Genomic DNA, 72,089 nt, shown 5'->3' on the forward strand with positions numbered 1-72,089 from the left:
TGAATTCGGCCCAACCCAATTCTAATTCGGGTCAGGCCCAATACCCACGAAATTAATCTAAATTCTATGTCTTCCTTCATAGTTTAGACTAAGAAAATATCCAGAAAAATTTCTAGAGAGAGAGAGAGGGGAAGTTCTTGAGAGAAAAATCAAATCCGACCAAAATTCGAGTCCCAAAATCCGAAGATCATGAAGAGAAAATTGTTGTACGTCGCGTTGGCTTCAATTTGAGCTAGAAATCAGCCAATAAGGAGAAGATTTTATGTGGTGCTGCAAATTTAAGGTAATATTAAAGTCTCCTTTTCATTGTTAACAAGTTTAGTTAGAGTTTTAACGGATTAGAACGGAGAAAATAGTATTATAAACTAGTTTGGTGATTTGTTGAGAGTTATGGGTTAAGGGGTTGTTTTAGGTAGATTAAATAGATGGAATTATCTTAGTGATGATGTATAATAATGGTTGATATTGTTTTGATGTTGTTGATGAGTTGTTGTTCTTGAATTTGGAGGAAAAAGGTGTATGAAGATTGTGAATGTTCAAACCCGTTTTTGGAATTGAGTAGCTGGTAGTAATTCTGGAATATCTCATTGTATAGACCTTCGATTTTAGATATTAAACATGTTTTGGAAAGCTAATACACGTACCTACAACTCTTATGTTTATGTCTTAGTCTATATCTGTTGTTATTATGTCGAAAACTGAGCATGAATCATAAGACAAATTCTGTCCAGATTCTGGATTGAAAAATCCTTCATGTATAGCTGTTCGTATTTTGATGATATCTCTTTGTAGAAAATGACTTTTGAGTTGATTTCTTTTGCATTGGAAACTTAAGACAGAGATCTAAATGTTTCATGAAGGTCATAAAGTCCAGTTTTGCCGTTTTCATTTTCAAAATTTAGATACAACGTGAGGTACTTGACTTTCCGAATTTACTGCTTTGGTAACATGAGTCGGGTGGAAATATTCTAGGCTTATTGTCAATAATAAATCTTATTTTGTGTCAATATTTTGGATTGTTGATGTTGATTGATGATTATATGGCTGGTTTGAAAGTGGGAAAAGTGAGCGGTATAGGGGAGGTGCTGTCCAATTTTTTTTAGAAATAACCTACTAACGATAGACTACGTTTTATTCTTGTCCATAGCTTAACCATAGTGCTTAACGCTTTAATATAGGTTGAGACAATATTGGATAACATATACGTATAAACGCTAAAGGTATGTAAAGTTAACATTTTCTTCTTTTGGCATGATCCATATGAAACGAACGAATGACGTATGCTTAAATTCCAAAGAAACTCTTATTCGTAGATATACTCGGATGGCTACCGTTCTTGATTTTCAAAATTTATATTGTTATGTCTTGACTCATGTGTATGATTCCAGCCATCCTAGTTGGTATAACTCATGTTGTGGTATAATTCATATTTTAGTATAATCCATAATTGGTGTGATTCATAATGACTATTGTCTTGATTTTCAAATGATGGACTGTTTTGCTTATTCTATTAAGTCTCCGATAATGATTAAATTTTACAAGGTTGCTAATGATACCTTATTCGTGCATATTGTTATGGTATTATTCACCGAGTTCTACGATAGGCCGGGTATGTTATCATGTATGGATTCCACTACATTATTCACCGAGTCCCTTACTAGAGGGCCGGGTACGTGATATGATAATATGATATTATGATGATATGACGATATGATTATGGCACCGAGTCCCATAATGGGCCGGGTACGGTATCAGTGTACACTACTCTATTCACCGAGTCCCTTGCTAGAGGGCCGGGTATGGTATATATATACATATAATGATATATTGATATAATTGTGACACCGAGTTCCCTAACGGGCCGGGTATGATATATGATGATGATATGCATGTATTCATTTCATAAGACACAGGTACAGTGATTAGCTCCTGAATCTTTATTGCAGATGTGATCTCCTTTACGGTATTTTATGATTTATATACTCGGTACATAGTTCGTACTGACCCCCTTTCTTCGGGGGGCTGCATTTCATGCCCGCAGGTACAGATACTCATTTTGGAGAGCCGCCAGCTTAGGATTCTACTCAACGAGTTTGAAGTGCTCCATTGTTTCGGAGCCCAAACTTTGGGTACTAATCCTTATAATGTATATATTTGTGTATTTAGGGGTACGACGGGGCCCTGTCCCGTCATATGCTATTGTTAATCCTCTTAGAGGTCTGTACACATATGAGTGGGTTGTATATAGATGTTGTCCGATGTACTAGTATGACTTATGTTTTTGGACGTTTACATTCAGAATGGAAGCCTTGTCGGTTTACATATTACGTTATCTTATTTTTGACAATTAAGACTCCCCAAGAAATAGGTGATTTTGGTATATATATAAGTAACAGTTTGAGACGACGTGCTACCCATATAAATCTTATATCATGTTTAATTGCCGATTGACTATAGATAATAGGTGTGTATATGAGGGTCCAATTCGGACACTAGTCACGGGGTTAGGTCGTGACAATTTCAATTATGAAGTTTGAGAATATTTCAACCCTAAAGTCGCATGTTCTTTGATTGACAAGTGAGTGACGGTGAGATCCACTCTTACCTTGGCTTTTCGGAGTTGTCATACTTCATGTTTTCATTTGCTAATGGCTTCTATACAACAACAACAACAACTCAGTGAAATCCCAAACCATGGGTCTGGGAGGGTAAAGTGTACGCAGATCTTACTCCTACCAAGGTAGGACGGCTGTTTCCGAAAGACCCTCGGTTCAATAAAAGTATAAAAAGAGGTTAGATAAGGCTAAGAAGCTTAAAGCGATATGAGAAAGCAAATAACGAGAGTGACACAGATAAAATAGAGTAATCAAAGTACAAAAAGTAATAAATAATAATAGAAATCAGAGCACAAGAAATTATAGTGCACTAATGCACCTACTAATAAGGGAGAATAATGAGACTATGACATTAAATAACCTAGTCAGCCACACCAAACCTACCGAGCTCGCGCTCTTCCAAAATTCTCCAAGAATCTTGTCAGGTTCGGTCGCTCTTCCTCAGCGCATCCTACGAACAACACCCTTAACCTCCTCGACCTAATACTCCTATAACCTCCAAAATCGTGACGCCTCCCTTTATGTTCCAAACCTCCTAACACAATCTCTCTGTCCCCTTCTTCATTCAAGAGTTTACGGAAGTATGACTGCCATCTCTGCTTAGTGAGGGTCTCCTCTACCAATACTTTTCCATGCTCGTCCTTAATGCATTTCACTTGATCCACATCACGTGCCCTTCTCTCCCACGCCCCGGCTAGCCTGAATAATTTCCTATCCCCGCCTTTCTCTTCTAGTTCAGCATAAAGGCGTTCAAAAGCTTCCGTTTTTGCCGTCGAAACCGCCGACTTCGCCTCCTTCCTCGCTATCTTATAAATTTCCCTATTCGTCCACCTCTCCACCTCATCCTTGCTTTCTATCAACTTCGCATATGCCATCTTCTTTGCTTTCACCTTACCTTGCACTTCTCCGTTCCACCACCAGTCCCCTCGATGCTGACTACGACTATCTATCGAGATTCCCAACACTTCCCTTGCTACAACCCTAATACAACTAGCCGTCCTATCCCACATACTGTTCGCATTCCCACTACTATTCCAGACCCCCATATCCTTCAATTTCTCTCCCATCTCCAGGACACTAGCCGTGGTCAAACTCCCCTATCTGATCCTAGGTCGGTCATCCCCGATCCTCTTCTTCCTCATCATCTTGACCCCTAAATCCATCACCAAGAGCTTATGTCGGGTTGTAAGGTTGTCGATCGGAATGACCTTACAGTCTTTGGACAGACCTTTATCATCCTTCCTAAGGAGTAGAAAATCTATCTGAGTCTTAGCCATCGAACTACGGAAGGTTACCGAGTGGTCCTCCTTCTTTGGAAAACTCGAAGTGGCTATCACCAACCCAAAAGCTCTTGCAAAATCCAAAAGTGAAACTCCTCCTCCATTTCTGTCCCCGAAGCCAAAGCCTCCATGCACATCATCATACCCTCCTGAAATAGACCCGATGTGCCCATTGAAATCCCCTCCCACGAAAAGCTTCTCAGTAGGCGGTATGCCTCCCACTAACTCGTCCAAATCCTCCCAAAAGTGCCTCTTATCCTCCTCGCCTAAGCCCGCTTGAAGCGCATAAGCACTAATAATGTTCAACGTGATCCCTTCAACGACCACCTTAATCGACATCATCCTATCAATGACTCTCCTAACCTCTACCACCTGATTCCTTAAATCACTGTCTACTAAAATGCCTACCCCATTCCTATACTTTGATCTACTAAAGAACCAAAGCTTATACCTGTCTACCTCCTTAACTTTAGAACCTACCCATTTGGTCTCTTGGACACAAGCTATATTAATCTTCCTCTTCTTTAGAATCTTAACTAGCTCTATAAATTTTCCCGCTAACGTCCTAATGTTCCAAGAACCTACTCTTAGTCTAGACTCTCCTTTAACCCACTTACCCCTCCTTACCCCCGTCCCCGTCCCCGAGTTATCTTAGTTATATTTTTAATGGTTCTATTTTTATTTTATTTTCATTTGAAACAAATATTGTCCTTTTTAAGTTCATTGATGAAGAGCTTGATTATTTAACAGTTAGTTAGAGTTATGCAAATATTAATAATGCAAAAATTAGTTACAAGAGAATTTATGTATTATTTTATTCATGTATTAGTTATTCAACCTATCTTGCATAAAATAATATATATATTTCTTCATAATTTATACATGTATTAATTATGCGGATTTTTTAATTGCAAACCAAACACCATATTGATTTTATACATGATCAACTTACCTCCTAACCAATTATAAAACACGGTATGCATACCTTACCTCCAAATCAGCTACCAAATGACTACTTTTAAGTGTTGATGATTAAGGACTTGCAAATTATTATTGACATAATATTCATTTTAGCGAACGATTGAATTTCTTTGTGCCGTTTGTTTATAATTTCCATGTGTTGTACTTTACACAGCTAAGGAAAACAAATAAGAATCAGGTCAGGCTACTCCGCTACTGTTGAAGAGGCTAGGAATTACTGACCCTTCAGATTAGACTTGGTAAACTCTTGTCACGGTGAATTAAATTCTGTTCCATGCCCTGTTTCTTGTCAATCACATCGGCAAGTAAGTCGATGAGATGAAGAATTATACCTAGTTGATGAATTAATAGATGGCAAGACAAAGAGTGGACAATTTTTAGCCCATACCATGAGCCCAAGGAATAAAATAGAAATATATGTTTGATGTAAAACCTCATTCGAAGGGAAAAGAATTTTTCTTTTCTTATACTAACATGTAACATTGTTGTTCCTGTGTTTTTCCTACCAATACAATATGGTGTATTTTAATTAGAACAAGTCTTAGAGGATTGAATTAATAAGATTCAAGCTTTCTCTGGCTTTTGTGTAATTTCACAAGCTGAGCAGCAATTTCACCACTCACCTGGTTTTACTGATAATTGTTTGGAACGCATCAGTAGTCATCAAATTGCTGGTAGGTTTGACAACAAACAAAACAAATAATAGGCTTTCATATACATAATCGTGGTGTTTGGACCAGCTTACGTGTACTTCACCTAATTGTAATTTTGGATGAGAAAAAATCACCTAGTGTTTTTTTGTCTCTGCTGGAAGTTGAACCTGAGACCTCATGATTATCAACCACTTCATCGATCATTAGGTCACATTTTTGGATGAAAAGAAATAAAAATAAAAGTACGCTATTAAATAGAGTAATTTTTGTAGTAATACAAAGAAAAAAAATTGATTATTTGCTTATTAGGAAGTACTAGTTTTGGGGACGTGCTTTGCATGTTTATCCCAAAATATTTCATGTTAGTTTTGTATTGCAAATGACATATTTTACCCCTTCAAATCTATTGGTATTTACTAAAAACTATCTATCATTTTTACGATATAAAGTACATATATCTTCCTAATAAAAAGAATACATCCTTAATTATAAAATTGATTAAAAGTGCATAAAGTAAAAATAACTGACTATTGTACAAATACAATTTCAAATGAGTATACAAAATACCCAGGGCCGTCTCAACAAGTTCGAGGCCTAAAGCCAAACTTCATAGAGAGACATTTTTCTTTTAGTTGTCATATGTAAATTGAATTACTATAACATACTCAATGTAATCCTACAAGTGAAGTCTCAAGAAGGTAGGATGTACGTAGACCTTATTAAATAAGAATGTTAACAATGAAAATATTCAATGAAAAAATATAATATAAAGTTAGAATAATAGAATCTGACTCAAAATTTAAAAAGTTTATATAATCATACTAGTATGAATTTGTTGCAGTGCTTAAAATTTAAAGAATACATCTAAAAATAAATTTGATCTTTTTATAGACACAAAACAATAGATTTTGCATAATGCAAAAGGTTGGACCATTTGATCGTCGTTAGAATATTCAATAATGAGATAATAAAAAAATGATTGGAAATAAAAAAAGGTAAATGTAAGAATTATAATGTGGGTTCATGATAATTACCAAAATATAAATAAGTTGACAAAATAGGTAGCCATGTAAAAAAGATGCTATAATTAATTAAATATTATTCAATTTCTCAATTATTACAACGACCTCCACATTAAATAAAGTATCTTTTGAAAAAAATGGTAGCCCTAAAAAAATTGGGGCCCAAAGCAGTTGCTTTAGTGGCCTTATGATCGAGCTGAAAATACCACATGTTAGGCTAATCTATACAAAGCAACAAACCATGGCAAATTCTTAATAATAATAACAACAAAACAATAGAAAGTTGTACAATAGCAACAAACAAGAAACATAAACACTAAACAAAACAAATTAAAAGAGACAAGAAAAGAGAGCATAGAGATTTTTTCATTTTCTTTCAACTGCTTTAAGTGTGTATAATATTGTGTCAAATATCACTATTTATAGAATAGGATTGAAGAACACAAAAAATTGTCATGAATATGTGATTAATCTATTAGAGACCATGGATGAGGATGAGATGTGTGGTTAAAAATCATAATTAATATAATTAGTGGGAGTTACATATTTTCACATAATGAAGAGTTAGTGGTAATAAAATTTATGTAATATACTTCACATTAATATTCAAGAAACTTTATGGTGGTTGATTCATGTACTAATATGGTGATTTACTATTTAATATTTAATTTATTAAATAATTTATAACATTTAAATTTAATGTAGGGGTAAAATCGTAATCTAACTTTTACCTAAAATTCTTTCCACTTTTAATAAATAATAATAATAAATAAATAATAAATATAATAATATAATATGATATAATGTTTGGTTTGACAACCTTTTGGATTGTTAAAGGTGCTTCGAATTGATTTGTATTTCACAAAAACTTTTCTAGTAACGTATTTTCTTATATCTCATAAATGAAATTTGTTTTCACTTGTATTAATATGTAGAATTTTTCATTACTGAAATTTCGACAACTAATTTTTGCCTTTAAAAAATTGTTTTAATTTTTGATGTAGTATTATTTTTTGTATGCTAAGTTTTATTAATAATAAAATTTAAAGATTCATGGTGCTAACACTACATGTCATGAGACTTACGCCTCGACTGTTCTAAGTAAAAGATTTCATTTTACGCTCCTATCTTTGAAGTGGGCATCCTGAGGACGGGTGGTAAAAGTATTTCCAAGAACTACAAGGTTATTCCAAGCTAAAATCTTAAGACCCAACATAAGCAGGCGGTTATGAATTTAGATATCAAGAGGAAGAAGATGAGAATTGCATACGACCATTCAAGAATTAGATGGGGAAGCCAAAGCCCTAGTGATTGGAAAGAAGTTGGTGGCCATGGGGGCTTGGGGAGTAATGGGATGTAAATAGTATGTAGGGTAGGACGGCTGACTGCATTAGGAGACCAATTAGAGAGGTGTTAGGGATCTCGAAGAGTAACCCAAGCGAGCATAAAGTGGATTGATGGTGGAATGATGAGGTCCAAAGAAAAGTGAAAGCCAAGAAGTTGCTTACACGGCATTAGAGGAAAGCTTAGACGAGGAGGACAAGGGGAGGAATAGGGAGAGTAATAAGGCGAAGAAGTGAAGATATCGTTCATGCAATGATATGTAAGTTTCTTTTGTCTGTAAACAGTGCTTTAAGAACAATTCTATGTCACGACACACTATTATTAACTCGATCATTTTTCCATTTGTATGACAGCAGAATGACACTTCCAAGTATATTATTGAAAGGTTGAGCAGACGAGACATGAAAGCCAATAACGTATGTATTATTTTCCTTGAATGCAAGAAATCTGCAGGAACTTGGATATAGAAAAGCAATGTGTTTTCCCTGTATCATGCACTGTCAAGTGTCTGCTTATCATATACTGCTCCCCAGGTGTATCTGCAAGATCATGAGATGGTTACCTCTTCTTCTGAAAGAATGCGCCTGACTTCCTTTGCTATGTCACTGACATGTTTATCTTCACATCCTAGCTCAAGTGAATACGGAAATATTGGCCAACAATGTAAAGAATGATAAATCTAAAGCACGAAAAGTAGGAAACAACAGCTTTTTAGGCGTAAGAAGTTACCTAAGAGGCCAAGGGCTTTATCAAGTTGAAAAAGGTAGTCTCTATTGTGTCCTGAGGGACCTTCTGCATGAGCAATTTGACTGCACAATTCAAATAGACATCAAAAGTTGCCAAACTATAATGCCGATTCCAAAAGTCAAACTCAAAAAAGCTCCCTTTAGATGAAATTAGAATTACAAAGAGTAAGGTAGGTCAAGATGATTTTGCAGTTACCCGTTGTTACAGGTCAAGATGATTTTGGAAAAATAACTATTATTTAAGGGATAAACATAAATAGTCCTGGGATAAAAAAAATAGCCCGGAAATAATATTTTGGTGTCTTGTTTGGTTGGTAAGTTTGGGATAACTTATCCCACTATTTATACCATAGTGATTGGATAAGTTATCCCATATACATAGTGGGATAAGTTATCCCACCTTATTCCAAAATAGCTAATCTCAGGATAATTAATACCGGAATAACTTGTTTCTAACCAAACGAACCCTTAATTTTACAGTTCTGATGCTTAAAAGTAGCTTAACACCCACTCATACACACAGTTCAACAAAACAGTTGCCCACCAAACTTTATCAGAGGAATGTTGGCTATACACAACTTAGAGCATGAAACTAATTACTAACTACATTAATTATTAAAGAAAATTAACAAAAGAGATGTATCCACATCATTGAAATCGACAAAGAATGTTCAAATACATTTATCATGTGTAACAAGCGTATTCAGTCAAGGGAGAAATATGTATGTTCTTGGATTAAATAATAATAAATCTGGGCAGCCCGGTGTACTAAGCTTCCGCCATGTGCGGGTCCGTGGAAAGGCCGGACCACAAGGGTCTATTGTTAGTAAAATATCGTTTTAAACTCATATACTCAAGTGACGAGGATTGTCCAAGTACATATAAGAAAAATACAACTCATATACTTACTTTTGTGTTATGTAACACCTCTTGCACACCCAGGACACGACATTTGGAGTGTGAAGTGGTATAACAAGGGGAACAAAATTGAGTACCCCAACATCAAGGGTGAGATGAGCTTGGCTCTGAAATCATATTGTCACAGCTCATCCACTAGTGATATTGTCCCTTGAACCTAGACCTTCACAGCTTTAAAAAGCGTCAAATCTTAGGCCTACTTCCTTACATACCCAATATTTCTCTTCTATTTGTCGATGTGGATTTGCTTAGCATGTTATTTACATCCTCCTTCTAGGAACTCAACGTCCTCGCTACGGGCTGCCCAACCATCACTTATGGTTGTAAACGGAGTGGCTAAGATACCATGTTAAGAAAATGGATCCTGGGCTTAATCCAAAAGGCTCACTCATGCCGTGAGGATTTTCCAAAATCATATAATAAATCCTGGGCCTAATTCAAAAGGCTAGCTCATGCCGTAAGGATTTTCGAAAATCATATAAGAAATCCTGGGCTTAATCCAAAAGGCTAGCTCATGCCGTAAGGATTTTCCAAAATCATATAAGAAAGGCTACAACACATACACTTTATTGATGTGGAATTCTAACATATATAAATGAATCTCGGCTTTGTTCACATAGGACATCAGTGTCCAGATCATTGGTCAATATCATGTATTTCCTTTTCTTTACAGAAATTTTGACATGGGCTTGTCAATAAGGATGTACTGCCAAATTTAAAAAAAAGAAGAAAAAAAGCAGCGACATATGATACACACCTAGCAATTTCTTCAACAGATGCAGGTCCCAGATAGTTTTCGTTAAGCTTCTTGTCTGGAGACCCAATGTATCTGAATAGTCAACAGTAGTTTTGCATGTTAAATCAAGAAAAAACTGAGTAGAAATTATGTAGTGTGTCAGTTTTGTAACTTACACTAATACACCAGAAACAGCTGGTGCTGATGCTGCAGGCTCCTGGAATGTTGATTTGTTAATGAATCAATTATCATAGAGCAAAGAATGATATATCAACAAGAACTTCCTTTTGGTTAAATGTTAACTTAGTATGACTTACAGTGAAAAGATCTACATAAACCTTCTTGTCATATTGTTTTTCCCTGACTTCAAGGTACTAGATGGAGGAAAAGAAAAGAATATACATTAACAAAATAGAGTCATTCAATGATGTGATTTAGGCCACATGAATACCATTATAATAATAGAATTGTAACCAGACAAACAAAAAAAGCACCGTCATACAAGTGAAAGCTTGAAGCTCGATTAATATTTGGAAGACTGGAACCAGTAAATTGTCAAACTTGTACAGAAATTGGGGGAACCAAAAAAGTACAGCAGTCAAGCACAAAAAGAGAATGCAAAAGCGCAGATAGCTATGGTAGACCTCTGCTGTCAAAGTGAATATATGGTCTATCCTTGGAGAATGCTGCAGAGGAAATCTGTGTATGTGGAACAAGAGCAAACTGATAATAGTTTTGGTCAAAAGCCGTAAATCGTAGAATTTACTACATATTTCAAAATCAAAATGCTTAAAGAATAAAAAAATCATCTAACATAACCAGACAAAAAGAAGGCAAAGATAAAGAAAAAAAGAGAACCTTGAAAAACAAAAAGCTTAGAATAATACTTTATAGGGGAGCCAAATCTTTTGGACTCAAGTTGGGATGCAGTTTAAAAATTCATCGAAGTGAACATGAGCATTTATTTGATATTTGTACATATACCCAAATCTAAATATTAAAGGTTCTAGATTTCCTTTCGGAAAATCAATTACCCACAAAGTGAATTCCAGAAGTTCTGGAATCCCTTTTAGGAATTCTCTCAAGAAAATACTATTTTTAAGAGGCCACTGGCAAGTCAAGACTAGTTCAGCTTCTCTTTCATAGCATAAGGGCTGACAAATTACAACCAACCACTTTAATATGACTTTCTAAGGCAACATCAGAGATTCTGCATATAGTGTAGTAAAAAAAAACCAGTGATTATGCATTTTGTAATTGATGCATGCTTCATTGCCTGGCAACTGAATGGTTTCCTCATTCAATTAGAGATCCATGCCTAGTAAGACACCTTCAAGCTTAATGTTTCATTTCCAGCTTTGTGGTATATTAGCTCTTTTTTAATGGATAAATACATATAAGAGATAAAGCATGGAACACTGCTGTTGATCATTTTTGGAGCAGACGTGAGATTCCAATGAGCATCGACCACTAATTGCCCCTTGTTTGTGGACAGGGGAGTTCCCCTTTCTGATGCTATAAGTAATAACACTACTCTAATGAAAAGTTAGAAACTTTGCACGCATATAATAGCTTGAAAAAATATATGGTTTAACTGACTTTACTATTTCTTTCAATCAGCTTGTTCCCAAAAATTCTAAATTAGACCACATGTTACCTCCTTAAAGCTGTAACTTACTCTATCAAGTCAATATACAAAGCAGATGTCTCCTCGACTTGTCAGGGCATAAAGTCAATAGATTTTAAGACAGCAAGATAACACTTGATTACTTTCGAACAGTAAGAATGAAATGTGCCTCAAATGTATATCTCACAATAGCATAAATTTTGAATTCTCACATATGGTTTTTGGTTTTTCAATAAAGAAATTTACAAAATTACGGAGAAAGACTTTGAGAGAAAAATACTGCAATGAGGCCAAAGAGAATTATTTTATTTTGCTTTCTTGGACTCTACATTTATAAGAACAAAAACAGTAAAAAGATAATGGTAAACTAGCCTAGAATATCTCTGCAAAATATCTTAATAAACTAACTACTAATTAATAGGAAAAACTAGCTAACCAACTATTAAATTGGATTTATTCAAAAACTAAGCAGTAAAATAAAGTTACTGTAGTTCAAAAACATAATTCTAACAGTCTTCCTTGCTTGAGGAACTGCAGATTCTAGACTTGGCTGGAATTGACCTCATGAACAAATCTGTCAATTCATCTTTTGTCCTACAAGACTTGTGTGCATCTTCTGTTGAATTAAATGAGAAGCTTTTATCTCTCATTTCAACTTGTAAAATCTCTTGCATAGTGGAATCAAAGATCCATCAATATTTGTCCCCAAATAATAATTTAAATCCTTTTTCCATTAACTGACCAACACTCAACAAACTTTTATCAATATTAAACACATAAAGAACATCTTCAATTATTTTTGTACCTGAACTTGAATTGATTGCAATAGACCATTTTCCTTTTGCAGGAATATAGTCATCATTTCTAATTCTGACTTTCTTATTTTCCAAACTATTTTAAAAAAATTCTTTCATATGTCATATGGTTGGTACAACCCCTATCAATCATCCAAAAGTCAGATTTTTTGGTTGAAAAATAGGTTGCTACAAATAAGTGGTCTTTTTCTTCTTCAGTGGTGACTTGGGTAACTGCTTCATCTTTTTGAAATTTGCTTTTGCAAATTACAGCTTCATGACCAAGTTGTTTGCAGATCTTGCATTGTGCATCTGGTCTCTTCCAACACTTATATAGAGGATGTCCATTTTTGCCACAGTGCTGACAAGGTGGTAATTTTTCAAGAATTTACTCTTGCTTTGAGTTTTGTGGCTGGCTACTAATGTTTCTTCAACCATGCCATCTTGCCTCATAAGCCTTCCTGTGCCTGCAAAGAATTTAACAATTCTGCCAAGGTAATTTTGGACAGATCTTGTGTGTTTTCCAAAGTAATTATACATGCTTCATATCTTCCGTGTATTGTTACAAGAATTTTTTCAACAATTCTTGAATCTTTAAATTCAGTGCCTAGTAGTCTTACCTTGTTAACAATACCAAACAATCTGTCAAAGTATTTCTTGACTGTTTCTGACTCTTTCATTCTCAGCAATTCGAATTTCATCATTAAATTTAATACCTTCATTCCTCGTATTCTTTCATCTCCAGCATATTCTTTCTTCAAATAGTCACAAATTTCTTTTGGTGATGCGAGAGTCATGATTCTCGTGAAAATAGTTGTTGAAACAACAACAAACAAAGTTGCTTTTGCCTTGGACTTAGTGATTTTTTTTTCTTATGACTCTTGATTTGGGCCACTGTGGGATTATTAGGCGGCGGATTAACTTCATAATCCTCTTCCACGGCTTCCCAAAGATCAAGAGCCTCCAAGTAGGCTTCCATTCTCACAGCCCATAGTTGATAGTTCTCACCATCAAAAATACGAGGAGCCAATTCGTGAAAAACTATTTTCGGAATCCATTTTTTCACTCACAGGTCCCTCAAGAAAAAAGCTCTAGATACCAATTGTTGGATTTTCAATAAAGAAATTAAGAAAAATACGGAGAAAGACTTTGAGAGAAAAATATTACAATGAGGCCAAAGAACAACAACAACAACAACAACATACCCAATAGGATCTCACAAGTGGGGTCTGGGGAAGGTAGGGTGTACGCAGACCTTACCACTACCTCATAGAGATAGAGAGGTTGTTTCCGAAAGACCCTCAGCTCAAAAGACACATTCCCAAGTATAAGTAAAAATAAATAAGTAAATAAATACATAAGTAAAATAAATAAATACATATATATATACGGGGAGAGATAGAAAGAGCATATTGATAAAAAAAACGATGCAAGTTTTACAAGATAGAAAATTATTTTATTTTGCTTTCTTGGACTCTACATTTATAAGAACAAAAACAATAAAAACATAATGGTAAACTAGCCTAGAATATCTCTGCAAAATATCTTAATAAACTAATTACTAATAAATAGAAAAAACTAGCTAAGCAACTATTCACTTGAATTTATTCAAAAACTAAGCAGTACAATAAAGTTAATGCAGTTCAAAAGCATAATTCTAACAATGGTAAACACAAGCATAAAATATATCATATAGTTTACAATCTTTCATATGGAGAAAGGATAAAATAAAGGAAAACGTATATAAGAAGACGTACCGTCAGTGCAACTTCTTGATCTTCCTTCTTCGTTATCTTGTAGGCCATACCCCACTGCAAATGAAAACAATCATCAGTTTCAACTATTGGGAATTAGTCCCAAGTAAGAAGATAAATTTCATTACATAAAATAGCATTCACAAGCCCCTTCGTTCCTTTTTCTCATTGAGGAGGTATGTTGTTGCTGTAAAGAAAATGCTGCAGATTATGCATTGCACTGCTTAAGCAGAGACTTCACCACTAAGTTGATCAGTAGCTCTAAGAAAGCAAGGAGAAAGGGATACACACTGTTGCGGTTTGATACACAAGAGGAAAGGGAAGGATATAGCTTTATTATCTTCTTTCAGAGTATACACACTTCATACTCTTTCCTTTTTTTCCCCTTTGCATCAATCAGCCATTTGAGTAACAGGAATAGAAAATAAAAGAACAGACGGTCATTGAATCAGACACTATTTTTCTTTGCATCAATCAGACATTGCTTTGGACATATTTAATGTTGATTTAACATGACAATATCAGCCATTGAATCACATTAATACCTAGTGCATTAAGACTAACTGTAACAAACGAATTGTAAAGAAGTGCATATAGAAGGAAATGATGTGCATCATCACCTGTGAATCCATACAACAACCTAAAAGACTGAAAGTGTTCATTTTCCGGGACAACTGAAAGACATATAAAAGAAGGCTCCTCATATTAACATCCTAACCTAGACCAAGCAGCCAGCCAATAGCTTCTAAGAAGCATCCAATGAGACAAAGGCAGCCTATACCAAATCTCTAGCAGTACTCTATGAACACATTAGGCATCCAGTAGTGAGAAGAAATGTGCATACTCCAATGGCACCAATAACATAAATCAACATCATATGAAGTTGTTTCTTCCTTCAAGACAAAGTAACAGATAAATTCTTCTTGCCCTCTATAAAAAGCATGATCTACCTTCTTTTACACTTGAAGGAACTAGGAAGTGCACCAGCTCGAAACAACTCTCATTTAGTTTCCAGGCAACTCTACTATGCAGAATACTTTGAGAAAGCTTGCCCACAAAGACTTAATGTACAGTTCTGTTATATAATTTCTACTAATCCCTTTAGCAAATGTATAGACAAAATTGGAGGTATTAGACTTGCTTGAAGAATCTTATTCAGATAAAAGAAGACAACATACCGGTGGAAAAAGATGAAGGATGATTTTAATATATTTCTCTTGTTTAGATTGGAACGAACAACAACGGAAACATTAAAAAAGGAAGTACCTTCAAGAAAAAATTAGGATCCATATATATGATAATCTATTCGCCATTTTCAGTTTCCTTTTCGTACAGACATTTGAAAAAGAAGTGAACTTTCCATCACCTTATGTGATTAATTTTAATCTAAAAACACAAACAATTATTGATGAGGAACTTCAATATTTGGAAAGCATCAACATCGTCCAACTCTATGGTGGGATCAATCAGGGGACATGACAGACAATAATCAAGGCTTCAATTGATTTAACTGTCTAGTTTGCTCCCTTCTTAACATACACAATAGTACTTCTAGATCAATAGTTATGGAACGAATCAAATCCATTGAGTTCACCTGTCCTATCAAACACCTTTCCTTTTCTTTGGAAGGAAAAATTAGATGATATTACTTTATTTCTGTCGGCAGCTTCCTGAAGAATATTAAAACAGCAGGATGAAAATGCCAAAAGGAAAAAATAAAAATAGTCACCTTCTTGAAGCATTTCAGATTAAGGAAATGAAAATCAGCACACACAAATAGGAGAAAAAGAGAAGGCCATACACAGGAAACTAGAAAGAAATTTCCTGCTAATCTTTAGTACAACAACAAAAACATATCCAGTGTAATCCCACGAGTGGGGTCTTGGAAGGGTAGAGCGTACGTAAACCTTACCCCTACCTTGGGAGGTGGAGGAGTTATTTACGATAGACCCTCAACTCAAGGAAAAGCAATTCAAAGCAGATCGGCAAAGAAATGACGAAGTGGAGAAGCTATGGCAACATGTTAAATCTTTAGTTTCACAAAAAAAAAAAGGAAAAAATTAAACTTTTTTGCAATCTCTTTGAACTCTTCCATCGTCATAAACTTGGCAATCAGATAAAATTAAGAATTGAGAGACATGGATAAGTTGGGAAAAAGAGACAAACAAGGTAGTCAATTCATTGACAAGTAAAGAAAGACATGAGATGGGTAACACTCACACAAACTTCTCCTTCAGCAGGCTCCAGTGTAGCTGTTCTACCTGGGAATTCTGGTGTCCCTCTGTGATCAGTACTGCCTACATAACACATATTCATACTATTAACTTTCATATTTAAATCCAAAATAAATTAATCATTTTATTTTTTTTGAAAACATTGTTTTGATACCAGTCATATAGTTGTGAAAGATTTATTTTTTCAGTTTGACTCGCATGTGACATAGTATACATTTCACAAGCATTCAATGTACATACAAGAAAGAGGTTTTACCTTGATAAAAGACACGACGATAGCCTTTGATGAAACCGACAAGACGATCATCGTAGTTAAAGCCTGGCTTCCAAATTAGAGATCCATATCCAAATACCCACATCACCATTTTATTTTTTACCCCCTCTCGAATCTCTTCGAGAGAGAGCAGATGAAATTTGAGCAGAAGCAAGGCTGTTGTGGATTGGTTAATACCTTTCTATACAAAAAATTATTAGCAACCAATGCCGACATGCCAAGACAGGATCGTATTTCACTAAAAATATCCTTCACAAAAATGTGTTTAATTAATAGTTTTCTCTAAAAAGTAATAGTTTGGTAAAAAAAATGTGTGTTGATAATAGTTTGACACAAAAAGTTCTTTTCCTAATATATATAATATTATTATTTTTTTAAAACACATTTTTCTCTAATAAAAGTACATTATTTTTAAAGAACTCTTTTGTTTTAAAATTCCTTTAACTAATAAAAAAAGTAAAAGCAATTTTATTCTTCTTAATCTCTTTTTATTAATTCAAATAGAATGATCTCATGTAGGGGTGTTTACAGTTTGGATTAAACCCGATTCAAACCGAAAAAATAAATCAAATCGATCAAATAAATCGATTTTTTATTTGGTTTGATTTTACATTTTTAAAAATTGATAATATTCAGTTTGATTTTGGTTTCGTTCAAAAAAATCGAAGAAATAACTGAATAGAACCAACAAAATATATACATATTTTTTTATAATTATATATACATAATATATTATTTTTTATGAACATTTTTTATGAACACTTTTTATGCAACCAAATTGAAACAGATAACAACCAAACCGATGGATGTATGTTTTATTCGGTTTGGTTGGTTTTAATAATTTTAAAATCGATTAAATTGGTTTGATTTTGATTTTGACCAATAAACGACCCGTGAATACCCCTAATCTCATGTACTTTTTCAATTGATAATATAGCTCATATGTATAAAACCATAGTAATGATCATAATTTTTTTTTAGAACTCTTATGATTGGTAAACATATCAATATGAACACCATAGATATAGTGTTTCCAAATCTTCAAAGCAAACACAACCGCCGCTAGGTTCAAGTCATGAGTCACATAGTTCTTTTCATCCACCTTAAGTTGTCTAGAAGCATATGCCATCACCTTACTATTTTGGATCAAGACACAGCCAAGCCCAATCCTTGAAGCATCAAAATACACAACAAAACCATAGGATCCTTACGGTAAAGTCAAAACTAAGGCTGAAGTGAGTCGATCTTTCAACTCTTGGAAACTCCTCTCACAAACTTTGGACCATTGAAATTTCACCTTCTTTTGAGTCAAAGTATTCAAAGGTGATGCAATAGAAGAAAATCCTTCTACATACTGTGTATAATAACCGGCTAGGCCTAAAAAACTCCAAATATTTGAAAGAGATAAAGGTCTAGGCCAATTCCTCACCGCCTCGATCTTCTTTGGATCAACTTGAATACCATCAATTGAAACAATATGGCCAAAAAACTCCATTGACCTCAATCAAAACTCACACTTGTTAAACTTAACAAATAACTGACGATCCTTGAGAATTTGCAAGACAATCTTCAAATGATCAACATGCTCAACCTCACTCCAAAAATAGATCAAAATATCATCAATGAACATGATGAAAAACATATCCAAATATTTCCTAAAGACCCTGTTCATCAAATCCATAAATGTTGCAGGAGCATTTGTTAGTCCAAAAGACAAAACCAAAAATTCAAAGTGATTATATAGAGTTCTAAAAACCTTTTTCATAATGTCACACTCCCTCACTCGAAACTAATGATAACCCGATCAAAGATCGATCTTTGAGAAATAACTTATTATCAAAGATCGATCTTTGAGAAATAACTTACTTTTTGAACTTGACCGAACAAGTTACTGGTCCTTGAAATGAGATACTTATTCTTAATTGTGACCTTGTTCAATTGTCGATAATCAATACACATACGAAGAGAACCATCCTTCTTTCGAACAAAGAGAATCGGAGCACCTCATGGTGAGATACTCGATCTAATGAAGCCCTTATCCAACAAGTCCTTTAACTGATCCTTCTACCGGAGCCATTCTATAAGTAATGATAAAGATAGGCTGGTTATAGGGAAGTAGATCAATACCAAAGTCTATTTTCCTTTCAGGAGGGATACCCGAAAGATTATCGAGAAAAACTTCCGGAAACTTATTAACACCAAAAACTGACTCAAGAGTAGGAGCTTTGAAATTCGTATCCCTAACCCGTACAAGATGATAGATACAACCTTTGAAAATCAATTTCTAAATTTTAAGGCACGAGAGGAATTGACCCTTAAATAAGAAATTACTATTCTTCCATTCTAAGACTGGCTCATTAGGAAGCTGAAATTTAATCACTCGGGTTTTACAATCGATAGAGGCATAACATGCATGAAGCCAATTCATACCAATGATATATCAAAATCAGTCATATCAAGTTCTACAAGATCAGCTGAGGTGACTTTATGAAAAATTGAGACTGGACAATTTTTATAGACTTATTTAGCCAAAATTGAATCACTAATATGAGTATAGACTGAAAAAGGCTCTAACAAGACTTCAAGACTAACATCAAGCTTCATAGGAAGATATGGAGTAACAAAAGAAAGATTTGTTCCCTAATCTAACAAGGCATAAATATCAAACTAAAAAACTCATAATATACTAGTCACACATCGAGAGAATCCTCCAACTCTTATCGAGTTTGAAGAGCATAGAATTTATTTTGGCGATGACCATCACCTGAACCTAATAAAGCACTTCGCTGAGTCGGACGATCGGAAGTAGAAGTCCGAGACTGAGAACGACCACCTCTAATTCTACCTGCACTAGAAGGATAATCTCTCACTCTATAACCCATCTTGCCGCATCCATAACAAGCATCAGAACCCGCTAAATAATCACCTCGATGGCTCTTTCCACACTTTCTACATGCGGGGATAGTATGACCACTTGGAGCACTCCCTTAAGGCTTAGCATTAGACACCTTATCCTTGTTGAATTTCGAAATTGGAGCATTAGAAGAATGTTGACAAGGAAACTTTTGGCAAAACTGAGAACGACTATCATTATCGGACCTCGAATATGAAAGGTCACCACTATCGATCCTTTCCCTCTTTATCTCTCTAGGCTTTTCCTTGAGATTTTCTTCCTCAATTTGCTCGGCATGAATCATCAACATTGAGATGTCCATCTCTTTGATCAACATGGCATTTCTACATTCTTTGAGTACCAAGTTCAAAATATCCGAAACAAACTTGTTCATACAAGCTCTAGAGTCGGCAACCATGAATGGAATATATTTAGACAATTGAGTAAACTTCAAGACATATTCCCTCAGGCTCATGTTACATTACTTCAAGTTAATGAAATCTTGAATTTTGGCTTCCCTCAACTCAAGAGGAAAGAAACGATCTAGAAATGCATCTTTGAACTCCTCCCAATCTAAAGGATCCGCATCCCTAGCTCTTTCATTCTTTCTTTGATCAAACCAAATTTGGGACACACCCTTCAATTAATATGCGGCTAAGTCCACCTTCTCCATCGGACTAACTCCCATTATGTCAACAATCTTGTGAATACCCTCTATGAACTCTTGTAGATCCTCGTCCATTAAACCATGAAACTCTAGAGGGTTCATCCGTGTGAAGTCATGCACCCGAGTAGCCGTCGTACCCATACTTAGATTCACGAGAGCAACCACCTCACTGTTGGGTGCCGCCATATCTTGGGCAAGCACTTGAAAAGCCCCTCTAAACTTAGCATGAGAGACTAGCTCGACCAAGAGATTATTAGAAGCTTGTTGCTCCTCATTCACGTTTGCATTAGCATTTCTTCTTACGTAGGCTCTTCGTGGAGGCATAATTCTGTAATCACAAAGAACAAGAGTTAAAAAAAAAACTTAGAGAGTTCAACTGTATTGCACAACGTAAGAATGGTGAAAGAAGTGAAGTTTCCTAAATGTCTCATAGCCTCTCGTTCATATATATGGCGCGCTTCATACCCATGAACAAAATTCTACTCGACGCGACATGTCAAACACCTTAGAACTCTTGAACCTTATGCTCTAATATCAAGTTTGTCACTTAAGTTAGACCCTAGATGTGACATGATGATTAGAATCCTGAGGAACTCCAACCAAGCCTCTTAGCATTTATAACATGACATGAAATAACATAATCAAGAGTAAACATAAATGCGAAAGATAGTCTAAAACATAGAAATTTTGATAAAGGAGAAATTCCAAACATAGCAGTCAAAATGAATAAAACATACTCGTCTAGTTTGATAATGCCTCTATTGATATAGACGAGGACGTAGGACAAGCCTTATCTCACCCAAAACTTAAGAAATGGCCAAAGTCTAAAAGTAAAGAAACTATATGGAGGGGTTCACCCTGGAATCATGATGACTCACCAAAATAAGCAATTCTGAGTAGAACCCGAACTAGCCACGGGAATATGTAAGAGTGTCGTGATCTATATTATGAAATAATATAGGCAAAAGTATGCGTTAATACATAAAATGTACTAAGTATATGAGAAATATGCATAACATAAAATATGATATCATGACAGGCATAAACATGAGATGCATGACCAAAAGTTCTTGAAAACGTGAAGTAAATCATAAAATCATGAGATAAGGTCAATGCATCATAAAAGACATCATGAAAAGCTTGTTAGAAAAATATAGTCATTTTGTGGGATATGGACCATAACCGACAATAAAACCATGTGAGCTGTAACATATAATTCGGTGTAATTCGTACACCAAAAAATGAGAGGCTACTTGCCAAGGTAAACTTCGTATCATTATCATCATGATCTATTTGTGGATTCACTAGCTAAATCATTTAAGACAATCCTATGGGAGCACGTAGTTTGGGACTAGATGTTGCTACTAGAGACTCCCTTACCATGCCTCCACCTCAAACCCTCTCGGTGCTAAGTCAAATCCCAACGAAATAGATGAGCTTAATTATAAGGAAAGGCAATAATCATATATCAATCCACATCATAAAAATCATATAAGAGTAGCTGCTTTCAAATCATGATTTCATAACATAATTCATATAGACACTTACCCTTCTAAGCATCTAAATCTTGATTTCATTCATATTATGAGAAAATCTTTCACAATTCATTGATACATACTTGAAAACATCCTTAAAACATGCTTTATCATAATAGTAAGATATGCATAAATCCTTCATAAAAATCATGATCATAATTCATAGTTCATATAGAAAATTATAGGCATAATGCATGAGTCCATGTGAAATCAATTGAAAATCATGTATCTTTATAAATTCATGCATTAAAATAGAATATAATCAATTGAATCAAAATAGAAAGAACCTATGAAGAATTGACATAAAACCCTCATTGGATTGGGTGAAATTGAACTTGAAAGATAGGGATCTTTTGAGACTTAATGGATGAAAGGAATCCGTAGGTGAGTTCCCACATACCCGGATAATTAAGGCCCTAAAAACAAAGGAGATTGAAGGACTTGAAGATTGAAACCCTCGCTTGACTTAAAGGAGAAACATTGAGAGATAATCCTTGATGCCTTAGGTAATTTTAGGTGAATGAGAGGGAATACGATTAGTTTGAAGGGTTTGTATAGTTATAGGGCATCCAAAATAGTCCAAAACGACGTAGTTTTGGAGTTAGAGGATAGGAAATTCCAAAATAATCTTGAACAAAATATGCCGAAGTGACCTACTATTGTACCTACGGGTCGTCGGTCCTTAGACGATGCGTCAAAAGGGTTCGTAGAACCCATGTTCAAAATTGACCCAACTCCTGCTACCCTGGTCCTACAGGTCGTAGGATGTTCTATAAGTCGTAGGATTCACCCGTAGAAACCATGAGTCCAAAACAGTAGCTACTGAAATTTGTACTTGACCTTACAACTTGTGTCTACGGGTCATAGACCCTCCTTGTCCTGCCAACTTCCAAAATTCCAAAAAAATTAAGTCTCTGAATGTCTTTTACGGGTAATCCCTACGGATCATAGAACTTTCTACGGTCCATAGGACCCTCTCGTCAAGTGGTCTTACACTTAGTCATTTTTCCAAAACCTCAGGGCTTTCCTATGACCCCCTTCTACGGATCGTAGGACTTTATACGGTCTGTAGAAGCCATCCGTAACTTAAACCCAACACTTAGAAAATTTTTCTAACTTCAGTACCCTTCCTACGAGACCTCCCTACGGTCCTTAGGACTTTCTACGATCCGTAGGTCGTCTCGTTGGAATAGGCACCAGTTTATTTTTTTGCATTTGCCCTTTCATTCCTTCTTTCCAATTTTCGGGGTCTTACACAATGTGCTTATTAAAAGCATTTTTCAAATAAATTAAAACACAAACTACTTCTCACCAAAATTAGTTTTTTGGTAAACACTACTTAGAAAAGCATTTCGTGAAATAAGTACTCCTTCATTTCAAAATAATTGAATTATTGAGATGTTTCACATTCTTTAAGAAAAGAATCTTAAGACATTAATTATACATTGCTTTTCATTTTTTATCTTTATTAATTATCGTCAAATTACTCTTTAGAATGACTATACATTAATTAAATTTTTTTAAACTCATCACATAGAAAATCCAAATGAAGGATAAAAATGAAAGAATATTCTAAAATTATTATTGAAGATTGAACGATTATGTTAATTTAAAATATAAAAAATGTCTCAATACTTCAATAATTTTGAAATGGAGGGAGTAATTTTTAGCCAATTGACCAAATGAGCTCTTAATGCTGGATTTAAATAATAAACATTTTTAATTATTTTTAAATTAGACCTAAAACTACTTACTTTATTTTTAATTAATAAAATAATTGAGGATAATTTGTGCATTTCGCCATATATATACGCACGCTACTAATAATAAACAAGACCAGATTCATAAAAAGTCACGCGGTGGTCTCCTCCGTCAATGGCGAAGCTGAAGACGGATTCTCCTCTCTCGCGTCGCATAGTTCTCTCCTTCTTGCGCTTTCTTGATTCCGGTAAGTTCTGCCCATTGTCAGCCTATATAATTGTCTTCTCTGAGATGGATCCATACAGATTTTTTCGCATAGCTACCCAAAATCAGTCTATAGATTAGAATTATGTACTGATTAAACAGAAAATAAGCTTCACAGAGTTTGTTATTCCGCATTCCGATGCATGGTGTTAAGATAAATCAGCGGTGAACAGTTTATTTTATAAAAGCAAAACAATTTGTGGGCTTACTAACACTAAAGTCGAACTACTGGCTAATTCTGGACAGAGACGATTAGTTATACTAGTGCACTGGATAAATATATAGCCCGTTTGGATGGGCTTATTAAAAAAAGTAACTTTTATGTATAAAGTGCTTTTAGAACTTTAAAGTGCTGAAAGTTATTTTTATAAATAAGCAGTTGAGCACTTTGGATAAAAGTGCTTAAATGAGGAAAATTATGTGAATTTTAGGGTTAAAAGAATAAAAAGGGTAGTTTGTGAATTTAGTTAAAATATAAGGGATATAAAAGTAATTTCCATGGTCAAAGAAAATGACTTTAAGCACTTCGAAAAAAAAAAAGTCAGGAATCCTAACTTTTCATTTTTGACTGACTTTAAGAACTTTCTGGCTTAAAATTAGCATTAAGCAAACACGTCCAAAAGCTGAAAAGGGGCTTTAAGTTGATTTTGACCAACTTAAAGTCAATCCAAACGGGCTCATAGCCAACGCGCGTATTAATTATCTCTTTTAGGGTATTAAGATTAGAACCTTGAATTGTATGAAGGGAAACTAAAGCTTCATAGGGTAAGAGTGACTTTAAGGGGGGAGGGCAAAGGGGGTTAGGATCAGACTTTTGTATTTATTCAGGTACAAGTTGATGTTCTCAGCATATTCTGTTTAGACCTGAAACTTATCAGTGAAGCATTGTTTCTTGTATATGGTATCTCTTATGGCCAGTAGGTTTAAAGGGAGTTGAGCATGAGAATTTGAAGTGACAATAAGGAAACTATTCTTCAAAAAGTATATTAGGAGTAGCCCCCAGGGCCTAGCTCAAGTGGCAAAGAGTGAAGGATTTGTGGCTTAGGCCACAAGTTCAAGCCCCACACCATGCAAAGCGAAGCCTGGTATTTAAGTGGAGAAGGGTAGAGGGGCGGACCCATTATCCACCGAGTTTAGAAGGCTATGGTTGGTCCAAAGGGTGGGCCATAGACGGATTTCTCAGTTATCAAAAAAAAAGTATATTAGGAGTAGGAGTATTTACTACGGACACCCATGGTGCAACATTAGGGTCATGCATATGGCAGTTGATGTGGTTCTAGCACCAGTTGTTAGAAGACATTGCTTTCTTTTGAGAATGAGTAACCTACCAAGGATTGAACAGAACTGCAAATGGGAACTTTCGGCTGCCTATCTTTAGCATTTAGAACGCTGGACGAAGAGTTGTTAGGCAAGTATATCACATTTCAATTCTCAATTTATGAGCTAATTACAGTTTTGATTGTATCCCTATGGCGTGGAATAGGTGTTGTAGTTTTTTTTTTAAAATAATCGTGGTATCCAGGCTAGCTTTCACGCACCTTGGCTAATTTCGCGGGATACCTGTCATCTCACACCAGTAACAAGTACCAGATAACTCTATCCACCAAGGCTAGAACAGATGGAAAGAAATCACCTAGTGTTTTTGTCTTTGTTGGGATTTGAACCTGAGACCTCATAGTGCTCAATCCACTTTATTGACCACTACACTTCACCCTTGGGTGATTCTTACAAACAATAGGAACTGAATTCTGACGTCTGGTTAATGGGGATTCATGTTTTTAATTTCCTGAAGTAAAAACGCGTTTCTTCTGAGCATCAAGGATTAAAAAGTTGGGGGAAAAAAAGATAGTAGGCTGAAAGGATAAGCCAAAAATGAACATGCTACTTACTAGCTGATTTGAAAGAACAAACCAAACTTAGAGGGAATCATAAAAAAGGCAAGGATAAGGAGAAACTTAAAGTGAAAAATGAAACTAGTCATGTTTCACAACCATCAGGCTGCCGCCTCTCATCCCGCACTCTAAATCTGATCAGCCATAACACCATGTTTTCCTCTTCCAGCCTTTGGGTGGGGGACCCACTTCCCTGACCTTTATCTTTTAGCATTTACAACCACCATACCGATCTCCAACCTTAGCGTTGCATCCTCTGCACCTCCCTGCCTTGTTAATATATTCGATTCCAAGTTTGAAACCCTATCACTAAGCCTTCTTTTACTAATTACATTGATCCATCTTGATCAAAATGGCATTGATCCATCATCCAAGTTTGTGACTTTAGCTAAATAAATAAACATTAAATATTGTAAATTCGGAATGCGATCCTACAAGAAAATAGCCATCAGTACACATATTCAACCTGCCCTCTTTCGTACCAGTTCACATCCTTGTATTCTTTCCACTTTTATAATCCCTTCACAAACCAACAAACCATCTCCTCACTTCCCAATGACGTCTCCAAAATCTCACAAACATGCTTCAAAATAGTTATTTTTTTGGGTTGGAAAGAATAGATGGTGGAGGTAAGTTACCTTTATCAAAAAAAAGAAAGAATAGATGGTGGAGGTCAAATGAAGGAATTCTTGGAAATGTGGAGTAGTGTGGTATAGCAATAGGTCTTTTTCCAAAAAATGGCCCTAACATAATCACTTGAGGCTTGAGTGATGACCGTAATTTGGTTTCTAATGAATGTAGGAACCAGTTTATTACCAAACCAATCTTATGCTATAGGGTGCAATCAAGAAAATTGGAATATTTAGAACAAAGTAACAACTGAGCTCAAACATCTGGGACCATGTATGTAATTTAAAAGATGTTTCTGTTATTCCAGCTTGTGTAACATAAAATTGGACATTTTATTTTGTTCTTTTTGATGCTGTAGTATCTGTTGCTAATGCTTCTTTTCCAATGAAATCCCGTGATTTTGCAAGTATTTATCTTAAAGAGATTAATGAAAAGGGACGAGAGGTAGCTCCAATGGAAACTGGAAAGCACCTTGTGCCTCCAAGTTTGAGGTTGGGGGTTCGAGTCACCAAGCTGCTCTATTTAACTTGTATATGTCCCTGTTTTGAACATTTAGACAGTTTTGCCAGATCAATTTCTCTTACTTCTACTAAAGATAACCAGATTACTCTATACTGTTTTGAACATTTATCTTATTTCTCTTACTTCATTTTTATTTTTGAAAAAAAAATGAAGTCAGGATGTATGAGTGATAGATTGTAAAACTCAGTTCTAGGAACAAGAGACCAGTTTGGCTTTGAACTTTTATGCCAGTCCAAGTTATTTTCTCTAAAAGGTGAGGGATCCAAAACAAAAGTACTAGATGAGCTCTAATGTGTTCCCTTAGGGATTCCAAATACATTTATCGAAGAAAAATTCAGTTGGCAGGTTAGACTGGAAATAATTATACCCCTCACAAGTCTCAACACTGCTTGACTGGGCAGCAGAATTGGGAAATACCAAATCTATTTGGGATTTGGGAACCTTAATGCCTTAATAAAGCAAATTAATATTAAATTATTTGGTACATGTTGCTTTCTTGTTTCTCTTAATCACGTCTATTATTCTAATGTTTGTTCTGTCAGTTTGGAAGTCTCCTCAAGTCTTAGTGTCAATGTGGAGTATATTAATTTTGCATTTACTGACAATGTCTCTCTTGTTTCATAGTGGAACCTGCTCCAGGAGTTGATGATGAAGGACTTGAGGTTGCTAAGCAATGTCTATCAGAGGCTTTTAAGATTGATCCTTCATCTTATGCCTCAAGTTCAGATTCATTAGTGGACATATTCAGTTCAGGGGAAGCAGTTGACCAAAGCCAAATAAATGTAGATCGTAGGCATGATGTATATTCGTTAGATGCTCCCTGTACATCTTCTGGGCAGAAGGTTGTAGATGCTAAAGATGCAGATGGATCACATTTACTAGTTCCTCCTCCGATTCTACCTCCTTCTTCTTGATGTTTTTCTTAATTTCATCTGTTAATCTTCTCAGCCTGATTCTTTTTGATAGTTTCCCCTTATTTCATGTATTTTAGGTTCATTTTCTATTCCTTATATCAGCATGTTTGCTTTCTCTTTTCTATATGGTGGCCTATCAGCTATAAACCTGTGAGATTTAAATCCACTGTGTTGTCTACATCTACATTTTCTCTTATTTTCATTACTGTGCACACGATAATAGTTTTTCCTTCATGGTTGGGCAAAAATGAGATATGCCCAAAATTGAGATATTTGGGGGATGACCATGATGACATGATCATTAAGTCACATTCCAGGGCATCTAACAAGTAGTGAAATTTGCTATGTACCTTTGCGTCCACAAGATTGTCCTCTGTGGATATCGTGTTCGAGGTGTCTCAACTCTTATACTTTTGCTTGACCATGGTACCTAAGCATCAAAGTGCAGCCTAAAAAATAGGCACTTCATAATTTTATCAGTACATTGCTGTCATATGTAAAGAAGTTCTATTGGTTGGAACTGTGTGCTTGATGTCACAGAATTTTATGGATAAATTCAAATTCTGCATGAAAGTTTGACAATCTTTGCTCGAAAGAACTTTCTTTTTTAAGGATGGAGTTGGTACAAGCTAGCATGGAAATGATTGTCAAATGCTTACTTCTGGTGTACTGTGTGCTTGACACTGCAGCCACGCCAGAGGACTTACAGTAACAATATCTGTTGCCATAGACATTTGTTGTAATTCATTTAGATCAAACATTAGCTACTGTTGTTCTCCATTTTTTCCTACCAATCTATAAGTGAACTATTGGTATGTGGTAGCTTTTTACTTTCAACATTTTTTATCAACAGTTAACTTTAACACATTTTATTTCTTTTATCAGGCCGAAGATGGGACAAAAGAAGCTCATACTTTTGGTAAGGCTAAACTCCAAATCTGTGTTGTTCGGACTCTTTAAAAATGTCAATGGGTGCGTGTCAGATTCTCCAGAAGTAGTGTATTTTTGGAGAATTCGACACGGTTGCAGCATCAAGTGAAGAGTCTGCGCAACTAAGCTCCAAATTATAGGTTTCTCATTGAAGGGATCTGTATATTGTCCTCAGATTCTTTTTCTGACTAGTATACCTTACTTTTAATATTTGTTGTCCATATGTTTGTCCTGTCATCTTCATGTCATCGCCAGTGTCATTAATTGCTTGCTTGAAGCACACTTAAACTCTGAAGTTTTATGAAGCCCAATTTAGACGCTCCACCTTGCTTAAGTGGCACTTTTGTGCAAGCACCAAGCCACTTAGACCTACACCTCATCACCATGGGTCTGTCTTTAAGAGGGTTACACTTGGCAATTAAAAAAGTTGGCAAAGCAATAGAATTGTTAACAAAACGTTATAATGAACTTGTTTGTGATCAGGAACAAGAAACTAGTGAACTAATATAAATAACTAGTAACTAATTTTCTTAAAATGTACTTTTTTGCATCTAATTCTTAAGTTTAAATTGGTTCGTGTACTTTTTGCATCTATATTTTGCCTAGTTCCAATTTTTTAATTTGTTTATACTAAATGATTATTTGTTTTGTTTATAGTAATATTTTCTTGTGTGTGTACACACACACACTCTTTTCTACACTTTTTACCAATAAAAAACTGCAGTCATTTCTATTGGCAATGAGTTTATTACTCTTTCAGTCTGTGACAATGTTTGACTGAGAAAATTTTTTAAGAAGGAAAGAAAGACATTTGAAACTTGTGGCCTAAATAAGCCATAAACATTGTGTCACTATATATTATTTCATCTCATTAAGAGTAAAATGGAAAGTTTGAAATTAAACTATTTCTAAATATTACATTTTCTTTGGGACAAATTAATAAGATGAGTGTGCCTTATTAAATGGGAGAGAGGCAGTAATACCTTAAATCTAGTTGCCACTTTTATCTTTCAAAAAGTTTCATAGTTAGTCATTATATTATTGCAAGCCATGAAAAATAGGGACAATTTTTCCATTTATTGATGGGATTTTTTTAGATGTCATACATGATATGTACAAGAGATGTGTGAGGATAGCACAGGGAGATATAGAGAAATTTCCCATAATTGTGAATATATACATGTGGTTTGCCTTGAACCCATACTTATTTGCATAGTTATGAATGAGTTAATTGTTAGTATAAATGGTGAGGTTTCATGGTGCATGCTATTTGCAAATGATATCATGTTATTGATGAAGAAGTAATGGAATCAATAAAATTCTAGAACTATGGAGAAGCACTTAAAGAGTAGGGTCGTTTGGTTGCAGGTTAGGAAGAGGGTTATTCATGTATATATAGTAGCCTAGTTAATACCGTGTTTGAAAAACACTCCCTAGGTTTTCTCTCTGGGCGCAAGTTAGTGTGAATCTAAGGTATGCCCTCGGCCAGAAATGGCTAGGGGCCGGAAGAAGAAAGATGTGAAACCACATGAGAAGCTCACCACACCTGTAGCCCAACCTCCAAGAAAGGCTGAGGCCAAGGAAACACCACAGGCAACACTTGGCTCTGCGAGCAGTGGCAGCATTTGACAGACTCTTCTGGTTACTGCCGAGGTGCACGAGGAGACCCCGACCACTGTCCCAGCCCCGACAAAGGTTACGATGCCGACCCCAACGATTGGAGTGGTTGAGGAGCAACCGAGTCTGGTACCTGTACCTGCTGCAATTGAGAAGAAGACTTGGGTCACGCTGTTTACAGGTAATGGCTTAGCTTCTAAGGGTCTGAGTTTGCCTTTTGTAGCCCCTACTATCAAAGATGGGATCACAATTTTTCAACTTGACCGAGATGAAACTGATAAGGTATCAGTGAAGTGGCAGAACTCGATGATTTTGTATGTGGTTGGGGATTCCCCACCCTCTGCTGCCCTAGTCAGGTTTATTACTTCGCAATGGAATTTCGCCATGAAACAATGTTCTTCCACAATGATGTGTACTTCGTTTTGAAATTTGACACTGCTACCGACAGGGATGAGGTGTTGGTGTCAGGGCCGCACCTAATTAATAGCAAACCCATCATTGTGAAGCCTTGGAAGGCTGATTTTAACTTCAATGAGGAGATATTGAAGACTATCCCGCTGTGGGTTAAGTTCCCCGACCTTCCACTCAATTGTTGGGGAGTGGAAACCCTAAGCAGGATCAGCAATGGGTTGGGGAACCCTCTGTTTTGCAAATGAGTGTACTTCCTCAGTCGAGAGGATATCATATGCTCGGGTTCTGGTTGAGACAGATGTAACACAAGTTCTTCCTGAGAAGATTAAGATAGCAAGGCCCAACGGCAAGGTGTTTGAGCAGGCAATCAGCTATAAATAGAGGCCTGACTTCTGCTCTAAATGCCTCCAGATAGGGCACCAATGCCAACCTGAAACTCAGAAGCTGGCAGGAGGAAATATAAGGCAGCAAGTGCAGAGGCAGTATGAAAAGGGGCCAAGCATAGGGAATGTGCAAGCTAAACATCTAGCGGCCAAGAAAGTTTGGCAAAAGCAAGCTCAGGCCGATGAAACCAATGATGTGCCAACGCATCTGAATAAAAATGAGCCTTTGGTGACTGAGACTCAAAGCCAACAGAACTCACCTGAAAGATGGAAGCAGGTTAAAGGTAAGTCAGCAGCAAACAAAGGAGGAGTAATGGAAGTATCTGTAGCTGGGACCAACAATGGTTATGACCCACTTGATGGAAATGCCCTACAAACCATGATCCTAGCAGCTTTTGAGGCCAGAGGAGTAGGGGCATAGTGATCCCCTCCAAATTCCATAGATGAAGATAGCCACTTGGAATATTAGGGGATTGAATAAGTTGTATAAGCAAAAAGGAGTTCATAAAGTAAGTAGGGAAAAAAATTGCATTTTAGCTATTGTTGAACACAAAATAGTAGAGAATAATGCTGCACAAATTCTTAGGAAAGTATTACCCGGCCTATGATCATACTGGTAGGGGGAGAATATGGATAATTTGGAATTCTCAGGAGGTTGAAGTAGATGCGCTTGGGACTGATCTTAAATTCTTACATTGCTCCATCAAGGTACTTGAGCTGGATACTAGTTTTGACTTTACTGCCATTTATGGGCTACATACTATAGAGTATAGGAGGAGACCTTGGGATGGTCTAAAAATGTTTGATTCTAGCTGCTCAAATCCCTGGTTGATAATGGGGGGGACTTCTCAGATGGATGTCTGGTTAGCTATAGTTCGGAGAATCCCTAATTTTCCATATAGACAATTTTTTAATATTTAAATGAAATAGGTCGAGTAAAGCGAAATATCTATAGAAGATTCGTGTAGACTATTCTCTGCTTGTTGGGATTGAGGTTTAGTTTATTGATTATTAGATGTAACAAAATCATTCTTCTAGGCTCCACATGTCTTGCTATTTTCCAGACTAACTTTAGAATGTGGAAGTGGGGCCTTTAGCTCAAATGGCATACATGTAGGTTGCTGACATGGACAGCAAGTACGGGTCACTTGCTTTTCTTGTAGTCTTTTGTTGTGTTACTGCTACTTTTTTAGATGCATGTTCTTGTGCCTTTTTCTTTGTTGTACCAAGTACGTCATCCATATGTTTTAAACCTTGTTTTGCCTTCTATGTTTTTTTGCTCTCACAACATATGCTTGTGGCAGTGGCAGGTAGAACTGCCTCTTTCCTGTTTGTCCTAGTCTCTTGCTTTATGCTATCAACTCTTGTTGTTTACCATGCTTTGCAGGTTTATCTAAAGATGAGCTCTTTGGGCAGTTTTTTGATGCTCTTGAAAAAGCTCACTATTTCAGAAGCTTGTCGGATGGAAACGACGATCAGGCTCAGCTGGATAAAGCATCAAGTATATTCCACACTGCTTTGGAGGTATATACTGACACATAAGTATTCTGAACTTGATGGAATTTGTTAAGGAAGCACGACATTTCATCTTCCACCTGTTTTTTTTTTCCTGTTCAACCTGGTGGTGTAATTTGTGAACAACACTTCATAAATGGTATATTTTATTCGAGAATTGACATCTTAGTATTTTCTGTTCACCATGTGATTGAAAATGCTTTCCTAGATTCGAAGGACATCATTATGACCGATGTTAAAATTTCCCTATGATGATGTAAGATAGAGAACAAAAAAGCTTGATAAAAAAAGACCGATGTCAAAAAGGTGGAACTCATTGTTGTTAAAGACTCGGATGAGAGCGCTTGTACCCTAGAGACTGCAGGTTGTGATTCGCTTCTCTTAAACGATGCGTCAATTCATGCCCCAAGGGGCTAAGACGTGGGCCTCATCTACACACTAAACAATAGTATTGCACTTAATTATTGTTTTTAATTCTTTATCCAAAAAAGTAAATTTTATTAAGTGACTATACATATATACCCTCAAAGTAGTCGTCTTTTTTCCGTTACAACCTTAAACTATGCTGAGTACCCCTATAGCTCATATGAACTGGTAGTAAGAGCCCCTTTTTACGCCTACATGCCATGGAGTGTGTTGCACTTCCCATCAGCACAGGAGGAGCATTTCAAGCCAAAAATCATGTATTTTTCTATGAGAAGCTTTTGGTTAGGGTGGAGGATAGTTTCCCATTTGAATTGGTCACGATACCTAAGGTACCGAGGAAAGTGTGCTTCTTCACTTGGTTGGTGACTAGAGGGGTGATACCGACGGCAGAGATTCTTCGGAAGTGAAAGGTTGTTTGTATAATCTAGTGTTTCTTATGTAAGGAGGCAGGTGAGGATGTGGATCATATTTTGTTACATTGCAAAATTGCCACAATGTTATGGTGGGATATGTTTTGTTGGTTTGGTGTTTCTTGGGCTATGCCGAAATCTGTGAAGGAGTTAATGTTCAGTTGGAAGAGTGGAGCTAGGAGAAGAAGGCACAAGGCTTGTAATGTTATTCCTTTTGCTCTTTTTTGGATCATTTGGAAAGAGAGAAATGAGAGAGCTTTTGAAGGAGTGGAGATGATCTTTTGCCCAATTGAGGAGTAGTCTCCGATACCTTATCTTCTTTTGGCGCACTCATATAGTTCTTGTTTGTATAGAGGATTGAGTGTCTTTTGGAGAGAATCATATTTTGTAGATCTCTCTTTTTTGGTATACATCTTGTATACGGCCATATGGCTTATTATCAATGAAATGTTTAGAGATGATAGGGAGAAGAAGAAAACAAAGAAAGAGTCAAACAAAGAAAAGGAAAAAGGAAAAAGGAAAAAGGAAAAAGGAAAAAGGAAAAAGGAAAAAGGAAAAGGAATTGAAAAGTATAATAATATTAAAAAACTTTTACGTGGCTAAACATGATTGTTGCGCGACAAAGGCTTTTGTAAAAGGACTTGACAGAGAACAATGTTATTCCCCAAACCAACCTCAAAGCATACAGGTTATCTTATCTATTTGCATACATTGCTTATGAAGCAAAACTAGCTATCTTTTTTTTTTTTGAAACTGGTGATTGTATTCCTCAACATTAAGGATATGTTGGCAACCTTCAAAAAGGGAGCAGGATAGAAAAAATAAAAAAGAGATTACATACAGTGAGCCTAACAAATCTACAAGTTCTGAATCCTCTATTTCTTTCTCCTTACACCAAAAATAAAAAGATACAATACAATTCCATTTAACCTTATGAATGGGATTAGATATATCTTCATAGCTTCTGCTATTTCTCTCCCTCCATACAGTCCACCAGATGCAATGTGGGATGATTCTCCACCATCTCTTCTGGCTCTTGCTTCCTCCTCTTCTAATCCAACAACTCAATAAATCTGCAGTGTGCTCAGGCGTGGTCCATTTTGTGTTTATGTGTGTAAAAATAAAGTCCATAACTGTGTTGTGAATTTACAATGCAAAAAAAGATGGTTGTTGGTCTCCCCTGTTTTCCCACATAGTTGACATCTGGAAACAATAATCTGCCCCTTTTTCATCAGAACTTCCTGTGTCAAGCAAGCTTTTCTGACAACTAACCATGTAAAGCATTTTACTTTAGTTGGTGCTATGTTCTTCCAAACATTGTTCCACAACAATTATTGGTTTCTGTTTTGTTGTGCATTGCCTATTTCATAAGCCCTTTTAACAGAAAAATTCCCATCCTTGCTATGTTTCCATCTTATAGAGTCTGCAATTGAGGTAGTGCCTGTAAATCCCTCTAGTTCATCTGGCATGTTGCCCACCTGTCTACTTCCTATTCATTCAAATACCTACTAAAAGATAAATCCCTGAGCAGTCCAACACTCATAGACAGTTGCCTCAGAATTGTTGCATATGTTGAATAAATCATGATATTCCTCCTCCAAAAGAGTCTGGTTGTTCCATGCATCTTTCCAAAACTTTGTTTTTCTGCCGTCCCCCACTTTTATAACTGTGTTTCCTGCTAGTTTAGGCCAAAGATCTCTAATTGTTCTCTACACCCCAACACCATAGGGGTTATTGCTAGCATTACTCTCCCAAGAAGTTCACCATATTTGCATTTGATAACCTCCTTCCATAAAGCTTCGCCGCCTTCATTATGCCTCCTTAGCCATTTCATCAAGAGACTATTGTTCTGTCTCCTAAGGTTTCTGATGCCCATTCCTCCCAAATGTGTACTGTTCAAAGTTATATCCCATTTCACCAGATTATATCCTTTATTGTCTTTGCAGCCATGCCATAAAAAATCCCTTCTAAGTTTGTCCAACCTCTTCAGAACCTTAGAAGATAAAGGAAACAGGGACATGACATAGGTTGGTAAAGAGTCCAAAACTAATTTTATGAGGGTCAGTCTTCCTCCTAGAGATAAGTACTGAGTTTTCCACCTCGTCAATCTCCCTTTTGCCTTCTCTATAATGTCATCCCATAACACTGTCTCTTTATGTTTGTTGTCTAGTGGCATGCCCAAATAAATTACTTTTTCCCCAATTCACTTTCAAACCTGAAATGACCTCAAATAATAGAAGTATCAATCTAATTTATTTTATCTGTTCCTCGATAGGTTTGCAAAAAATAATTGTATCATCAGCATAAAGCAGATGACAAATCTCCTTACTTTGCCCTCTATCACCTCCTATTTGGAAGCCTTTGATCCACCTATTTTGTAATGCTACTCTCATCATACTGTCAAATCCTTCCATTGCCAAAATAAAGACAAAGGGAGATAAGGGATATCCCTGTCTCAATCCCCTTCCTGATGGAAAGAGTCCAACTGGTTCACCATTCACAAGAATAGAGAATCTAACCGTACTGATGCAAAACATAATCCATCCCAACCATTTCTCTCCAAAACCCATTTGTCTATGTAAGTTCATCAAGAAGTCCCAATTTGCATGGTCATAAGCCTTTTCGATAGCTAGCTTGCACATGACACCACTTTCATCTCCTTTTAGTCTAGAATCGACACACTCACTAGCAATGAGTGCAGCACCCATAATCTGCCTCCCTTTTATGAATGCCATTTGGTGTTTGTTGACCAACCTGTCTACCACTTTTTTCAACCTTTCAGCAAGAATCTTTGCTATCACCTTGCATTGAAGCTTCTCTCAGTCCTTTGATTAACATGAAAATCATGGACAGTGTTCTTACTTCTTAATATCATCTTTGAGCAGATCCCAAAAGGCAAGATAAAAGGACATGTGAAATCCATCAGGCTCAGGTGCCTTTTCCTTAGCACACAACTTGATGCCATCTAGGATTTCCTTCTTGGCAAATTGTCTTTGTAACCACACCTGCTCCTCTTCAGTTATACATGTAGGATTATTGAGCTGTAATTCTGGTCTCCATTCCTCTGATTCTTTGTAAAGATTTTGATAGAAATTCTGGATGGCCTCCTTGATTTCTGTTGATTCACTGATAATGTTACCTTCAACTGTCAATTTATCTATGGAGTTGAATCTCTTGTGTGCTGTGGCGATTCTGTGAAAGTACTTGGTGTTTTTGTCCTCTTGTTTCAACCATTGTATTCTTGATCTGTCTCCAACTTATCTCCTCCATTTTAGCCACCTTCTCAAATCCAAAGCCAAGTTAGTCTTTTGTAGAATTTCGTCATCTGTTAGGTTTCTTTCCTCTTGGATAGTTTCCCAGTTGGCCAATTGGTTTAAGATCTCCTCCTTTTGTTGTTTCCGGTTGCCTCTGTTGGTTTTTGCTCCATTCTTTCAGTTTTCCTTTTAACAATTTCAGCTTTTCTGCTAGAATATGGCCAGGTCTGCCAGTAACAGTGAAGGAAAGCCACCACAATTTCACATTCTCCTCGAATCCATCAACCCCCATCCACCAATTTTCGAACTTGAAACATGATTTCTTAAAACTCATCTCCCCACATGTCAGCATGAGTGGGTTATGGTCTGAGACTAGTTTTGGCAGAATTGATTGTTTGATGTTGCCAAACTGCTCCTTCCATTGAGAGGAGAATAAGAATCAATCAACCCGTGAAGCAGTTCTGTGATTTTCCCCTCTTCTCCATGTGTAGGACCCTCCAAATAAAGGAGGGTCTATCAGCTCCAATTCCTCAATGCATTCCGAGAATTCTGTCATAGCGCTATTGATTCTGCCACAGCTTGTTCTTTCAGAGGGGTATCTAATGACATTAAAATCACCACACACTACCCATGGTCCTTCATATAGACTCGTCATGGCTCCCAGTTCACACCATAGTTCCCTTATATCCAACCTGATGCACTTAGCGTAAACAGCTGTCAAGAACCAAGATAGTTCATGTTTATTTCCAGTCAATTTACACGTGATGCATTTGATCTCCACTCTCCACTAATTCCCCTTCCCATATCCTCTTATCCCAAAGGATATGGATCCCTCCTCTACTCCCTACTGCCTCCAAATGTATTTCCCTAATCCATCTGTTGCTCCATATACTCTGTAACAGCCTACTGACCTCACCTTCTAATTTGGTTTCTACCAAGACATAGATATCTGCCCCCCATTGTTTGATCACTCTCCTAACTATTCCTCTTTTTCTACCATCATTTAGTCCCCTCACATTCCATGTCATTATTTTGACCATCATCTTTCCACAATGGTAAGACTCCTCCCTCTAATCCTTGTTTTCTCCATCCTTGAACTTCATATCAAAAATTAAAATTTTGAGTTCCTTAGGCATTGTGTTGCTGCTGTTGGTAGGGCCGCTGCCCTCTGTTTTTTTCACTCTCCTTTAATCTGTTTTGTTCCAATTTCATGAGTAGAGAGTAGAACTCTTTTTCATATCCTTGATTGAAACTCCAAACATTTGGCTTAGTTTGATGATATTGAGGTGAACACTTATCGTGACTTGTGACTTAATGATTTCCTCTGATATGTTATCATCAATAGATAATGGTGTGGGTTCATCATATACCACCATTTTTTCCTCTGTGTCTTCGCAGCTTGAGTTTAAATCCTTTTAAATCTTCTCCCTTTTGCTTTTCTAACTTTTCAGAAGGAGAAGAGTATCCCTGATGTATATCTTCCTGTGTTTCCTCTTCTTGAAACCTATGCGAGCATCGCAATGTATCTTCCATTCGCATGCACGCCTCCAGATCACCTCCGACAGTCGAGTGTATAAAAGGCTTTGACTTGTTCCCCAATTCTGCATGTAAAAATTGGATGAAAGGCTCAGTAAAAATGGTGAGCTTTTTAATTAAAGAAACCAACTGTTGTAAGGGCTGAGTTTCTTTTGCAGGCCCACTTAAACCCTCCAAAATAACCACCTCCTCTGGGCCCCACTTAGATTGGTCTTTTTTGTTTACAGGCCCACTGTTTAAATCTGGACTTCTCTCATTTAAACAGCTCACTGACCCACTTTGGGTTTTGCTGGGACCCACACAATGGTCTAGGTTTTTTTTTTTTTTTTTTTTTACAAAACCACCTGCCTTAGTTACATGCTCCTTGACAGCTGCATAACCCTTTTTCTGGGATACATTGATATTCCCTATTTCAACCCCTATGACTTCTTTCCCTTTCCTGTGTAATATCTCTGTGGCTGAAGCAGCAGTAGCTGCTACTTCAACTTCAGGTTCTGCCCCTAAGACCAGTTTGTCACCTCGATTTGTGATGTCATCTTTCTTCCTGAATGTTGTCGGCGACTCACACCAGATCGGAAGAGAATGAATCAGTTCTCCATCGCCAACTTCAATGGATGTAGGGATTTTCACTCTAGGGCCTTTAACCCTAATTCGAGCCCACCTCAAATGATTTCTGAGTTTTGTTTCTTCTTCATTCTCCAACCAGCCCCCACATTCATCACCTATTTTCTTCATTACGTCTTTGTTTCATAAATGTAGGGGAAGACCTAAAATTCTGATCCAGTACCAGTCGATTCTGGTAAGAGAACATTTTATTGGTGACCACCAATCAAGTCTCAATGTTTGTCCCCGTCTCCTCCATTCACCCATGAGTAAATGTTCTGCAGCTTTTCTTTACTGGAATTCGAAGAGAAATTGGAAGCCATTCATGTCATAAACCTGGATATTTGAAGCACCTTTCCAGTTTTAAATTGCCCATCTCCTTATATCATTTCAAGTGGGTGCCTCTACCCCATCTAAGAATCTTCCTACCAAGCATCTTCGCAGCAAATCATTGTCATCAGAGATGGAAGTTGTTGTCAAATTATTGCTGTTCTTAGTGACCTCAATCTCATTCTGACACCATTTATTCTTTGTAATGTCCTCACCATTTATTCTTTGTAATGTCCTCTTTATAGTTTCCTTCACCAATAAATGTATTAGTGTTTGAGCTCCCAGATGTAATAAATGTCCCATGGGTGTTTAACTTCCTATTATGAATTCTTCAACTTTTACTGCACGTCTTCCCCATCCTTCATTAAAATTGTTTTCTGGCAAAATGATTACTGACCTGCTCTGTCCTTTAACAGTTATGACTGAGATGAACCTACCATATTTTTTGAACTTTTGAGAGCAATAAATATAAGTAGAAAAGTCTCTACATCTCCAGGATTTGAAGCTCTTTCCTTTGTTGTCAGAAGCATCTTTCAGTTTCTTACATAGCCATAAAAGGGCAACCTTGCTAAGAACCATCCTCCTCATTGAGAGTTTAGCACTCTCCACCTGATCATACCCAATTTCTGAAGCTGAGAGAGAGACTGTGATATCATAAGATTTACCCCCCATTCTGAAATAAAGCCTGTTATCCATATCAGAGGAGAGGAGAAGAAAAGAGGGGAAGAAAAAAGGAAAATTTTAATTCAACAGTCATCACAGGATGTAAAAACTGAGTTGTTTGAAAGAAAGATGATCAATTTCCGGCAAGTCTACCGGAAAAGGAAGTTCTGCGACCCTAGAAAGTTGGAGAGAGTGTGTCATTGGTAAATGTGCCTGGGAGCATTTTTATTTGGAATCCTATCTATGGCTGCAAAACTAGCTATCTTGGAACTCAGTTACCTCCCAAACATGGGAATCCCTCCTGAATCACCTTGTATCCCCTAAATTTCCGGACTCAGCTCCTTTTGGCATGATACCCTACAAATGCTCGGGAATTCAGCTTTCAACAAGTTTTGCCCACACCACTTGTATCCCCAAAAGCTAACCTCCTCCCAACTCCTATCCTAAATGATATATTGCCACTAAATTCTACCCGTCCCTTGATAATATTCCTCCACAATCTGCTACCACAAGGCATATTGACATGTTTAGTTCTCCACCCCCTTCCTATATGTACTATCACTCCTCTCCAAAATGTAGATTAAACCTTCTCTCTTTTTCATTGTCTATATTATAATGTAGTAGAGTAATGAAGGGAGAAGATCTTCTAGTAATGGCCTTGGTCTCTCCATAAAATTCGCCCACTTTTTGCTTATTTGCCAATTGTTATCTTTTTCCACAAACCATATTTCAATTGATTAATTTAATTTTTTATCTATTTTTATAAATAGGCACAGCCACCGAGCCTGTCACAACTGCTTGTGTACGGATGTTTGCTTCTGTCATGATTCGTTATAATTATTGCAGTTATTGTTCCTCTAATATTTTGCTACCACCTTTATTTTTATGGTTTTAGGAGATGCAAAAATCTGGATGTGCTATGTTCAACCGAAACAACCTTGCTGAGATCTTAAAATCGCAAGGTAAATCGTAACTACATTTTTTTTCTTGGAAAGTGAGGATATTTTATTGGTGAAACAGCTAAGTGGTGAGATTACCAGCATTGTAAACTATATCTCGATTAACTATGTAACAAGTTGATGAAATGTAAGAGAGTATCAAAAGTTTTACATTTTGCATTTTCAGCGAAATATATAAATATTGTAAAGCTGTATGACTTCTAGAATCGTAACCATAGAAACATAGAATTACGGCCCTAATTCATTCTTCCCATCAGTACGTCATCTATTTCTTTCTCTCCATACATGCAAGAAGGCACTGTATTCCAGATTGTTTGCATTGTCTTATTTTCTGTCCTTCATTCTATAGCTTGTTCACAATGTTTGGCATCATCATGGCTCGCTAAATAGATTTGGAAATAAACTCCAGCTTTGCCAGTAGACAGGGAAATCCAACAGTAGTCTTTTGCTGTTTTGGCTTTTTCTTCACACTAGTAATAACTGCTAAGTTCTCTTTGTTAAGCGGGTTTCTTTTGCTGCAATGTAACAAGGGCTCAACAGGGTTTCAGATTGCTTTCCAGGGCAATATGCTTCTTTCATTAGCAGAGCCATCAGTACCTCATAGCAAGATTTCACCTGAAATTTACTGTCCTTCCTTTCTCTCCAAGTGGAAGAATCAGTTTCACTCGATAACTTGTTAGCTTCTTCTAGGTAACCAAAGAACTGGGATATGATTTCCATTTGCCAGTCTTGGAATGCTTCCTGAATCTGATGTTCCATTCATTTCCAATTATACAATCTTCAATTTAAGCTTCTTTGTCTAGTGCCAAACTGATAGCTGGCGAAAGGTTTGTCTAAGTATATTTTGCTGTAGCGGGAAAACTTCCTAAACTTGGTTTTCCCTCCGTATTCAACTTTCAGCATGACAAGATTGTTGAAATGTCCATAGTCCCTTATGTTCAAAATGGACACTTGGCTATATGAATCGTCAATATACCACCCGAGATGATGGTCTAAGGGGTCTATGAAGTTGGAATAAAGACTACAAGTGAGGGAAAAATTAGAGAAATTAGGTGATTTCTTCTTATCTGCCTAAGCTAGGGTGGATAGTCTACCCAGTATCTGTGCTGGTGGTGCAGGTAAACAGTGGAATAGTTGATGTGTGCGCAAATTGGCCAGAGTACCACTGTTATCAAAAGATGAACCTTCAATATTCATTTTGCCTATTTGGACTCATTTCATTCCAAGACTTTGACTTTTTCCCAGTATATTTAGGAAAAACAAACTAGTTGAATCACGATTAGCACGTGAAACTATCAGTAGTTCATATTTCTACCGGATGAAACGTGCAAATCATGTTGAGTTGAATTCAGGCTAAGCCAGTCTTGGTTCACACGTCACAGTAACCTGAATTTCCCTTCAGCTCATGCTCCTTTTTGATTCATACACTCATCTGAATCCTAATTTTAGTGAGACAGAGGATTGAGCTTTTAGCTACCTCAATCATTGATAAGAGTAATGTTTTCAAGATAATTGCTTTCTAGTTCTAAAGAAATTGAGGGGCCTTACTTGAATATTCCCACAAATGTGTTCTTGAGGTTGACATCTTCTCGCAGAGAGGTTTTGTTTTCTTTCAAAGGTATAGTTCATTCTTTTCAAAAAGATTTTACTCAAAGTTCTCTTTTTTTTTGTTGATTTTATAATAGGTAATAAAGCGATGCAGTCAAAACTTTACCCTGATGCTATTGAGCTGTATTCTTTTGCAATTGCACTTTGTGAAGATAATGCGGTTTACTATTGCAACAGGTGCGTCATTATCACATTGATGGAAGAAAGTGATTATCGCTTTTTGCATGCAAAAATATTACTTCCTCCGTTCCAATTTATGTGACACTCCCTTTTTAGTCAGTCCAAAAAAAAAACGTCACCTTTCTATTTAAAATATATCTGGTGGTTTTTATTTGGGCCGGTCTTTTAGTCCTGCTTTTTTGTATTGCCTGTTGGGCCTTTTTTGTTTATTTATTTCCAGACATTGTTTTGTGTCTTATTTGATATATAAAATCGGCCTCTGGTTCATATATATATATATATATTTTTTTTCTTTTTTTTTAAAAAGTAACAGTTTAACTTTAAACTTTCCATTTTACCTTAATGAGATGATCTGTAGTCACACAAATATCTATGACTTATTTTAGCCCACAAGTATCAAAAGTCTTTCATTCTTAAACTCCGTGACCCGTCAAAACCGATGGGAAGGAGGGAGTATCTGTTTTATCTATTTTTTTTTTTGAAAATTCTAAAAGCAATGAGATGAATCTTTCTAATTGTGAATATCTCTTAAAGGCTTATTTTAAGATGAAGTTTTTGTGATGTATCAGGGCAGCTGCTTTAACCCAGATCCACCAGTATGAAGCATCAGTTCAAGACTGCCAAAAATCTATAGCAATCAACCCCAATTATAGCAAGGCTTATAGCAGATTGGGTTTTGTATATTATGCTCAAAGGAAGTACCGTGATGCCATAGATAAGGGATTCACAAAAGGTTGGATCAAGAATCTTCTCTCTTTATTAGTAATTCGCTAATTCCGTTAGTTTGGTTTTAGAATTTTCAAAGTTTCTTGGTATTTTGGAGTACATTATATTTTTGAATTTATTGAGAATGGTCATCTTTATGCTCCAACATCTTTGACATGTGGCTTCTAGTTCTGTATTTTAACTGATAACTGTTTCCTCATGTCCTGTAGTTTGTTTCAGTTAGTTTCATCAGTTCACCATGAGATTTTATTTGAAGTTCTTCCATGACATAGTAAATATGCTGACATATTATTTAAGATGAAGCGTAGATTTGAAGGATGATTTTACAAACCTTAGCTAACATTACTGCAAATGTCTAAAATCGTGTTTCTTAGATATTTGCAGAGTCTGCCAGATTTTACTTTTTATTAAGTTTATAAAAAAACCTGTACTTGAAAAGGGAAAAGGGAACATTGGCCAAAATGTCAAAAAGACAGCTGGATCCTCCTTAGTGAGTGAAAAGCTTAAGATCATTTTACAGTCATGATTATGCTTGTGTGGGTACCCACTAAAGCATAACTACAAAAATCATATAGAAGCAATTTAAAGAATTGAAGGGAAAAGACAAGAGGAAGAAACCACTATCTGCCTTTAATGCTCTTCACCTTCCTTCCTTCCTTTCTTTCTTCCTCCTTACCTTTCCCTCATCAAGAGATGGTGAATGAAGTCTTGCATCCCCAATAAATGGATTAAAGTAAAATTTCAGTCAGAATCTGTGCCGGAAGTGATCGAAACCCGCCTTGCACATGCAAAAGTGAAATTAAAAAAAAACGAAAAAGGATAGTCCGATACATTAAGCTCTCGCTATGTGCGGATCAGGGGAAGGGCCATAAGGGTCTATTGTAAGCAACATTACCCTGTATCTCTACAAGAGGCTTTTTCCACAGCCTGAGCCTGTGACCTCCTAGTCTCATGGCAACAACTTTACCAGTTACACCAAGGATCCCTTCAACTTTCCACAACAGCTGTGAATTATTATATGTTTTACTATGGTGCTTAGTAATGCATCTATCTCAACATTGGTCTTGTGAAGTGTTGAAGGGTTTGCACTTTATCTCTGTCACCCATGTTAGAGATTTAAATAATCAGTGCCAGGATACAAATATTTGCATTTTCTTGTCTAGTTAATCTGCAAAAAGAAATCTATTTCTGACATAAAGCCTTGTTTGTGAAGCATTGCAGTTGGATCCTAATAATGATTCCATCAAGGAAAATATACGGGTTAGTTCCTATAATTGATTGTGGTTTTTAAGGTTGTTAGCTGGAAAACGGTTTTTGCTGTATTATCCCAAGTATGACTCTCATATTTAAAACTTGTAGGTGGCAGAACAAAAGTTGAAAGAAGAGCAACAGAGGAGGGAGAATGATCAGGTAACTGACAATTGTGGCATTACAGAAGAGCTTTATTAGACTTATTAAATTGAAAATTACAAGGTATGTAATTAACAACCAAATTAGGTGCTGAGCTGTAATATTCAATACCTGTAATAATCTGTCTGTCTGTGGTAGCACCATCTAATGCTGCACATTTTTCGTGTGAGAAGCTACTACAACGAGCATGTATTGATGTGCACTCGTAATCTTTCTGTTTAAAAGAGAGAATAGATTCCAGTCATTTTTTTAGAAGTAAAAGAATGGAGCATATATCTGTAGTTCAGTCATCTGATAAAGTGGTAATAAAATCGGCTGCACATATCTAAAAATTCAATTCCTTTACCCATTTATCCATCTTCAATTGTGAGCATCGATCTAATTAACAATAGTAAGCTTTTACCAAAAAACCTATTTTTCTTCCTTGGGTATTTTGCAGAGCTCAACCTCTTGGAGCCACGGACAAGACTCAAATCACCAGCCTGCTGGGGCACCTAGAAGTCATGCCATGCCGCCACCATTTGCATCAATGTCATTTGATGGCAATAGCATTCCTGATTTGTCTAACGTGTTTATGAACATGACAGGAGACGCATTCCAAGGGCAGCATGGTCCAAATGGGCCAGAAGGAAGCAACCACACTGATTCAACCAATGAGCCCGTAATAAGAATAAGCAGGAGCGTCAATCTTGGTTTTGGTGAACAGATGCCTGCGGAATTGACAGGTACCTTGAGGTCTGTTATGGAGATGTTTTCTGGTGCACAACCTCCTGAGAATCCTCAGGATACCATGAATGGAAGGCCAACACCAAATTGAGGCATTTATGTTAGAGAGCCTCATTCTCGAGTTGATTAACATCTCTATTCTTTTTTCTTATTGCTTTTTTGGTGAACTGCACTCTTGCATTTGAAATGATTGTTTTCCCTTCAGCTTGATTTGTACATTAAAGATCTAAAACTCAGGTTTGCAGTGTAATCTTAGGTGCTTTGCTGATGCTTCTGTTTTTGCAGTCTCGTGTAGAGGATTATATTGACAGAGAATATAGTTTTCAAAAAGTTTCAGAGGCAAATTTATACTGGTTTTTATGGGAAATGCAAGTATGGCGTATGTTTTGCAATACTCAAATACTACTTTTGAGGAAAAAGGGGACGGGGATCCTGGACTTCCCACTGGTAGTGGTAGGTAAAGGGTTCTCCGTTTTAATTTGTTTTGTCTTACTTTTTGTTTCAGTCCGTTTCAAAAAGAATAGACCACAAGATTCACATGACTTCTTTACTTTCTTAAACTCCCTGTGAAGTTAAGATAAGATAATCAAATTGAAATGGAGGGAGTAGTGTTTTCTTAGAACTGTAATCTCCTGTGTCCACAAGGCCACAATTGGCTCTTTATATTGATTTTCATTTTTTCTCTGTTCAGATAAAATGAAAAAAAGAAAGAGGCGATTTCTATGACAACCTTTGTTATGATCTTAGTTGAGATCTGGAAATTCAAATTGAATAGAGAATAATCGAACACAATAGCTTTTGGGAGCCTTGGAGTAACTGGTAAAGTTGCTGCCATGTGACCAGGAGGTCACGGGTTCAAGCCTTGGAAACAGCCTCTGGCAGAAATGCAAGGCAAGGCTGCGTACAATAGACCCTTGTGGTCAGGCCCTTCCCCGGACCCCGCGCATAGCGGGAGCTTTAGTGCACCGGGCTGCCCTTTAATAGCTTTTGGGATTTTCTGATTTATAACTGGAAAAAATAGAGATATGGATATCTATTACAAGGAAATTAAAAACTATGATTAATGGAAGGTAACTGAAGGATTCGCCATAGCCATAGCCATAAGAACCTGCAGATTTCAGAGAGAGAAGCAGTGAGGAAGAAATGTTACCAATATTTTGTTATCCTTCTCTCTCTCCCTTGGCCTTCATTTAGTTAGATTTAATCTCAGTCCTTCCCTTCCTATTTCGTTGCTTATGTTGAAATGTCTTCTTCTACTTCGAACCTCGACAATAACGTATATTTACTAATTTATTTGGGATCATAATATACCTTCCTCTTCAAAGGATCTTTGTCCTCAAGGATCAACATCAAAATTAGGAAACGTGACATGCAAAACCTGATAGTCTTCCAGGTAGCATTTTCCGTGGGAAGGTTAGACCATTGCACCAACACAATAGCCACATTATCCTTCTTTACCATTTGTCTTCGCAAAATAGCCACTAGTTGGACTAAGAATTGGCCATCAAAGACAATAAAGGGTAATAAAGATTGCACCACCACTCGATCAGCCACATCTTCTTGAGAAGAGAGACATGGAATACAGGGTGAGGTCTAGATTCAGGAGTCAAAGCTAACCTATAGTCCGCCACACGTATTCTCGCAGTGATCAAATATGGTCCATAATACTTAGAGTTGAGCTTGGGGTTCCTCCTCAAGGCTAGAGATGTTTACCTGTATAGTTGCAGCTTCAAATACACTTGGTCTCCAACTGCACACTCTCTGTCATTCCTTCTATTATCAGCAAAATACTTCATCCTAGCTTGTGTTGTATTCAAGTTGTCTCTGTAGTTGCAGGAACTGTTGTCTCTTCATGATAACATCTTCAGCAACCTTTATAGTGTTCTTTAAGAGGGGTCCAATAGAAAGCTAAGGTGGAGAATAGCCATAAAAGGCATCAAATCGTGTGCATTACAATCCTGTGTGAAAGTCTTATACCACCACTCTGCAGCTGATAACCATTGATTCCACTGAGTAGGTCGATTAGCAACCATACACCTTAGGTAATTCTCTAGGCATCTGTTCACTCTTTCAGATTGTCCATCACTCTGTGGATGGTAAGCAGAGTTGTAGTGTAATTGAGTGCCCAACAGTTTGAATAAGGCCTGCCAAAAGTTACTCACAAACACCTTATCTCTATCAGTAACAATAGATTCAGGGGTACCATGTAAGTTGTGGACTCTTTTTCAAAATATAGTAGCCACTGTAGCTGCAGTGTAGGGGTGGGACAAAGCAATAATATGAGCATACTTGGTGAATCGATCCACCACTACCAATATGACATCCTTACTTCTAGACTTGGGTAGACCTTCTATAAAATTCATACATATATGACTCCATATCTGATTGCGAACTGGTAATGGCTGTAATAAGCCAGGATAGACTGAGTTATCATCTTTGTGTTTGTGGCACACATCACAACTAGAGACAGTCATTCACCGTAAGTTTCATAATTGGCCAGTAGAAGTGTTGAGTCAGTCTTTTCAAGGTTCCCTGTTGCCCAGAGTGGCCCCCAAGTGGAGTGTCATGGAAGGTGGAGATAAGTTGTTGTCTGAATGTCCCATGTGACCCCACATATACCTTGCATTTCTTCTTGAGAACTCCAGTTGATTAGTGTCATACACTAGGTCCATAGGAGTCTACTGATAGCATGGTCAAAATCTCCTGCACATATGGATCATCTGTATAACTTCCCACAATCTCGTGTCCATGTAGGAGTACAACTACTAATAGCCATTAGTTGCCCTTGGGCCTCATGCTCTTGATCCTCTAGACCTTCTTGTTTCCTAGATAATGCATCAGTCACTCTATTATCTGCACCCTTTTCGCACTGCACCTCATAATCAACTCCTAATAGTTTAGTTAAGGCCTTCCGTTGAATAGCTAAAGTCACCTTTTGTTCTAGGAAGTACTTAAAACTATTGTGGTCAGTTCTTCTACAAAATGCTTGAACTAAAGGTAGTGCCTCCATTTGTCCACAACACTTAAGAGGGCCATGTATTCTTTCTCATAAATTGATCGTCCTCTATGCTTAGGTGTCAATACCTTGCTGAAGTAAGCTATTGTCCTACCTGTGCATTAGGACAACACCAATGCATTCATGACTAGCATCTGTTTCTACTACAAATGGTGTGGTAGACATTGCAATCTTGAGTGCTTCAAATGCTAGTTCTTCCTCTAGATTCCACTTGAATGATTCTTTCTTCAACAGATCAGTAAGAGATCTACAAATGGTACCATAACCCTCAACATACCTTCGATAGTAACTAGTAAGATCAAGGAATCCCTTGAGAGCTCTGAGTGTTGTAGGTCTAGGCTCTGTAGATCAGTAGCTACTCCCTCCTTAGTGATTATATGTCCCAAGTACTCTACTTGTGGTTGTTGTGGTAGTCATCAATGGTAAGGCTATAAATGAGTATATCATCAAAAAATACTAAAATAAACTTCCTTAGGAAGGGTTGGAAGCTTTGATTCATCAGAGCTTGGAAGGTGGTTGGTGCATTGGTGAGATCAAATGGCATCACCTTCAACTCATAATCTCCCTCATGGGTCTCAAAAGCAATCTTAAAAACAACTCCTATCCTTATTCTAATCAAATGATATCCAGCCCTTAGGTCAACCTTGGAGAAAATAGTTGCCCCATACAACTCATTTAGAAAGTCATCAATTATAGGAATAGGGTAATTGTCTTTAATAGTGGTATCATTAAGACCCTTATAATCCAAACAAAACCTCCAAGTAATATTTTTCTTCTTCACTAGCAAAGCAAGTGACGAGAAGAGTGGCTGACTATGCTGGATTACCTCATTAGTAAGCATTTCCTTCACCTATTTATCTAATTCCTCCTTTTGATGGTAATTGTACCTGTATGGCTTAAACCTTAATGGCATGGCTCCAGGCTTGAGAGGTTTAGAATGATCCAAGGCCCTGACATGAGGTAAGGAATTAGGCTCAGCAAACACTTCAACATTCTGATGTAAGATTTCTTGGATGCTAGCATCAATGGCATTCTCATTCCCACGAGGAACTGTGCTCATCATAGACAAGTGAGCAATATGGGTGTGGCCATTTTTTTATAAATATTTTTCTCATAAAGCCACTAGTTAACATTCTTAAATTGCCTTCGTCAGCTAAATCATGCAAAACAAGCTCATTATTTTTCTCCCAATATGACACACCTTCTCTCGTGATCAAACTTAGTGGGATTATGCTTCTTCATCCAATCATTACCCAATACCATATCACATTCCCTAAGAGAAATGATTAACAAATCTTCTGTGGAGGACCTAACTTGTATCTTCCATATGAACCCCTTATAATGATAAGTATACATGACATGATTGCCATCTACCGTGGTCACTCTCACAGGCGGTCAATGGCTAGACTGATCACCAGTAGCTGTAACATTGTGCTCATCAATAAAGTTGCGGGTATTTCCTGAATCAATCAGTATTGGTAATTGCCTCTTCTTGACAGTCCCACCTACTAAAATTGTGGCATGTCAAAGCATTATTCCTGCTTCAGCACCCCTTCAATCATCACCAATCAGATAGTTCATCAATAACCTTAGAAGTATCTAATATAGGTTCAACCTCTATCACTCATATGAGGCAATTCAACAGTTTCTTTTTCCAAACATGGCCAGAGCCATACTTGTCACTCCACTTGAAGCATAGATGATGGGGATTCCTGTAATCATACATTTCAGGATTGATCCTAAAGGTGTTGTTCCTCACAGTAAGATTAGTTGGTACTTTGTTGGCACTAGCTCTAGCTCATGGTTGATGACTCTTTGACATTATACTTGTTTCTCTTCAGTTCATCTTCAAAAGCTATCTCATGCATACTATGAAACTCGATAAGAAGTGACCTCCATTCAATATTGGGTTTCTGATGAGCATCTGGGCCTCAATGTCCTCAAATTTACCAAGGGAGTCATCAATCAATTGTATCATTTTGACTTGACTTGTTAAATTTTTCAACCACATCATCAACCAGTAATTCACCTAATCTACTGATCAGTTCCTCCTTCTTGATTTCTATCCAGTTCATTATTCCTCCGCTTAGGCGCTCAATATTACTCAGTGATACTTGAGCAACAATTTCTACTCTTTGGTCATCCCCAATTCTGTATTGTATTTGAATCCATAGCATGCCCACGAAATTACAGGAATTGGCAATAGTTCTCCTCCATTGTTCTTGCCAGCAGGAGCCCTTTCAAGTGTCCCCAGCCTATCGATGATCAGCTGTAACGTGCCTTGGATTTTCATCTTCCCGCTGTGAGTTCAACAATCATGTTGAGCTAGTTTGTCATCAGTGACCTGAAAAAAATAAAGATGTGGATCTCTATTAAAAGAAATGTTACCAAACTTCTCCCTCTCTCTCCTCTGATAGATACTTGTACCTATTTAGTAAGATTTAATCCTAGCCCTTCACTTCTTATTTTGTTGCTGGAGATAATAAATTGATATAAGGACAAAAATGGTATTTCATCACTCATCCCTTCCTCTTTCATTTGTTTGGTAACAAGAGACACAAAATTCTTTCTGTGCCAAAAAAATGGAAAATCTAAAATTTAATTACTCTTTTGTAGGTGGAAAGTAGACAATAATTGTTGCCTCCATTTTAATCGAATTGGTCGACTTTGTATATTTTTACTGATCATATTTTTCATTCAATTTATAGCAAGCCTATATTATACAAAGTAAAATATAAAAAATGAGAAATACTGAAAGTTCTTTATTAGCCTGTTTGGATTGACTTATTTTTAAGCAGCTTATAAGTTGAAAACTGCTTATAAGTTAAAAAAAAATAATAGGTGTAGACCAACTTTTTTTTTTTTAACTTATAAGCTGTTTTCAACTTATAAACTTGCTTAAAATAAGTTCATCCAAATAAATTCAACTATTTATTGAGGCTTATTTTAAGCATAAAATGACTTTAAGTTGACCAACCAAACACTCAAAAAAAGCTGAAAACAGTTTATAAGCAGCTTATAAGTCAATCCAAAAGGTCTTTATATTTTATTATTGACATGAGAATAGTGTTGAAATATATTTTCATTTAATTGGTATCCTCATATAATTTTTTTCATCTATTATACTTTATTTATTTATTTTGGCTAAAGTTGTATTGCAATCGATTATAGGTTTTTCAAGGTATATTTCTTTTATGTAATTGTAGGTTTGACTCATCCCTTTCTAACACTTTCATTTACTTAAAATTTTACATCCATGGACCGGTATATCAAGAGGTTGACATAGGCAATGTTGTAAGCATTTTCTCTCTTCTTCTACACAATTTGTTTTACTTGCTCCTTATTAGCGAGTGTTAGCGAGTATGATCATTTTTAATCTTTTCATCTTAAATTACATCTGCGATAATTATCTTGGGGCAGTATTGTATTATAACGATCTAACTTTTCATTTCAATAATAACATGGATGTTCTTAATGCCCATCTAAAAAGTTGCTTTTAAACTTGAATTTTTTACATAAATAAATTCTTTTAGATTAATTATTATCCTTTTAAGTGGTATTTTTAATTATAGTCTATATCTTATATTTATCTTTAATAGCTATAGTCGTCCCCATTGTTCCCCTCATCTCTCTCCTTCTCTGTCCAACTAGTCGGAAATAACTTCTCCGATGAACAAAACAACGAACAATAACCACCTCAACTCTCATTTTCCATTCTCACCTTCATAACACCAACAATAGACCCACCAATAACAAACAACGTAGCGATTAAATCGAAAAACAAATAAACTCCAATGAAAAATTACGAGCTCCCGCGAGCTCCATGAAAATTGGCGATGTCCAATTCCTATTTTTTTTTTTCTTTCACATTGAAAATCTGATCGAAAAAACTCTTTTCAAGGACGGTCCATCTTCAGTGAAGCCAATAGAGAGACAATGGGCAATATGAATTGTTGTGGAGTTGTTTGTTGGTTATTCCAATATCATGAATTTGTCGAAGAAGACAAAAAAGGAGGAAAAGGATGGACTAGAGTGGTGGTGGTGGTGTTTGCACCGAAAAAAAAAGAAAAAAAAGAGTTTGGTGGCTATTTTGTGGATGGGTGGACTGTGTGGTGATTTGGAGCTACTGGTAGTCTGGCGGTGATAATTCACCGGAGAAGAAGAGGTGAAGCTCTGAAAAACTGTATTAAAGTTGTATTAAAATCGTATTAAGTATAAAAAATAGTTGTAATATGATTCAAAATAAATATTATACATTATTACGAATTCGATAGTTGCTATTCCAGAACAAATAAATATAATATTTTTCTAACAACGTAAACTAATTTAAATAGCACTGAAAATATTTGAAATTCACACATAATACTAATAAAATATTTAAATTTAAAAATATTTTAGTAATATTCACCACTTGCATTGAACCATGTCTCTAATATGTGTAATATATTGAATTCAAAATGTAAACAATTGTTGTTTATTTTTTTTTCCTCTTATTAATGATGTTAAAAGTGTATTACACCTATATTCTTAATATTCAAATACTATTTAAATTAGTGTATGTGTTACTATATCAAAATTGTGATAGAAATATATTATATATGTATTTATTTAGTTTTGGTTAAAAAAAAAAGTAAGACTATTTTCGGTAAGAATAAAAGTAGTACTATAATTCATAATTAATAATTAAAGTAATATAATACATTATTTAAGTAAAAAGGTCTTTATATTTTTTTTGAGTGTTTGATAAAATTAGAGTAATTTTTAAGCTAAGTGCTAAATTGAGGTTGCCTAACTTATTGTTCTTGGCATAACAATTGATTTGCTTGGATTAATGTATTTTTTTTTATAAGTAATTATTTGTATCGAATATAAATTAAATCTAATATTTAAAAAGTATTTTTTGGTACTTGGATCTTTAAAGCTACTTAAATTCAATCAATTCAAGCGAACTCTTATAACTATTTTATAAAACTTGCTGTTTACTTTGACAAACATTTTCTTTCTACATAACACCCTGATAGCACTTTTTCATTTCAGTTATCTATGACGTTTTTATACAATGAGCCTACTTCTCTAAAATCATTAACTCAGATATCTAAATTATGCGTATTTAGGCATCACAATTCTATTTACCCTCAACTCAATTTCACTCTTTTTATGCTGATCCTAACATTTTTACTTTCTAAGGTGATAATTCACCGGAGAAGAAGAGGTGAAGCTCTGAAAAACTGTATTAAAGTTGTATTAAAATCGTATTAAGTATAAAAAATAATTGTAATATGATTCAAAATAAATATTATACATTATTACGAATTCGATAGTTGCTAATCCAGAACAAATAAATATAATATTTTTCTAACAACGTAAACTAATTTAAATAGCACTGAAAATATTTGAAATTCACACATAATACTAATAAAATATTTAAATTTAAAAATATTTTAGTAATATTCACCACTTGCATTGAACCATGTCTCTAATATGTGTAATATATTGAATTCAAAATGTAAACAATTGTTGTTTATTTTTTTTTCCTCTTATTAATGATGTTAAAAGTGTATTATACCTATATTCTTAATATTCAAATACTATTTAAATTAGTGTATGTGTTACTATATCAAAATTGTGATAGAAATATATTATATATGTATTTATTTAGTTTTGGTTAAAAAAAAAAGTAAGACTATTTTCGGTAAGAATAAAAGTAGTACTATAATTCATAATTAATAATTAAAGTAATATAATACATTATTTAAGTAAAAAGGTCTTTATATTTTTTTTGAGTGTTTGATAAAATTAGAGTAATTTTTAAGCTAAGTGCTAAATTGAGGTTGCCTAACTTATTGTTCTTGGCATAACAATTGATTTGCTTGGATTAATGTATTTTTTTTTATAAGTAATTATTTGTATCGAATATAAATTAAATCTAATATTTAAAAAGTATTTTTTGGTACTTGGATCTTTAAAGCTACTTAAATTCAATCAATTCAAGCGAACTCTTATAACTATTTTATAAAACTTGCTGTTTACTTTGACAAACATTTTCTTTCTACATAACACCCTGATAGCACTTTTTCATTTCAGTTATCTATGACGTTTTTATACAATGAGCCTACTTCTCTAAAATCATTAACTCAGATATCTAAATTATGCGTATTTAGGCATCACAATTCTATTTACCCTCAACTCAATTTCACTCTTTTTATGCTGATCCTAACATTTTTACTTTCTAGGGTGATAATTCACCGGAGAAGAAGAGGTGAAGCTCTGAAAAACTGTATTAAAGTTGTATTAAAATCGTATTAAGTATAAAAAATAATTGTAATATGATTCAAAATAAATATTATACATTATTACGAATTCGATAGTTGCTATTCCAGAACAAATAAATATAATATTTTTCTAACAACGTAAACTAATTTAAATAGCACTGAAAATATTTGAAATTCACACATAATACTAATAAAATATTTAAATTTAAAAATATTTTAGTAATATTCACCACTTGCATTGAACCATGTCTCTAATATGTGTAATATATTGAATTCAAAATGTAAACAATTGTTGTTTATTTTTTTTTCCTCTTATTAATGATGTTAAAAGTGTATTACACCTATATTCTTAATATTCAAATACTATTTAAATTAGTGTATGTGTTACTATATCAAAATTGTGATAGAAATATATTATATATGTATTTATTTAGTTTTGGTTAAAAAAAAAAGTAAGACTATTTTCGGTAAGAATAAAAGTAGTACTATAATTCATAATTAATAATTAAAGTAATATAATACATTATTTAAGTAAAAAGGTCTTTATATTTTTTTTGAGTGTTTGATAAAATTAGAGTAATTTTTAAGCTAAGTGCTAAATTGAGGTTGCCTAACTTATTGTTCTTGGCATAACAATTGATTTGCTTGGATTAATGTATTTTTTTTTATAAGTAATTATTTGTATCGAATATAAATTAAATCTAATATTTAAAAAGTATTTTTTGGTACTTGGATCTTTAAAGCTACTTAAATTCAATCAATTCAAGCGAACTCTTATAACTATTTTATAAAACTTGCTGTTTACTTTGACAAACATTTTCTTTCTACATAACACCCTGATAGCACTTTTTCATTTCAGTTATCTATGACGTTTTTATACAATGAGCCTACTTCTCTAAAATCATTAACTCAGATATCTAAATTATGCGTATTTAGGCATCACAATTCTATTTACCCTCAACTCAATTTCACTCTTTTTATGCTGATCCTAACATTTTTACTTTCTAAGGTGATAATTCACCGGAGAAGAAGAGGTGAAGCTCTGAAAAACTGTATTAAAGTTGTATTAAAATCGTATTAAGTATAAAAAATAATTGTAATATGATTCAAAATAAATATTATACATTATTACGAATTCGATAGTTGCTAATCCAGAACAAATAAATATAATATTTTTCTAACAACGTAAACTAATTTAAATAGCACTGAAAATATTTGAAATTCACACATAATACTAATAAAATATTTAAATTTAAAAATATTTTAGTAATATTCACCACTTGCATTGAACCATGTCTCTAATATGTGTAATATATTGAATTCAAAATGTAAACAATTGTTGTTTATTTTTTTTTCCTCTTATTAATGATGTTAAAAGTGTATTATACCTATATTCTTAATATTCAAATACTATTTAAATTAGTGTATGTGTTACTATATCAAAATTGTGATAGAAATATATTATATATGTATTTATTTAGTTTTGGTTTAAAAAAAAAGTAAGACTATTTTCGGTAAGAATAAAAGTAGTACTATAATTCATAATTAATAATTAAAGTAATATAATACATTATTTAAGTAAAAAGGTCTTTATATTTTTTTTGAGTGTTTGATAAAATTAGAGTAATTTTTAAGCTAAGTGCTAAATTGAGGTTGCCTAACTTATTGTTCTTGGCATAACAATTGATTTGCTTGGATTAATGTATTTTTTTTTATAAGTAATTATTTGTATCGAATATAAATTAAATCTAATATTTAAAAAGTATTTTTTGGTACTTGGATCTTTAAAGCTACTTAAATTCAATCAATTCAAGCGAACTCTTATAACTATTTTATAAAACTTGCTGTTTACTTTGACAAACATTTTCTTTCTACATAACACCCTGATAGCACTTTTTCATTTCAGTTATCTATGACGTTTTTATACAATGAGCCTACTTCTCTAAAATCATTAACTCAGATATCTAAATTATGCGTATTTAGGCATCACAATTCTATTTACCCTCAACTCAATTTCACTCTTTTTATGCTGATCCTAACATTTTTACTTTCTAGGGTGATAATTCACCGGAGAAGAAGAGGTGAAGCTCTGAAAAACTGTATTAAAGTTGTATTAAAATCGTATTAAGTATAAAAAATAATTGTAATATGATTCAAAATAAATATTATACATTATTACGAATTCGATAGTTGCTATTCCAGAACAAATAAATATAATATTTTTCTAACAACGTAAACTAATTTAAATAGCACTGAAAATATTTGAAATTCACACATAATACTAATAAAATATTTAAATTTAAAAATATTTTAGTAATATTCACCACTTGCATTGAACCATGTCTCTAATATGTGTAATATATTGAATTCAAAATGTAAACAATTGTTGTTTATTTTTTTTTCCTCTTATTAATGATGTTAAAAGTGTATTATACCTATATTCTTAATATTCAAATACTATTTAAATTAGTGTATGTGTTACTATATCAAAATTGTGATAGAAATATATTATATATGTATTTATTTAGTTTTGGTTAAAAAAAAAGTAAGACTATTTTCGGTAAGAATAAAAGTAGTACTATAATTCATAATTAATAATTAAAGTAATATAATACATTATTTAAGTAAAAAGGTCTTTATATTTTTTTTGAGTGTTTGATAAAATTAGAGTAATTTTTAAGCTAAGTGCTAAATTGAGGTTGCCTAACTTATTGTTCTTGGCATAACAATTGATTTGCTTGGATTAATGTATTTTTTTTTATAAGTAATTATTTGTATCGAATATAAATTAAATCTAATATTTAAAAAGTATTTTTTGGTACTTGGATCTTTAAAGCTACTTAAATTCAATCAATTCAAGCGAACTCTTATAACTATTTTATAAAACTTGCTGTTTACTTTGACAAACATTTTCTTTCTACATAACACCCTGATAGCACTTTTTCATTTCAGTTATCTATGACGTTTTTATACAATGAGCCTACTTCTCTAAAATCATTAACTCAGATATCTAAATTATGCGTATTTAGGCATCACAATTCTATTTACCCTCAACTCAATTTCACTCTTTTTATGCTGATCCTAACATTTTTACTTTCTAGGGTGATAATTCACCGGAGAAGAAGAGGTGAAGCTCTGAAAAACTGTATTAAAGTTGTATTAAAATCGTATTAAGTATAAAAAATAGTTGTAATATGATTCAAAATAAATATTATACATTATTACGAATTCGATAGTTGCTATTCCAGAACAAATAAATATAATATTTTTCTAACAACGTAAACTAATTTAAATAGCACTGAAAATATTTGAAATTCACACATAATACTAATAAAATATTTAAATTTAAAAATATTTTAGTAATATTCACCACTTGCATTGAACCATGTCTCTAATATGTGTAATATATTGAATTCAAAATGTAAACAATTGTTGTTTTTTTTTTTTTCCTCTTATTAATGATGTTAAAAGTGTATTATACCTATATTCTTAATATTCAAATACTATTTAAATTAGTGTATGTGTTACTATATCAAAATTGTGATAGAAATATATTATATATGTATTTATTTAGTTTTGGTTAAAAAAAAAGTAAGACTATTTTCGGTAAGAATAAAAGTAGTACTATAATTCATAATTAATAATTAAAGTAATATAATACATTATTTAAGTAAAAAGGTCTTTATATTTTTTTTGAGTGTTTGATAAAATTAGAGTAATTTTTAAGCTAAGTGCTAAATTGAGGTTGCCTAACTTATTGTTCTTGGCATAACAATTGATTTGCTTGGATTAATGTATTTTTTTTTATAAGTAATTATTTGTATCGAATATAAATTAAATCTAATATTTAAAAAGTATTTTTTGGTACTTGGATCTTTAAAGCTACTTAAATTCAATCAATTCAAGCGAACTCTTATAACTATTTTATAAAACTTGCTGTTTACTTTGACAAACATTTTCTTTCTACATAACACCCTGATAGCACTTTTTCATTTCAGTTATCTATGACGTTTTTATACAATGAGCCTACTTCTCTAAAATCATTAACTCAGATATCTAAATTATGCGTATTTAGGCATCACAATTCTATTTACCCTCAACTCAATTTCACTCTTTTTATGCTGATCCTAACATTTTTACTTTCTAGGGTGATAATTCACCGGAGAAGAAGAGGTGAAGCTCTGAAAAACTGTATTAAAGTTGTATTAAAATCGTATTAAGTATAAAAAATAGTTGTAATATGATTCAAAATAAATATTATACATTATTACGAATTCGATAGTTGCTATTCCAGAACAAATAAATATAATATTTTTCTAACAACGTAAACTAATTTAAATAGCACTGAAAATATTTGAAATTCACACATAATACTAATAAAATATTTAAATTTAAAAATATTTTAGTAATATTCACCACTTGCATTGAACCATGTCTCTAATATGTGTAATATATTGAATTCAAAATGTAAACAATTGTTGTTTATTTTTTTTTCCTCTTATTAATGATGTTAAAAGTGTATTATACCTATATTCTTAATATTCAAATACTATTTAAATTAGTGTATGTGTTACTATATCAAAATTGTGATAGAAATATATTATATATGTATTTATTTAGTTTTGGTTAAAAAAAAAAGTAAGACTATTTTCGGTAAGAATAAAAGTAGTACTATAATTCATAATTAATAATTAAAGTAATATAATACATTATTTAAGTAAAAAGGTCTTTATATTTTTTTTGAGTGTTTGATAAAATTAGAGTAATTTTTAAGCTAAGTGCTAAATTGAGGTTGCCTAACTTATTGTTCTTGGCATAACAATTGATTTGCTTGGATTAATGTATTTTTTTTATAAGTAATTATTTGTATCGAATATAAATTAAATCTAATATTTAAAAAGTATTTTTTGGTACTTGGATCTTTAAAGCTACTTAAATTCAATCAATTCAAGCGAACTCTTATAACTATTTTATAAAACTTGCTGTTTACTTTGACAAACATTTTCTTTCTACATAACACCCTGATAGCACTTTTTCATTTCAGTTATCTATGACGTTTTTATACAATGAGCCTACTTCTCTAAAATCATTAACTCAGATATCTAAATTATGCGTATTTAGGCATCACAATTCTATTTACCCTCAACTCAATTTCACTCTTTTTATGCTGATCCTAACATTTTTACTTTCTAGGGTGATAATTCACCGGAGAAGAAGAGGTGAAGCTCTGAAAAACTGTATTAAAGTTGTATTAAAATCGTATTAAGTATAAAAAATAGTTGTAATATGATTCAAAATAAATATTATACATTATTACGAATTCGATAGTTGCTATTCCAGAACAAATAAATATAATATTTTTCTAACAACGTAAACTAATTTAAATAGCACTGAAAATATTTGAAATTCACACATAATACTAATAAAATATTTAAATTTAAAAATATTTTAGTAATATTCACCACTTGCATTGAACCATGTCTCTAATATGTGTAATATATTGAATTCAAAATGTAAACAATTGTTGTTTATTTTTTTTTCCTCTTATTAATGATGTTAAAAGTGTATTATACCTATATTCTTAATATTCAAATACTATTTAAATTAGTGTATGTGTTACTATATCAAAATTGTGATAGAAATATATTATATATGTATTTATTTAGTTTTGGTTAAAAAAAAAAGTAAGACTATTTTCGGTAAGAATAAAAGTAGTACTATAATTCATAATTAATAATTAAAGTAATATAATACATTATTTAAGTAAAAAGGTCTTTATATTTTTTTTGAGTGTTTGATAAAATTAGAGTAATTTTTAAGCTAAGTGCTAAATTGAGGTTGCCTAACTTATTGTTCTTGGCATAACAATTGATTTGCTTGGATTAATGTATTTTTTTTTATAAGTAATTATTTGTATCGAATATAAATTAAATCTAATATTTAAAAAGTATTTTTTGGTACTTGGATCTTTAAAGCTACTTAAATTCAATCAATTCAAGCGAACTCTTATAACTATTTTATAAAACTTGCTGTTTACTTTGACAAACATTTTCTTTCTACATAACACCCTGATAGCACTTTTTCATTTCAGTTATCTATGACGTTTTTATACAATGAGCCTACTTCTCTAAAATCATTAACTCAGATATCTAAATTATGCGTATTTAGGCATCACAATTCTATTTACCCTCAACTCAATTTCACTCTTTTTATGCTGATCCTAACATTTTTACTTTCTAGGGTGATAATTCACCGGAGAAGAAGAGGTGAAGCTCTGAAAAACTGTATTAAAGTTGTATTAAAATCGTATTAAGTATAAAAAATAGTTGTAATATGATTCAAAATAAATATTATACATTATTACGAATTCGATAGTTGCTATTCCAGAACAAATAAATATAATATTTTTCTAACAACGTAAACTAATTTAAATAGCACTGAAAATATTTGAAATTCACACATAATACTAATAAAATATTTAAATTTAAAAATATTTTAGTAATATTCACCACTTGCATTGAACCATGTCTCTAATATGTGTAATATATTGAATTCAAAATGTAAACAATTGTTGTTTATTTTTTTTTCCTCTTATTAATGATGTTAAAAGTGTATTATACCTATATTCTTAATATTCAAATACTATTTAAATTAGTGTATGTGTTACTATATCAAAATTGTGATAGAAATATATTATATATGTATTTATTTAGTTTTGGTTAAAAAAAAAAGTAAGACTATTTTCGGTAAGAATAAAAGTAGTACTATAATTCATAATTAATAATTAAAGTAATATAATACATTATTTAAGTAAAAAGGTCTTTATATTTTTTTTGAGTGTTTGATAAAATTAGAGTAATTTTTAAGCTAAGTGCTAAATTGAGGTTGCCTAACTTATTGTTCTTGGCATAACAATTGATTTGCTTGGATTAATGTATTTTTTTTTATAAGTAATTATTTGTATCGAATATAAATTAAATCTAATATTTAAAAAGTATTTTTTGGTACTTGGATCTTTAAAGCTACTTAAATTCAATCAATTCAAGCGAACTCTTATAACTATTTTATAAAACTTGCTGTTTACTTTGACAAACATTTTCTTTCTACATAACACCCTGATAGCACTTTTTCATTTCAGTTATCTATGACGTTTTTATACAATGAGCCTACTTCTCTAAAATCATTAACTCAGATATCTAAATTATGCGTATTTAGGCATCACAATTCTATTTACCCTCAACTCAATTTCACTCTTTTTATGCTGATCCTAACATTTTTACTTTCTAGGGTGATAATTCACCGGAGAAGAAGAGGTGAAGCTCTGAAAAACTGTATTAAAGTTGTATTAAAATCGTATTAAGTATAAAAAATAGTTGTAATATGATTCAAAATAAATATTATACATTATTACGAATTCGATAGTTGCTATTCCAGAACAAATAAATATAATATTTTTCTAACAACGTAAACTAATTTAAATAGCACTGAAAATATTTGAAATTCACACATAATACTAATAAAATATTTAAATTTAAAAATATTTTAGTAATATTCACCACTTGCATTGAACCATGTCTCTAATATGTGTAATATATTGAATTCAAAATGTAAACAATTGTTGTTTATTTTTTTTTCCTCTTATTAATGATGTTAAAAGTGTATTATACCTATATTCTTAATATTCAAATACTATTTAAATTAGTGTATGTGTTACTATATCAAAATTGTGATAGAAATATATTATATATGTATTTATTTAGTTTTGGTTAAAAAAAAAAGTAAGACTATTTTCGGTAAGAATAAAAGTAGTACTATAATTCATAATTAATAATTAAAGTAATATAATACATTATTTAAGTAAAAAGGTCTTTATATTTTTTTTGAGTGTTTGATAAAATTAGAGTAATTTTTAAGCTAAGTGCTAAATTGAGGTTGCCTAACTTATTGTTCTTGGCATAACAATTGATTTGCTTGGATTAATGTATTTTTTTTTATAAGTAATTATTTGTATCGAATATAAATTAAATCTAATATTTAAAAAGTATTTTTTGGTACTTGGATCTTTAAAGCTACTTAAATTCAATCAATTCAAGCGAACTCTTATAACTATTTTATAAAACTTGCTGTTTACTTTGACAAACATTTTCTTTCTACATAACACCCTGATAGCACTTTTTCATTTCAGTTATCTATGACGTTTTTATACAATGAGCCTACTTCTCTAAAATCATTAACTCAGATATCTAAATTATGCGTATTTAGGCATCACAATTCTATTTACCCTCAACTCAATTTCACTCTTTTTATGCTGATCCTAACATTTTTACTTTCTAGGGTGCTTCTCCATAGTTCAAACTTTTGGTTCATTAATTTTGTTAATTATATTAATATAATCAACAAATAACATATATAATAACACCTATTTTCTTATGTTGTGTTGATTAATTCATCCTTAAGTAGGATATATATGTATGAGCTTATTGTCGATCCTTGTGTTACCTTGGATTATTAAAAAAAACTTTAATATCTCTTATTTTTTATGTCTTAATTTATGTGACACATTTTTTTTCCCCAGTCAATCTTAAAAAAATGACATATTATTATATTAGTAATAATTTAACTTTAAAATATCTATTTTATTCTTAATGAGATGATTTGTAGTCACACAAATATCTATGACTTGTTTAGATTATACTTTTAAATTTTTTTGCTTCTTAAATTTCATATCAAATCAAACAATATCACGTGAATAAGACGTAGGGAATGCAATTGTTCACACCCTGGTGTATGTCTACTTCATACATATCCTTTTTGACAATTTTTTCTCCTCTTTTATGAAATTAATATATTTAACCAAGCTAGTTTCACCTCCAACACCCACCATTTGGACCTTTCTTGGTAGTCTTTTCCATCTGAATGAATATCATGTCTAGATTTTTATTGTTGTTGAGAAAATATAGTTATTAAATCTATTTTTAAATATAAGAAATAATAAATTTTAAGTAATCAAGAAATTGAGGCATGTGCAAAATAATTTAATTAGAAAAATGATATTGATCTAGTTTGATTTGATACGGAGTTTAAGAAAATAAAAAATATTTTTTCATCTTTTGATCCTAAATTAAAGTTATGTAAAATGTACCAAAATATTTTTTAATCTTATAGCCTTTAATATAATTAAAATTTTATCAAAAAAGGAAAATGGTTATTCTTTTTTAAATAAATAAACAAATTAATGAAAAGCAGGCTAAAACAAAGAAAAGAGTGTTGGGGCATAGCATATCGGTTGGGGATGGAGTGGGCAAGCAAAGTCGGCGACGCAGTTAGCAAAGCGCTAAACAGCAACAAAGTGTTGAACGTGGTGTTATTGAGTGCATTTGGGTTGCTATGTATGAGATCAGTGCAGCAACAAAAGAATATGGAAGTTCTTGAGGCAGAAAAGGACTCTTTGCTCAATTCTAATAAAGCTATGAAGAAGGCTATGTGGGATTGGAAGCAGCAGCTTTTTGCTGAAGCTGCTTTACCCAACTCCCTTATTCCACTCTCCAAGCTTAAAACCATCTATGGAGAAGTCCAAACCACCACATCTTCTTCTGGTATGAATTTTCTCCTTTTCTTTCTCTATCCGCGGGGATGTTTTTGCTTGAGTTATAGCATTTGGGGTCTCTGGAATTGCACAAATTAGTTGGTTTGAAATTGATTTTGTGGGTTTGGCTTGTTTTGAATTTGGGTATGAATGATTCTTCTGTATTTTGCTCTAGAAAAATGGTCACTTATTAGAGAAATAGCGGCTGTAAGGAATTTGAAGTGGTTAGGTTTAGTACGTTGTTAGGGTTTTGAGGTTTTACCTCCCATAATTTTGCTGCGGCAACCTGCTAGATAAATCACGATCACAAATTTGAGGTATTGAGATTAGGTTGGTTACTGGAAATAAGAAACTGATGGGGTTTCCATTTTCCGTGCCCCAGTTTTGCTGCTTCAAAGGGTTCAGCGGATTATTGAATTTCTGTATTAGATCAAGTAGGATACAAGTACTCATTTGGTCCTGTGGCTGTTATTATATTCACCTAAATGTGATGTTGACAGTTGGCACTTAGAGGTTTACCCAAGATATAGCAAGGTTTAGACGTGCGCTAGTTATTGAAAGCACTGTGAACATAGCAGCACAGAAACCTCAGCTTGATGAAGCCTAGTTTGCTTTATTGAAATGTGATTACTTAAAATTATATGGGTGCAAGAGCTGGAGAAGCAAGTGCTCAGCCAGTGTCGTAGCCCCTATCGATATAGTCTTTTGCTACAAACAATCAAAGATCTATGATGGTAGAATGAAATGTCATAGAAGAAATAAAAAACCAGATGCATTTACAAGTGTATCATTTCTACATGTATAGATGAGTGGGTTTTATTTGTAGAAAACCATGTCCTCTTGTAAGTTTTCTACTTTTGGTATACTTATTGTATGCGGGCAAGCTTTTGCCTTTTTCTAATGAAATTTATTACTTCATCAAATAATAAAAATTAAATGCATCATTTCCTTATAATTGTATTAGACTATTAGGAGCGAATGTTGTTCATTCCATTAATTGATCTTTCGCTTGCTCTTGCAGCGTTATCTATGTCCGCCCTTATCATGTTTCATCATATGCTACTTTTGTTGTTCCTTTTGTATTTATTGAAGTAGATTTTCCCTGTACTTTCATTCCTTCAAAAATCAAAATGCTGGGAAGCAAAATTCTTCAAGCTTTTATGATACACTAGTAAACACACTAATCGTGTAAATAATGAAATGATAATTGAAGTAATGTTTCTGCAAAAATTGGTAAAAATTACCAAGTAAAGTGATTAGGCTATTGCAATGCAATGCAACATACCCAATGAAATCCCATAAGTGAGGTCTGGAGAGGGTAAAATGTACGCGGACCTTACCACTACCTCATGGAGATAGAGAGGCTGTTTCCGAAAGACCCTCGACTCAAAAGTCACAATCCCAAGTAAGGAAGGAAAACAAACAATATATATAGCATAATGGCAAAAAAAGTGATGCAAATTTTCCAAGACAAGAACAATAACGATAACAAAGTAATGTGATAATTAAATACAATAATAACACAACTATAAAGGTACGCCTAGACCTATGACCCCCCTAAGCCGACACACGACAACATACCATTCTATCCCAACTAGCCTTCTACCCTAATCCGTGACCTCCACTTATTTCTATCTAAGGTCATGTCCTCGGTGATATGAAGTAGCGCCATATCTTGTCTAATCACCTCTCTCCAATACTTTTTCGGTCTACCCATACCCCTCAGCATAATCCCTAACTCCAACCGCTCGCACCTCCTAACTGGGGCATCGACACCCTTCCTCTGCACGTGTCCAAACCATCTCAGTCTCGCTTCTCTTATCTTGTCTGCCACAGATGCCATTCTCACCTTCTCCCGAATAACCTCATTCCTAATCTTATCACTCCTAGTATGTCTAGACATCCATTTCAGCATTCTTATCTCCGCAACATGCATCTTCTGAACATGAGAGTTCTTTACTGGCCAGCACTCCACTCCATATAACAACGCTGGTTTAACCACCATTCTGTACAGTGTTTTGAGAAGCGAGAAGCGGAAAAAAGCGATGGGGGCTCGCTTCACAGAAGCGAGAAGCGTGAAGCGAAGCGCATGCTTTTTTCAGAAAAAGCGCTATTTAGTATAAAAATATAAAATATAAAATATGCATAGATAAATAATCAAGAACTCAAAAGACTTAGATTAAAAAGTAACTAGATAGTCAATAATCCTCATAAGTAACAACATATAAAGCAAATGCATAACCAAATCACAAAGAGAGCAAAATCCTATTCTTCAACAAGATCCTCAAACTCTTGAAGTGCCATCAACAAGGGTTCTACTTCTACTTGGTCCTCATCTTCTTCCTCATCGGAGGACTCATCAACAAGAGTTCTACTTCTATTTGATTTTGAACATGAACTTGAACCTGTAGCTACTCTTTTTTCCTTGCCCCTTAAAGTACTCCCCCTAAAACCATAAATATTCTCCTCCACACCACTAGCCGTAGCAACTTCACCATAAGTGAGACCTTCTCCTTCATATACTTCTTCATCTTCATGATTTTGGGGTGCTCCAGTTAACCATTCATTTGCATCATCAATATTATCCAACAAAATTGGATCAATGGTATTGCGAGCATTGTAGCGACGCACCAACGTTCTATTATATTTGATGAACACTAGATCATTCAGGCGTTTTAACTCAAGTCTGTTTCTCTTTTTTGTATGAATTTGCATAGAATATGTAGAAAGTAATTAATGAGAGGACTTTGGACAACTAAGATATCATTTAATTTAGTAATAACGTAATATAGGTTCTCACATGTTCATACACGCTCCAATTTCTCTCGCAACCGGATGAGCTACAAGTTAAACTTTGCACTCTAATAGCAAATTGTTGCAAGTTTGGGACATTATGACCATATTGCATCCACCATTCAACTGTAGAAGAATTATTTTAAAAGTTAATATGTAATAACTTAAAAGTTAAAGCTCTAATAGTTAAATGTTGAAATGCTCACCTGGTGACCTTAAGGTTCTAGCTCTAATGGCCGACTCAATTCCAAGTAGCCCATCAGCTTTCATGTACACACCAAGCTCATCCCCTATTTTGTCTTGCAAAGTTTTATCTAGGATCATCCTCTCAACACATGCATGATATCCCAACCACACTTCTTCAGTTAAAGTCTTCATCTCATTATTTTTATAATAGAGCCCCGGGTTCAAAATATGTCCAGCTGCATGTAAAGGTTGATGAAGTTGATCCGTCCACCTTGCATCAATGATTTTGAAAACATTCATATATTTCCTGTCATCATAATTGAATGCCTTTTCAATACTTTCTTTGGCCCTATCCATGGCTTCATAAATGTAGCCCATTGGTGGTTTTTCTCCCCATCCACCATACGAAGTACATTAATTAAAGGACCACCAACTCTAAGTGCTTGAACAGTGTCATTCCAGAAATATGGACTGATGATGTGTCTCGCAACTTCTTTCCCAAGAGTTTCCTTTGCATAGACACTCTCATTCCATTCAGTGGACATAAACAAGGTTTTCAGATTTTTCTTTTGCATATAAAAACTATGCAATGTCAAAAAAGCTGTTGCGAATCTTGTCTTAGCAGGTTTTACCAAGTTTCTTTGCTTTGTGTATCTCCTCATCATATTCAACAACAGTGCCCTTTGACTGATATAAGAATGTATCTTAACAGCCTTACCAAAAACTATTCAAAAAAATTTAATAGTTAATAAGTAAGAAAACTAACATGAAGATTAAAAAAGAACATTAAATATCAAGATTCAAGTTCACCTGTAGAATACGTGGCCTCTTTGAAAATGTCACCAAACATCAAGTTGATACAATGAGCAGCACAAGGAGTCCAGAAAATATGCGGGAACACTCCCTTCAACATGTCACCCGCTTTTTTGTTCTCACTTGCGTTATCGGTCACAACTTGTACCACATTTTCCTTGCCTATTTTCAAGATAGTCTTCTCAAACAAGTTAAACATCTTATTAGAATCAGTAGGAGAGTCACTAGCATCATGAGATTCAAGAAACACACTCCCTTTTGGAGAATTCACCAAAACATTGATGATCATTTTCCCATTCCTTGCTGTCCATTTATCCATTATAATGGAACAACCATACGTTTTCCATTGAACCTTATGATCTTCTACAATTTTGTTTGTCTTTTCCACCTCTTTTTTTAAACAAGGAACTCTTACCTCATGATAGGTAGGGGGCTTCATTCCAGGGCCATATTGGCCTACGGCCTCAATGAATTCACCAAAACTTTCGGTGTAGTTAACACAATTGAAAGGCAATCCTGCATCATACATCCACCTAGCAAAAGCAGATACAGCACGATCCCGTAAAATCTTGCTAGAAGCCTCTAGATCAATAGGTCCACCTTTTCTCTTTTCATTTGGTTTTTGCGAGAAATAGAGATTAAGAGGACCTTTGACATTGCTAGCGGTGGATGACCCACTTTCACTAGTTGAAGGTTTCTTCTTTGAGGGAGGTCCCATTGGCATATTCACTTCAACTTCATCATCCATTTCATCATTATCAACAAGATTAACCATGGATGCTTCAGGATTCATTTGAGTTTTAAATTCATTTTTTTCCGTAAAATACTCCTTTATTTCTTCCTTCACACTATTCGGGACCTTTGGACACACTTTAACATCTTTATAACCACCAATAAGATGCTTCTTGTGACGAAATATTCCGCCATTATGTGTTATATCACAAAAAACACATTTGATTTTTGTGTTACTTCCCATGGCAATTCCATATGCCCAAGCTGGATCCTTTTTTTGTGCCATTAAGAAAATACAACTTACTACAAAGAAAAAATAGAATAATAATTCAGTCACACAAGTCAAATTGTCAAAACAATAATAGAGCAGTTGACAGATGGCAGCAAAATTAATAAAGCAGTAATAGAGCAGCTGAGCAAAATTAAAAAAAAAATAATAAAGCTGCTGGCCTGCTGCAGTGGGTTTTAAGTCAAAAATTGGCCATGAAAGTGGTCTATATGGGCTCCACTTTTTGATAAATTCCCTTTATGCAGTTAATTAAACATCCAATAACCATTCTCCACTTCATATCACCAGCCCACTAGCCTAATAAAACAGCTGCAGTAGTATTAAAAAAAATAAAGCAGCTGCAGTGGGTAATAAAGCAGCCCTTGTTTTGTGTAATAAAGCAGCCCTTGTTTTGTGTAATAAAATCACTATAAAAAATTCAACCAAATTTTTTAGCTCAACAAATTAATTAATATTATATGATAAAATGATTTATGAGAAAAAGAAAATCATGATACAGATATAAAAAACAGAGCATAGCTTAACAAAACAGAGGTCCACTGAGAACCCAAATCAAAAAAAAAAGGGCCAAAACATACCAGCAGCTGCGCAGAACTGCACTGCTGGATAGAAACAGAAAAAGAAGATGAGAAGAAGTGATGAAGAGAAAAAGAGTCACAGCGGCAGAAGCTGAATAGAAATAAAAATAGAAAGAGAAAGAGAAAGAGAAGAAGAGAAGAAGAGAAGAAGAGAAGAAGAGAAGAGAAGAAAAGAAGAAGAGAAGAAAAACTAACCTGGTTGAAGTTTGAACTGATGAAGTCTCGAAGAAGTCACAGGAGCTTGGAATAATTAATTGTAAGTTTACAGATTTGTTCTTTTAAAATAAACCCTAGTGCCGCTTTTAACAAATAAGCGCGCTTTTTTCTCGCTTCGACATGAAGCGCGCTTCTCGCTTCTTCCATGAAGCGCACGTTTTTCTGTTTTCGCTTCGCTTCACGGTATTGAAGCGCTAGTGCCTCGCCTCGCTTCGCTTCACGCTTAAAGCGAGCGCTTTAGCGCTTTTTCACAACACTGATTCTGTAGAACTTACCTTTAAGTTTAGGTGGTACTTTCTTATCACACAGGACTCCAGAGGCAAGCCTACATTTCATCCACACTGTTCCAATGCGGTGCGTGACATCATCATCGATGTCCCCACTACTCTGGGTGATGGATCCAAGATATTTAAAGCTTTCTGATTTGGGAATAGGTTGAGTTACAAGCCTCATTTTCTTGCCCTCTTCATCCATTGCAGCACTAAATTTGCACTCCAAGTGTTCTATTTTGGTTCTGCTCAATCTGATCCCTTTGGACTCCAGCGTTTATCTCCAAACCTCCAACCTATCATTAATTCTGTTCGGAGCCTCATCAATCAAAACTATGTCGTCCACAAATAGAATACACCATGGAGCCTCCTCCTGAATAGACCTTGTCAGCTCATCCATCACCACGGCAAAAAGTAAAGGCCTCGGCATAGATCCCTGATGTAGTCCCATCTCAACAAGAAAATGCTCTGAGTCACCTCCCACCGTCCTAACCCGTGTCTTGGCTCCAGCATACATGTCCTTTATCGCCCTAATATAAACCATCGGGACACCTTTAGCCTCCAGACACCTCCATAGAACATCCCTTGGAAATTTTGTAGTATTACCTCTGCTCAATGTTTTCATTTTTGAAATAATAAAAACCCATACTCAACTTATTATGTTAATCTTTATAGTATTATTTTATACTGGTTATACTTTTGCTTCGCTCTAGAATCGGACCACTGGGAATCTAACAAAATCTTGATAATCCCTCCTCTTATCCTCTTCTCTTTCCCTCTCCCTCCTTCCTATTCTCCTTCACATTTTACAATTCTCTTAGACAGTCTTTGGTGATCATCCACTTCGGTGATTAAGCCTAGCTTCATCAATAGAGAAATCATGTCTTGTATGCGAAATTATGTTTCTAGCTACTGACAATCATGGAAACATTAGCAATAGGTGGACGATAAGTAAAAATAGGGCAGTCTCTTACCTTTTCGATATTTCAACTGACACAAGATATTTGAGAATCCTGACTCAACAAGAACAAACAAGAAGAATCATCATAGCATCCAAGATTGTAGTCTTGTATTTTATGAAGTGGGTGGAAACCTCGGGAGCAGGGTTCAAGTTCCAGCAATGACAAAAAACAACTTCGTTGGCAGAGTTATTTGATACTTGTGCTGGTGGGCAGCATGTACCCTGTGGTAGTAAAGTTGTGCACTAATTGGCCTGAACACCACCATTATAAAGAAAAAGAGAAAAACAAGATTCATCATGGGGCTAGACTCCTCATAAAACTTTAAACACCAGAAAGGTAGACATTGCCTATAAACTATGGAGGTTCATTGAGAAGAGTCCAAATTCCCTGCTAGAAAATTGGCTCAATGGTCTACAAAGCCAGTATTTTAAAGAAGAAAAGCTCTCCTAACAGAAACATAAGTGTCGTAAATGAGAATTGTACCATCCTTAGGATAAAGTTCCTCAAAAAACGTCTAGTAGGAACATCCTAACATGTTAACACATGCACTTAATAGAGTGGTTGGCTCCAGAGGAGATAGGAGAAGTTGGAGATCTTGTGGAAATTACACCTTGAGAACGCATATGATCATGTGAATGGGGAGTTCTTGGGTTTTATAATGTTGAAGATAGGATGTGGATTAAGTTCTCCCTAT

General features: G+C 34.5%; 4 protein-coding genes across 6 annotated transcripts in view; 2 read left to right on the forward strand and 2 right to left on the reverse strand.

Moving 5' to 3' along the window:
* Positions 1-8,128: 8,128 nt before the first annotated feature.
* On the reverse strand, positions 8,129-17,181 carry LOC129902764 (gamma-glutamylcyclotransferase 2-3). Of its 2 annotated transcripts, XM_055978150.1 has the most exons (8): positions 16,961-17,181; positions 16,691-16,767; positions 14,474-14,527; positions 10,613-10,669; positions 10,472-10,512; positions 10,317-10,388; positions 8,625-8,704; positions 8,129-8,522 (listed from the first exon to the last, which is right to left on the reverse strand). In XM_055978150.1, the coding sequence occupies exons 1-8, from the start codon at positions 17,067-17,069 to the stop codon at positions 8,443-8,445; spliced, it is 570 nt and encodes a 189-aa protein (XP_055834125.1). In that variant the 5' UTR covers positions 17,070-17,181; the 3' UTR covers positions 8,129-8,442. The 2 variants fall into 2 exon arrangements, with proteins under 2 accessions (XP_055834125.1, XP_055834126.1); XM_055978151.1 differs by lacking the exon at positions 10,613-10,669.
* Positions 17,182-23,911: 6,730 nt separating this feature from the next.
* Positions 23,912-46,031, forward strand: LOC129903239 (uncharacterized). 2 transcript variants are annotated; one of them, XM_055978745.1, is made up of 10 exons: positions 23,912-24,021; positions 27,707-27,924; positions 28,882-28,915; positions 32,725-32,861; positions 40,970-41,036; positions 42,719-42,818; positions 43,391-43,554; positions 44,761-44,807; positions 44,907-44,957; positions 45,397-46,031. In XM_055978745.1, the coding sequence occupies exons 1-10, from the start codon at positions 23,949-23,951 to the stop codon at positions 45,772-45,774; spliced, it is 1,269 nt and encodes a 422-aa protein (XP_055834720.1). In that variant the 5' UTR covers positions 23,912-23,948; the 3' UTR covers positions 45,775-46,031. The 2 variants fall into 2 exon arrangements, with proteins under 2 accessions (XP_055834720.1, XP_055834719.1); XM_055978744.1 differs by having other exon boundaries at positions 23,918-24,021; positions 27,707-27,963.
* An 18,193-nt stretch (positions 46,032-64,224) lies between these two features.
* The window catches only part of LOC129903049 (uncharacterized), an 11,377-nt gene continuing 3,512 nt past the window's right edge, over positions 64,225-72,089 (forward strand). Inside the window, exon 1 of the mRNA XM_055978528.1 lies at positions 64,225-64,567. Coding sequence (XP_055834503.1) covers positions 64,264-64,567 — 304 coding nt within the window. The 5' untranslated portion in view covers positions 64,225-64,263. The remainder of the gene's footprint in view (positions 64,568-72,089) is intronic.
* LOC129903048 (uncharacterized) lies at positions 67,300-68,966 on the reverse strand. The gene is made up of 2 exons (XM_055978527.1): positions 67,557-68,966; positions 67,300-67,476 (listed from the first exon to the last, which is right to left on the reverse strand). Exons 1-2 carry the CDS (start codon positions 67,912-67,914, stop codon positions 67,325-67,327), a joined length of 510 nt encoding a protein of 169 aa, XP_055834502.1. The 5' UTR covers positions 67,915-68,966; the 3' UTR covers positions 67,300-67,324.

Source organism: Solanum dulcamara, chromosome 9 (genome assembly GCF_947179165.1).
Source record: "Solanum dulcamara chromosome 9, daSolDulc1.2, whole genome shotgun sequence".
In the NCBI taxonomy this organism is placed as follows: Eukaryota; Viridiplantae; Streptophyta; class Magnoliopsida; order Solanales; family Solanaceae; genus Solanum; species Solanum dulcamara.

Bases quoted from the DNA above. Each gene is read 5' to 3' on its own strand.
- LOC129902764 (XM_055978150.1), bottom strand. From the start codon at position 17,069: ATGGTGATGTGGGTATTTGGATATGGATCTCTAATTTGGAAGCCAGGC. The intron at 16,768-16,960 runs GTAAAACCTCTT...TGTGTTATGTAG, and splicing joins TCGTCGTGTCTTTTATCAAG to GCAGTACTGATCACAGAGGG. The intron at 8,523-8,624 runs GTAACTTCTTAC...CACTTGAGCTAG, and splicing joins TAAAGCCCTTGGCCTCTTAG to GATGTGAAGATAAACATGTC.
- LOC129903048 (XM_055978527.1), bottom strand. From the start codon at position 67,914: ATGGGCTACATTTATGAAGCCATGGATAGGGCCAAAGAAAGTATTGAA. The intron at 67,477-67,556 runs GTGAGCATTTCA...ATTCTTCTACAG, and splicing joins TAGAACCTTAAGGTCACCAG to TTGAATGGTGGATGCAATAT.
- LOC129903239 (XM_055978744.1), top strand. From the start codon at position 23,949: ATGGCGAAGCTGAAGACGGATTCTCCTCTCTCGCGTCGCATAGTTCTC. The intron at 32,862-40,969 runs GTATATACTGAC...TTATGGTTTTAG, and splicing joins TATTCCACACTGCTTTGGAG to GAGATGCAAAAATCTGGATG. The intron at 41,037-42,718 runs GTAAATCGTAAC...ATTTTATAATAG, and splicing joins TGAGATCTTAAAATCGCAAG to GTAATAAAGCGATGCAGTCA.